At 46.4% G+C, this 72,089-nt stretch overlaps 1 protein-coding gene and 1 non-coding gene across 2 annotated transcripts; both read right to left on the bottom strand.

Annotated features, from left to right (window-relative positions):
• Positions 1-9,278: 9,278 nt before the first annotated feature.
• LOC135905528 (neprilysin-1-like) lies at positions 9,279-57,703 on the bottom strand. Its single transcript, XM_065436485.2, has 23 exons — positions 57,517-57,703; positions 57,312-57,431; positions 57,111-57,214; positions 56,416-56,457; positions 56,299-56,343; positions 39,308-39,463; positions 37,410-37,490; positions 35,042-35,217; positions 34,468-34,656; positions 34,330-34,389; positions 34,101-34,228; positions 32,497-32,716; positions 31,014-31,112; positions 21,834-21,911; positions 21,501-21,613; positions 21,193-21,251; positions 16,417-16,468; positions 14,518-14,585; positions 13,994-14,121; positions 13,825-13,890; positions 9,686-9,793; positions 9,525-9,604; positions 9,279-9,451 (listed from the first exon to the last, which is right to left on the bottom strand). Exons 2-23 carry the CDS (start codon positions 57,416-57,418, stop codon positions 9,334-9,336), a joined length of 2,277 nt encoding a protein of 758 aa, XP_065292557.1. The 5' UTR covers positions 57,419-57,431; positions 57,517-57,703; the 3' UTR covers positions 9,279-9,333.
• TRNAS-GGA (transfer RNA serine (anticodon GGA)) lies at positions 55,136-55,210 on the bottom strand. Its single transcript has one exon. It is a non-coding gene; the product is annotated as a tRNA-Ser (tRNA).
• Positions 57,704-72,089: the final 14,386 nt, after the last annotated feature.

Consider the following 72,089-nt stretch of genomic DNA (forward strand, 5'->3'; position numbering starts at 1 on the left):
TCGTCTGATGAAATGCGCGACTGCGACCGACCTTATTGCGCCGAGTTTCAGGGCACGCTCTGTTGCGAAACGTGGGAGCGACAAAAGGTGAAGCTGCAGATCGTCGAGTGTCGCCACCTTGATTTGCGATTTGTTTACAGGCTCTTCATCACGGTCGCCTTCATCGACGTTAATTCTCATCTTTTCCACCCTAGCTGCACGGCTTTGAAGACGTCGTCGGTGTTCAGTTACCATTATAACCGTCGTGTCGTCATCAAGTGCGACGTGTTCGTCGGCTATCGCACCCGCTGCTGCGCTACTGCAAGCAGCGTACAAAGCGAGCGATTCCTGGAGCAGTGCGGCAGGGCTTTGCCAGTGACTGACGTCGGCACGCCCTCGAAGTGCGTCACTGGCGCTGCCGTTAGTGCTTGCACAGAGTGCACTTCAGTGGTCTCTGCGCAGGGCAGTGACAGCAGTGCTATAGACGTGGCGTTCGTTATAATGCAACAACTCAGCCGTCGGGGTATGCCTATATTACTTCCTTGTACAGGCAAATTTGCTGTAGTGATCTTCAGTGTGGAGGCATTCACAATACACAGGAAATATAGGAATTCGGTCGGGGCATAATTAATTCTTCGTTATAGAGGTCATTTCGTTCAAGAAGTGTTCTTTGTAGAGACGTTTGACTGTATTCGTCTCAATCCAGAAGTTCCAAAATATGTTTCCGTATTACGTGTTCTAGTAATCTGCATAAGTGAGGTGTGCAAGTGATGGCTCTTAGTTTGAAATTGGTTGTTTTCGGATTTGTATAGAGGGAGAACTGTAGCGGATTTTCAAACTGAAAGGACGACAGACATCGATAGGGATATACGAAAAATATTAACGAAGAACGGCCATTCCATGCCGCGTATCTAGCAAGAAATGCGTTGCTTATATTGCTGGGCCATAGTTCTTAAATCTAGATTTAAAATGAAATGTAACACAACCTCGTTAGGCTATACTATATCACCGAGAGAACTTTGTGGCTTTTTAGTAAAAGGGGGAATTACGAAGTTATCGCGCTTTAAAACAGACTTAAAGTAGGCATAACATGCGTTCGTGATAACTAGAGCATTATTTGTACTGTGTGATATTATAAATGAATCGATAGCGCATTATTTAAGCAGAATAGCACTCCAGAATTTATGAGTATTTTTTAGCAAACCCGGTAATATTACTTGGAAATGAAATTAACGCGCTGCATTAGCTTTATTTTATTTCGAAGTTTCTCCTTAAACACAAGAAGTTTAGCGGTACGGATAGCATCACAAACAAAACTCATTTCACCATGTGAGGTCGCGACTCATTCCTAGTGGTGCGTCCACTGCACTGGCAGAATGCTTTCAGCTTCGGTGGCAAGCTTGTCTGTTTTGTTATTAGCGTGAACATAACGGCGACAGGATCCTTGCACCAACATAATGCAGTTACTATTCCTAGTATAAAATATCGAATGTGTTACGGTAGGTGGTTTCTAATATATTTCTCTATTGATGATCCCAATGTTCAATGTCATTTCATTAGAAACGTGCCGTCTATAGTATGTATCTTCTTTTTCCTAATTGTGGCTATGTGACTTTATTAATTTCTAACTTACCCGGTTTTGATTCTGTTAGCCAAAGTTTTGTAGTTCTGCGAAGACCGACAAATGTCACAGGACAGACCTAGTGAGGGATTATCTATATCAAGTCATTTCAGTGCGTATATATAGTATCTCGAGTGCAAGAAACTTTGCTCTGCAAAAAAAAAAGAAGAAAAAGGGGAAAGAAAAACAGCCCTTGTTGAGTGAAGTACATGACCGCTTCGCAGCGGCCACCGGCATACAGCGTGATGCTCGCACACGTAAGGCGAAGACGTGGGATCGTCCCCCACCAGTGGCAAGTTGGTTTTCCATCCACTTTCATTGCCATTAATTTATCATTTCTTTAATTCGATTCGCGAGTACAAGTAATTTCCCCTATGTTTTCCTTGGTGTACTTGTTTGTTGGCTTATCATGATTCAATTGCTCTAGAAAAGATTGAATAAGAGTCTTTGTTTTGATAAGAACCATTCATTGCGAGGTGTTATTTTTCTGATTTTGTCGACAGAATTTTAAAGTACAAATTCCAACCTCCTGTATTTCGTCAACCTGGAGCAGGCATAGCTCTGCTGGCACCAGTGGATGAAGAACAGACATCATACAACACTCGTGCGCAAAAGCAGATATTTAATCATTCGAAATTTCAAGAAGTCCCATGTGGCCGCTCCAACCGCCGGCAGTATGAGTGACCGTAAGGCGCAGGTCCACTCGGAAACAAAAGCGCAACCAAGGAAACATTTGAGACGGCCCGAGTTCGTGCGGATTTGACCGAGCACAATATCATGTTGGTAATGTCTTCAACATCACTTACCATTGTGTGGCAACGTGGGTGACATAACGCGTATGGATGTGTACCTAAAACCAAGATACCTCGGAGGGTACACGTACCAGGAATTGTTGTACGGGAATTGCGAGCGAAATTCCTAAGCGAATGGAGGCAAGCGTTTCCAGCAACGACGATGCCTGTCGAAGCAGCTCACGCACAAGTTAATCGCGCGTCGATTCTTGGCTTCAGTAGGCAATGATCAGTGTGTTTCTAAATAAAACACAAAACAATTAAATCCTAGGGTCTTACGTGCCAAAACCACGATCTGATTACGCGGCACGCCATAGTGATGGACTCATGATAAGTTTTAACCTGCTGCTGTTCCTTAACGTTGCGAACTTAACTGCAGCGCTTACATAGACAAGAGGACCGAAAGAACGACGACGACAAGCGCTTGTTGTCGTCGTTGTTCTTTCGGTCCTTTCGTCTATGTAAGTGGTGTAGTCAAATTTGCAATGGAAGACTAACTAGCCCGTATGGAAATTCTCGTTCCCCAAAGTGGACCTAAATGAAGGTACACGAGCATTTTTGAATTTCGCGCATTCGCCCCCCCCCCCCCCCCCGATGACTTAAAAACATCTAAATTCTCCTTCTGAAGGCCCGTTTCTGTATATGCAGTAGCGGAGTGGACAAATGTGCCCAAATATAGACAACGTCTTCCTTTCGCAGCGCGGCTGTGTAGAAAACTGGCGTTGGACTCAAACCTTCAACAGTTGAAGCAAGAAAATAATGCTTAGCTAATAACTTTTCATTTAATATCTATGTCAGATAACATAGATATTTAGCAGAATATTTAGCGCCTTAATATGTTGCTGCCCATACGCTGAGCTGTACTTACAGCGTGCAACTGCGTATAGAGAGCAGAGGTAGGCGTTTCATCTTCACAGCATTAGCTGCATTGCCAAGAAAAGTTGTCGAGTTGTAGCGGTGGATGTACCAAATTCTTAGGGTGCATCGATAGCGTGCAGTGTGTACTATCGAGTCACGCTACAATATTTTTGGACATGCGCAACCGCTATCTCAAAACGTACGCTGTTTCTGTGGGAGAACGCGGTTTTTATTAACTAAACATACAAGAAACGAGTAAAAAATGTTCCGAGCAAACAGATCTTCTTTTCTTGCCTCGGAAAAAAAAAAATGTGCCAAATTACTTGCCAAGATTGAAGTGTACGGGGTTTAATGAGAATCGGGTTGAAATATGGAGGAATTTTTGCAGAGCTAGGTAAAAACAATTCGCGGAGAAACTAACGTTGTCGATTGAAATGCTCCCAAAAGTTTTACAACATTCAAACTCCGTTTCCAGCTCCGTTTTCAGCTCGGCGACTTGAAACGACCAACAAGTTGTTTCAAAAGGATCAAGAAGTCTAAATGCTCTACGAAGACGTCGAATTAACAACGAGTAAGGTCAAACCAATGTGTAACGCAAGGTTATGGAGATAAATAAGTCGTTAGCCGAAGAGCTTATGCGGTCCAGGGCCATGAAATTTCGGTTACGAGAGATGAAACAGTTTGACAAGATGAACATGAATTCGATGGTTCGGTTGATGATAACTTGGGATTTTTATGACGCAAGGGCCAATGATGGCCAAAGAGTGCCAATGCGATGCCTCTATTCCCGCCTACTGTGCATTACTTTTCGGCAGGAGTTGCTCAATTCATCGACAGCTTGCATATGCTTGTATACGTCACTCCTTCCATCATCACGCCGCACTGCTGCATATCAATTGTATAGAAATTAAATTCGGGGTTTCTACATTAGAAAACGACGATCTGATTGAGGCACACCGTTGGGGAGGGACTTCGGATTAATTTTGACCACCTCGGCTTCTATAACGTGTACCCAACGCAGGGTGCACGAGCATTTTTGCATTCAAATTTCGTCGGAATGCGGCCGTCGCGGCTGGAATTGAACCCACGACCTGGAGCTCGCCCGTACAACACCATGGTCATTGAGCTATACCGCGGCAGGTGAACTTTGAATATTAAACTCATCCCTCCTAATTAGTTGATATGAGAAGTTGCAGATGGCTTGCGATATTTGTATACGTGAGCTGGTTGAGAAATGTTTCTTTCAAATATTTACATGTATTTAAAAAAATATGCAGATACAACGCACTTATAATCTATGCAAAGCGAATCCTTAGAGAGGCGATACATTGAATACTATGAAACTAAATGCTTTGCGTACCTTTGTGTAAACCCGCCGCGGTTGCTCAGTGGCTATGGTGTTAGGCTGCTGAGCACGAGGTCGCGGGATCGAATCCCGGCCACGGCGGCCGCATTTCGATGGGGGCGAAATGAGAAAACACCCGTGTACTTAGATTTAGGTGCACGTTAAAGAACCCCAGGTGGTCGAAATTTCCGGAGTCCTCCACTACGGCGTGCCTCATAATCAGAAAAGTGGTTTTGGCACGTAAAACCCCATAATTAATTAATTACCTTTGTGTTGATGGGAAAGCATCAAAACCCACCGTGGTTGCTCAGTGGCTATGTTGTTGGGCTGCTGAGCAAGAGGTCGCGGGATCGAATCACGGCCACGGCGGCCGCATTTCGATGAGGGCGAAATGCAAAAACACCCGTGGCACTTAGATTTAGGTGCACGTTAAAGAACCCCAGGTGGTCAAAATTTCCGGAGTCCTCCGCTACGGCGTGCCTCATAATCAGAAAGTGGTTTTGGCATGTAAGACACCATAATTTAATTTTGGGAAAGCACGAAATGGTTCAGGGAAAAATCCCAGCGTCTGTAGCAGCGGAAATTTCACCTACATTCCCATTGGCTGTGACTTCACGTCAGGTGGGCGCCTGGACGAAGCAGAGCGGGCGTAAAGGGAACCCCTGCTGCTGCCCTGGAGCGTCAGGTGTTGCGTGAGGGAAGAGGGCATCGTCGCGACGCCACGTCACCCGCTCTTTCGGAAGCCTGTGTTATACCCCTGTCACACGGGCATGGTGGCTAGAGGGGGAGGTGTCGGCATCGGAGCGCCGGAGAGGCAGCATTTTTTCAGGACGATGCGGCGGCGCTGCTGTCGGCTCCGAGATGCCTCCCGTACGCTGGCTAAGGTCCGCTGCGGTTATTTGGTTCCGCTGTGAAGTGCTTTCTAGCTACGCGGCTTCTTGGGGCGCAATACGCGCATCGGAAAATCATTTTAAAGGCTAGGCGACTTTATCACTGCAGCTGGCCTAACGTACTATGTACTAAATTTTGGTCATTTTATCGCCGCGCTTTAGCTAATTCGCGCTCAGTGCAACACTTGTGAAACTCATAATTGCACCAAACAGAAAGCTTCCGCAGTAGGCGGTTGTTTGCAGTTTGCCAATGCCGCTTTAACATTTTAAGGGACTATTATGGGGTGCCGTATGCAGTTATGTCTGGCGTGACTTTATTAGTGCCTTGAGCTACAGGCGCTTCCCCTAATCGTCTACTGGTTGGTGCGCGCCTCAGTTGAAACTGATTAAAAACCATGAAATTGAAAACCATGAACCAAGAAACCATGAAAACCATGATTATTTCAAGTTTATTTAATTTTGCAATGAAAGGTAGAACTGTAGGCACCAATGGTCAAAACTCAGCATAATATGAGAGCGTTAAGGGAAATTTGGTTTCCAATATTAGAAACCTGCAAAGAACTAAGTTCGCGTATTTAGTACCGCACAAATAATGCCAAAGATGCCTTAAAAAGAATATTTATTGTTAATAAAATAATGTACACGACTCTATATACACGGTTGTTAGCTCTCAAACAAACAATATGATACGAAATGGAGCGCAGATCCAATATATAATGGAGGTATATACCCAGAAGCGGTGAACTAGTGCAGTGCAAATAATAATTTGTCGGGTGGGAAATTCTGTTCAGATATGCAGATATTTCTGGGCATACAATGTGATGTGAACAATTCCTGTTTTACATATACAAATGCCTTATGTTGTTGTTAAGTTATGTTGTGCGCCTCAACTTGAGGTACTTCATTTTTTCTCGCTTCCCTTGCTTCGATGCGTTCTCTCCTGCGACAAGGACGAGCAACCTCGTGATGACAAAACGCCGTATCACTTGGTTGGTGATTTCTACGCTATGCTGCGCACAGCCAACCATATCCAGCTTATTTATTGACAGGCAGCTGGAAATAAGGCCCATGATGCTGTCAGCTTTCAACTTGTCAAAGCTGAAACAATGCGTGAAGGCATCTTCCATCGCAGCAACCAAGTCCTTTAGTGCCCGAGATGGGTAAAGTAGGCCGCCTCTATCCATGTGGTTGGTAAGGCACGACTCTTCCGGAAGCAAGCGCGAGTCTTTTGCTTGAAGCAACAGCTAGAGAACACTATTCGAAATTTGTTCTCATTAGCATTTTCCTGGTAACATACCCGCTAACGTAGAAGGGTATGCGAGAGTCGCTATTTGATCCCACCATTTCACGATGATCTGGCATCGCATCACAATGCTTTACCATCTCGTGAACTTCATTTAGGTGGCCCACATCCAGGAGATCATCCAGCTTACTCTGAACACCGACCAAATTTTTCCAGTGGCGTGGGTCAAGAAGGTTACTCAGAACTTCTTATGACAAGGTAACAAAAGCGGGGAAGGCGAAGCTAACGTAACGTCACCACAGACATCACGACGCGCGCTTGGAGCCGGAGAGATTGCTCAAACACATCACGCTAGGCATCTCGGAGACGACGAGCGCGCCACCTGTCGCTGTCATGAAAAAATGCCGCACCGCCATACGCGGCGCAGCCCAGCCGATGCTGACACCTCCCCCTCTAGCCACCATAACACGGGCAACTAAAGTGCACTTCGAGCAAGTGCACTTCAGCGCACCGAGTGTCATTTTGGCGGCACGCTGCTACACGAGAATGAAAAGTGGTCTTTCAGATTGGTGGCCATGGCGATCGGCAGCGTGGCCGTAAACAGTCCGAGAGCAGTTTATTGCTGTTTTTGATTTTCTTTTAGTGTGGCTCATTTTATTACCTTGTAACGTTACCAAAATTACTCCTGATTCTGCTTTAATATTATTTTACTTATTTTTTTGCTAACTGCTAACGAGGCTACACACTTCGCCGCCGCGAAGTCTGTGCGCCGAAGGCACTCGCCGACGAGTGCGCTCTGCAGGGAGTGTCACTAAGCGTTGCCGTTTGGCAGCCTGCGAATGAAACTATAGCGGCGAAGTGCACTCACTCAATGTGCACTTTGTCACAGGGATATTATCCGTACGTTCCATTGACCGCCTAAGCTGTCACCTGCGTTCTGTAAAGAAATTAACGTACAAGAAAACAGAAGAAATTCGAAAGGAAAAACGTCGGTGGGGGTGAGTTTCGAACCAACGACCCCACGCTCAGAAGCAGAGTGTCTCACCCACTGGGCTAAACCAGCGCCTCCCAGATAGTAAGCCTGTGCACTCTTACTTATGACATCATGCTACTTGGACAAATTTCACGGGCAAGGTAGCGAGACGTCACTGGTCGAAGTGCACCAGCCCTGTGCTATCTAGGAGGTGTTTGCCAAGCGTTTCAACGCGCTAGCTTGCCCGCGGAGAGGAGGAATAAACATTTTATTTAAATAGCGGACTGATGTTATTGCGGGTGAAGCCCCTACTCCAAGGCCCCACTGGGTATAGCGGCTCGTTCGGCCTGGTCCAAGACTGCTTGCTGGCTTCTCAAGTCCTGCCGGGAGAGTCGCGCCTCCCGCGACCATTGAGGAGTTCATAACTCGAAGGACCACTGAGCGGCGTTGAATTTCACATTAACGCTTTCTCGCATTCACAATTCATAAGAAGTACATTCTAAGTAAGGTAAAGTTACTCTAAGCAAAGTGTAATCACAAGCAATGTTTACGCTTGTGTACTGCACGGTTCACTGCCTATGCCGAAATGCAAGACCCAAGTCAGGCGGATGCGTAGCGTGAGACGCCAGCGCACCGATGTTAGGAGGGCAAAACCGATGAATGAAGCTTGTCTAGGGAAGAATGGCGATGAGGGGTACATACATGCCGAGAAGTGCGAGGCACACTTAAATGCATTTAAGGATTCTATTGCCCATGCATCCCAGTGGCACATACATATCTTGGAGGATTGGTCAAGCATTCGCACATGCCCAGTGGCACATAAGCAATGGCCCGAGAATCAGTAGCCCAAGTATAAGAAGTTTAAGAAAATCAAAGAAGCCATTGGATATGATGCGCGATATAATTTAGCTGTGCGCTTTAAAGATGCCTATTAGCCGGCAAGATATCTACAGGTTTCATGTCGTGATTTATAATTTGATTATGCGGAACATGAGATGGCGCTCACTGGCACTACTTTGTCAGCCAACATTGACCCTTTGGGGCGCCGAATAATTCTGTTCATTGAAAACTTACTTTCACCGCATTTCTTGGATCCCGAGATTCAGAAAACGCGTATAGGTGCAGAATCGATTCATATTTTTTCTTTTTTTTTGCTGAGTTTACTGAATGTGGACTCTATGCGAAATCTCACTCCAGGAACAAGATATGAAAACATCAACTATCTCGTGTCTAGCAGGCTTGAAATGCACCTATCTAGGCACTTCAACATTATGCCGGCCCAACACATTGGAAAACAATGAAATAAAGGGACCTACTACCTACAACGGCAAACTCGCACTGAGCAATAACACACAACCGTTTATCTTCTCGCTAATTTTACTAAAACAACGCGCACCCGTTATTCGAACTTACTACACACACACACACACACACACACACACACACACACACACACACACACACACACACACACACACACATATATATATATATATATATATATATATATATATATATATACACGACCTTGCAGTCACACCAGACCACGAGAAGGGGGTGAGCGTAGGAAACTGATAGTTTGCTTTAAATATATATCTTATTCATCAGAATATGTCCTCATCTCATTCTCAATTCAATATGGGTTCCATATTCGACAGTGTCGAATCTTCGACAACTCATTGGCTTGAGCTGGCTCACAGTCCGAAACTTGGTCTTCGTATTCCGGAAAGTTGTAGAAGGGCACGTTGTGCCTGGAAACAATTCGCGCTGGAGTGAGTTCCTTCACTTGTGACCTCATCAACAGTGAAATCACACGACGCTCACCTGTAGAAGTCGGATAGCTCTTCGTTGAACATACGATAAATGAACGAGTTTTGTGCTGTGTCAGTCTCGTCGCAGAGAGCCTATAAGACAAATGAGGCGACATCGCTGTGCTTAACAGCTGCTGCCAGGAGTGATATATCGTAATAATAACTGGGTCTTACCATCATATGCGCTGCATAGAACACATGCTTGCTATCGGCTGGAAAATTCTGGTGCAGGCTGAAGTTGGACATGCTATAACGCGATCCTTCGAGACTGTACTTGAAGGCCTGTGGAAACGAAAGTGTGGTTAGCTCCATACGCTTTACGGAACTAGCTGAAGTGTCCGAGCTCATTCGATGCATTGGTGTAAAGCGTGCAACATACACTGCTTCATAAGAGCAGCTCGCGGTGTTGCTTTTCGGGTGCTGTCATGCTGGTTTGGGTTGAGGTAGGAGCGTGTAGGGTTACTGATATACGATTTGTCTGAACGTTCGTTCAGCTGGGATTAGGAAGGGGAGCCCAAACCACCAGGAGCTGACCGAGCCTGCTGAAGTTCACGACTACTAAATAATTGTAAACTTACCAGGTACTGCAAACACCAGCAGAATAGCCTAGCCATGGTATCGACTAATGACCTGATCACTTAACTTTCATATAAAATTAGCTGGTTAAGGTTTCGCAAAGATAACCTGAAATGCATACTGCGTTAGAAGGTATATTGGGCGTGCACGACACGGCTGTCGCCACTGCACGGTAACGTGCGTCGTCTCCCTTACAGCAGCGTTTTTTTCTTGGGCGAGGAGCTTTGGCACAGGCTTCGAAATTTAGTCGCCTAAGAGCTTGCTTTGGAACAATGTAGTTGTGCGCTGCAAACGGGTAGACGACACAATAATTGACGTTTACACCACTGTGGAGGCGCTTAGCACGCAGTACTGATAGTGCTAGACAACTCAGGAATGCTCCTCTTTCGGTCAGATATGATGGCCCTCGAACTCTAGCTTGCAAAACTTCGTACGTCCCACAGTCCTTCGTTCGCATAAGCAGCCGTACTCGCGTTGAGCAGAACGCAGCTCTTTGTATCTGCATATTAGGTTACATGGTGGTCGCTAACTAGACAACGCGTGTTTCGTGAAGAAAATAGTAATTGTTCGAGGACGGATTGAAAAAATTCTCGATGCATCTACCCTGTAGAGATGTAAGGTAGATTCATCATCAATTTTTTCAGTCCGTGGAGACTTTAATGCTAGTAGCAATCTATCTTATGGTTCGTGGGTAATTGCTGATGATATTGATAACTAGAATTTATTGACGGGAAACGGAAGGCGAAAAACGAGCAGAACAAAAGTACAACAGTAGTCTCGGCGCCAACAGCTTTGCGATTTGTGCTCAGGCCTCACGTCGATGACAGTGCCCCAGTGCTGCTTGCTTCTGCCTCTCTCTCTCTCTCTCTTTCTTCACTACAACATTACGGCGGCGAAGGGGTGCCATGCGGACCAATCCACGCGATCACAGAATGAGAGGATCACGGTACAGCTTTAGGCAGCAATGACATGTCGGAGCCAGACGAGGGAAGCCAACGGCGAAAGTCTGCACAGGCGATCGCATTGTAGCGGCGATCGTTTATTGTGATAGCAATTATATGGACACCCCAGGCGCATTCCTGCAGTCTTGCAGTCTTTGTCGGCGTCGTCGTGATGTTCCAGGTAAATTTCAAGGGCGATAATATCGTCGCCACGCGCTGTATGCTGTATGTACGAGTGAAAGCGTATGAGGGTGAGCCGACGATGGCCGCTTAATCTCGTGCGCGTAAGGAAGGAAACCGGGGAGGAAGCTCACCGTCTTCCATCGCGCGAGAGGCACCGGAGGGACGGCGGTGGGAAACTGCGACTTTTTTTGGAAGCCTTGATTGTCAGGCTTGAATTAGCGGGCCAGCTGACGGCACTCTTCAGCATGCTGTGCAACGCCGGCGCTGGATGCGTATGGCGTGGCCGCCCGGGCTCTATCTTTAAAGCGATCTGCGATGAATACAGAGTATAGGTGCACCGAGGGCTAAGAGCTTCGTGTGCGCTTTGTTCTTGCCGTTTAGTTCGTGTTGAAGCCAGAGGCAGAACCAAGGTCAATTCGCTCGCCGCTGCTGCCGCGCTTTCTCACTCCAGCGTTTTGACAGCTAGTGTGCGCGGTCACCGAGTGAAATATATTCATGTTTGCTTGTGCGCGCGTGGTATCTTGCTTATTAATTTAGTTAGCAAGCAAATCTTTCCAAATTTATATGGCCGATACAACTATTATTCTTATGTCGTATATCAGTCTACTAATTTGCTATCGCAATCGTGAGGCCAGGGGAGTGGAACAAGCATGATTCGCCTTTCGAGCGCAACTGCGACTTTTTTTGGAGGCCTTGATTGTCAGACTTGAATCAGCGGGCCAGCTGACGGCACTCTTCAGCATGCTGTGCGACCTCAGACAATGGGCTGAGTTCGGAGGCGTCCGGGAGGTACCGCAATATGCTGTCAAGTGTGGAGGATGATTCGCGGCCACATAAAAGAACAGACTCGTGCAAAGCCTATTTGGGACTGCGTCGTGGTCCAAAGGGGATAACGAGGTCCGAATTGGTATGGTCAGAATCAATACACATCGCGACTATGTCTCCTCGCGGTCGGTTGAAGCACTCCGTTAGGCCGTTGGTCTAAGCAGTAGATGTGCGCTGAAGAGTACGGCGCTAGCGGAGAAGCCCTTGAATGACCTCGGACAGAAACGCACGGCTTATGTCGCTCAGCAGTCATCGTGGTGCACCATGACGGGGAAGGAAATGGCATAAGAGGAAGGAGGTGACGTCACGAGCACCAGCCATAGGGAATGCAGCTCTTTCTGCGTATCGCATTAGGTGGTCCACCGGGAAAATCATCCAGTGATTGCCACCAAGAGAGCGTGGAAGTGGTTCATATAGATCGATTACAATGCGGTCAAAAGGGCCGGAAGGAGGTGGTAAAGACTGCACATACCGGTCGTATGGTGAAACGTCTTCCGTCGTTGACATGACGGAGAGGACCAAATGTATTTACGGACAAATATATATATCCCACACCATGCAGTAGTATAGCATTGGCGGAGCCATAGATGCGTTTTCAGTGCGCCAGCGTGAGAATGTTGCGGGTCAGCGTGGAAATATGTCAACACACTGGATCGTAAATGGCTGGGTATGACTAGCAGCCATTTTTGTTCGTCAGCGTGATAGCCGCATCGGTATAAGAGTGCATCTCGTATTGCGAAATGTATGGCATGGTGGTGAAGGGCACCGTGGTATGCAGCGGTTGCAGGGGCGTAGAGGACTTGAGAGGAGGGTTGCGACCCGGGGGTCCTTGTGCTGTTCTTAAGACATGTTTGTGACGGTGGGAGTAGCCAGGGGTAAGTATGCCGTGGAAAGTAATTTGTTGTCGTACTTCACTGGCGATCGAGGGAATGCATCCGCGTCAGAATGCTGCGCCCGGATCGGTAAAATACGCGAATGTCCAATTCTTATTGACGAAGAGTCCAACGGTCCAGGCGATCAGAGGGATCCTGAAGAGAAACCAACCAAGAGATTACGTGGATGTCTGTCATCACATCGAAAGCCTAGTCGTACAAAGAGGGGTGAAATTTGCTTAACGCCCACATATTTGCGAGACATTCTTTTTTTGTTACTGATTAATTCGCTTCCACCTTGGTTAAGGGCGAGGCTCTCATAGGCAAGAACATACTTAGGGAAGCCAGGCTTGTGTTGCGCGAGAATTGCACCAAGACGGATCCCACTGGCGTCCGTATGTATTTCGGTTGGTTCAGTCGGGTCACAATGACGTAGCACAGGTGATCCGATCGACTGCATTATAACCTCCGCGGTGTTTGCACGACACAGATGTCTCTTTTGCCACAGCAGCGCCCCTACTCCAAGAGAGCTTGCGTGTCGTTGTAAATATTTGGCCTCGGAGCTCACGTCTAAGCTCTTACAGTTCATTACTGCTCGCGATGTTGTTTCCTTTGATTCTATGTCGTTAGGAACTAATGCGATTCTTGCGTGCTTTGCAGGACTTCCTCCGAGTGATCAAACGAATTACGCAGGCAGCAAAAACAAACACGAGGTACCACAACGTGCCAGGAATAATTGTTCCGAGCGAGAGCGCTAGCTAGTGGCCGAGAGAACAGTGGCATGAGTAAGGCCAATTCGCACGCAAGCAAGCGAGACTTTCCCGCTTGCTTATGCGGCTTACTGCAACCTAAAAGTTGTAGTGTAGTGTCAACTGTAAGCATTAAGATTGAGGTACGGCAACGTACAGAACATTACCTCGAATGACGGTGCCAGTATGAAATTTTGGTTCATCACTTGGGCAGCCATTGCTTTAGCTTCTTCCTGGGGATGGAAAAAAAAACACTGTAAATACCAGGAATGCTAGCGTTTTTTTTTCATTCGTGATTTAATTGCAAAACACGTCAGAAAGAAAATCGACACAAACTTGCGAAGCGTCCGATTTGGTTGATTCGAGGTACTGTTGAACGAGGCACTGCTCGGCCCGCGAAAAGCTCTCTTCGTTTTCCACATTCCACCATTCATCGTAGGCGCCCCTTTCGTCGAAAACGGAGCCTGGAATGAAGGTAAATATTGGGCTACGTCAACCGAGTCTAGAAAGATAACTCCTTGGAGAGGAGCCCAATTACTGCATTGAAGTGGGCAGGCTGCTGTCTCTGCTCGCTTTCTGTGAAGCAAAAGTGTTAACGTGTTTGTTAGTTCTGCTAGTCGTTTATGCATATGAACAGAGGCTGTTACGTGCATTGCGTGTCGTGCCGCGGCATGGACGATTCAAGATATAATTATAATTTTAAGATGCCCGCGAAAACTTAATGAAATACATTCATTCTGTCAACTGATATCTGTGTATGAATTCCTTACAGCAATGACACGTGCTTGCTTGTTTCGAGTTGTCGTTTCGTTCGCAAACATCAACGGGATAAAATTAAAACGAATGTTAGCAACATTTACCTGCATGGAAGAACATTGGTAGTAGTGCGTGTAGAACGTAGTATGCGAGTACTGGCACCTGGAGAAACCTGAAAGAGAGTGTGCAATGAAATAGTAATGGCTGTTACTTCAGTTAAACCGAGAGTACTTAACTGGTAATTAATATGAACTGAAAGCTTGTCTGTTATTGCTGCTCAGAACGATATATTGTCAAGATAATTAAGTACAGAGCGCTCCATTACGATAAGAAATGTACACTCGTTGCTAAAGTAGGGATTATTGCAGGATCGTGGTCTAAGGATTACTGCGATATAATCCTCCAGTCAAAGCATCTATACCTTTGCGCTTTCTAAATTAGTGCGGAAGCATGGACAGTTGACGGTTTTCAGAAGAAATCAGTGCTCGCATTTCATATCAATCCCCACTGTACTATTCTGCAATACACGTGAAGTAACTAGCAACTGTTCCGAAGCTACACTCCACGAGTGACAAACTGTTGTAAGGCACCTACAGACCGACTAAAGTTTCAAATTTCAGGATAGTGAGGTCCACTGACCCTCTCCAATTTGTGACCCAGGTCATGAGTCTTTCCTCTTTACCGTTGAATCCCTCATAAGTGTCAGTCTGTCCCTCCATATCTCTGGTGATTTGGAGAAGTGAAAGATGTGAGCTCAAGTATGCAGACCGGTAAGAGGCTCGCGGTCGCAAGCGCATGCAGTGGCTTTGTTACCTTTTGCAGAGACTGTGCCAGAATGCATAGTGCAACGTACTATGCATGAACTGTAATTCGTACCGGATAAAAAAAAAGAGAAACTATCTTATGCGCGATACTTGAGCGCTTCAAGCGGCATCACTGCGCTGCGAGTTGATAAACATATCCTGGTCCAAAACATAACGTTCTGGCCTGAATGGAGCCGTCATGCAGAGAGGTGAACGTAGAAACGCAAAGATGTCGCTTTAGTTAGTCTGATCTTGAATGTGCGCCCATTCCAAGCTATGATAAACTCGGATATCGAGATTTTAGCGTCGCCACTGCAGGTTGCACAGGATGAACATACTCGACGCAGAACGGTTGATTAGGCTCAGTTTCGCAACGTAAGTTGTTCACGCGAACAAACAATAAGTGGTACTACGAAAGTTATTTGTTCCAATTTCGTTTCCTTCACGCCATGCAGAACGTGCAGAACAGACGTCCTCTTGGCTTTAGAAAATGCACCACTGCACAGATGGTCGCAATACGGCAAAGCGACTTCCACGCGGCTGTGTCAACGCTTCCTAGATTGCAGGCCTGTGCACTCTCCTTTATGACGTCATGGAACGAAGTGCACCAGCCTTGCGCTATCTAGGAGATGTTGGCTGGGCGCCCTTGCGGTTGACTAGTGGTGCTTCAGGGTCAACAACAACTCTAGCGGAATAGCCCCGGTTCTCCCTCGCTCCCGTTCTCTGATCCCCCCGTCAGTAGCAGGACTGACTGGACAGCCTGGCTCAGGTCCGGGGACGTCGACCGACAGCTTGAACTGGTGCACTGGGTGGAGAAGGCCAAGCAGGCCCAGGGCCTTACTTGAGCCCGATCCCTCAGCCACCTCCCCCTTTCTCCTAGCCGCTTTCAATAAAGTTTACCACCACCACCGCAGTCACTATATCGTAATAAATTGTCGTTATTTGCCCAAAATGGCCTTTCTGATTCGAGAGGTAAGCACCGCTTGTGTGCAAATGCATGCCCGAGTGAGTTTTCGTTTGTTTACACAAACAACGGTTGCGGGAACGACAACTCCCCCAGCTGCAGGGACGCCGCAGCTTTGCCAACAAAGCTCAAGTGAGCGCTGCGTCGAGAACCTAGTTGCCGCAATTCATTTTCTGCCCACACACAAATCAGTGCTTCTGCGTTTGCGAAACATGTTTACTTTCGAGTGCACTTGCCTCACGCTCCTTGTTGACGGATGCACCAGGATGGAGTGGATGGCAGGAATATCTGCGCACGAGGCGAAGCGAGAGATGCTCATTGGCTGCGTAGCGGCTCTGCACTTCGCCTTAACGTATCCGTCAGGCTTAACAAAAAAAAAAAGAAAAGCTATTTGATCCTTGCTTCTGCGTCTATTATTGGCAGCGTCAGCCAGCTCAAAAATGACAAAAACTTTCAATCACTCAAATCTCTCTTGACATGTCTGTAAACGAAACCCAGAGTTGAGAAAAAGAAACTGGCTGTCTCGACATTTCTATTTAGAAACGAAAGTACGTTCTTCAGTATCTTTAAAAGACCCCTCACCAGGTCTGGTCATTTTGAGCTGGCAAGCGCAGAGCATTCAATTCGCGATAACGATCGCGTCTGCCAAGTATTACATCACTACGCACCGCGGAAGGACCTGAAATTTCAAACCGAACGCCGTTTCCCGTTCTCCTGGCGGCCGCCGCGCTCCAATCTGGGGTATGACGTACACGTACTACTGCGCCTACGTACACGTGCTTGCGCTGTGACGTCGCTCGTGGTGACACGTGACTTCAAGAATTATTCAAGGCAACATCTGTTATTTGTGTAGTATGTTGCTTGAATAGACCAATTAAAGCTTAGAGAAATAATAAATCACACAAACCGGATGTCTGAGTGTTTTTGTTTTACTTCGCACCGCAGCAAAAGAGATGTACTTCCGTTTCTTCTGCATGTTCCCAGTCCGTGCAGTCGCGCGCGCAGACAGCGAAACTATGTCATTTAATTTCTACCGTCTTCCAGCGCGGGATCGCGCTCTGTGATCCGCTTGTGTCTGCCTCAGTATTCGTGTAGCACTGATTTATACCGCTAGTCAGATGTCCTCGTGCACAGCGCCCAAAATCGTGTGCTGCGCGAAACGAGACAATCACAACAGCTCGCGCGCGAAGCCGTCAGCGGAAGTGAGCCGCACTGCAAAAAAGCGACGAGAAAAAAAAAAAAAAAAAGGCGGGGCCCGTGACGTATACGTCAAGCGATCCTCGAGTTCCGGTATGCGAGACCGTGGGGAAGGAATTTTGCTTGCGGAGGCTAGATGGGGCCAGTGGAGAGAGTGTATCGCTGGGCAGTGGAGCTCGCCTCCTGAAATCATGGGTTCGCGGCACTGAAATATTTCCATCTCGGCTATTAATGAGCCGATATGATTTCTGTTTTGCGGTAGAACGCTCCCTATAGGAGACGTAATAACTTCCAGCGTATAACCGAAGTTTGCTGTGTGGCCTGTTGAAGGGCCCTTTAAAGCAACGTCCACCCGTATTCTTAACCTTAATGCACGCTCCAAGTGTCAGCGAAGCTGACATTTTCCAAATGACAACGAATCAGGCGCGCACTATTCATAGCCTACGCGTCAAATTAGTTCAAGTGTCTTCCCTCCCGTATTCGCCCGTATTCTTATACGAACCGGCATGGTAGCAGAACGGCTATGTATTCTTCTAGTGAGGACGAGGTTGCGCGTTTGATCAGCGTCCGCTGTGGCAGCACTTACAAGGGCGCGAAATGCAAAATAATAATAATAATAATTAACACGCTCGTGTACTCAGATTTAGGCGGATGTTACAAGAACCCTGGGTAGTGAAAATTCTATTTTGGAGCCCTACACCACGGCGTCTCCTGTGACACGTACACTGTGCTTAGTCTGGAAAATTACACCCTCGAGGGTGGATTGGATGTCGAAACAACCTTTTTTGCATCCTTAATTTCTCTGTGAATTTCGTTCCTTCTGTGTATAAGAAAATTCACACAAGAATAAGAATTGGTTGGAGTGCATACGGCAGACATTGTCAGCTCCTGACTAGAAGCTTACCATTATCATTCAATAGGAAGGTGTACAATCAGTTTATTTTACCGGTGCTAACATATGGGGCAGAGGCTTGGAGACTGACAAAGAAGCTGGAGAACAAGTTAAGGACCGCGCAAAGAGCGATGGAACGAAGAATGCAGAAAGAGAGCGGTTTTGATCAGAGAGTAAATGGGTATAGCCGATATTCTAAATGACATTAAGAGAAAAAAGTGGAGCAGGCCATGTAATGCGTAGAGCAGATAACCGGTGGTATATTAGGGTTACAGAATGGGTGCCAAGAGGAGGGAAGCGCAGTCGAGGACGGCAGAAGTCTAGGTGCGGAGATGAAATTAGGAAATTCGCGGGCGCTAGTAGAAATTGGTTGGCGCAGGACAGGGATAATTGGAGATCGCAGGGAGAGGCCTCCGTCCTGCAGTGGACATCAAATAAGCTGATGATGACGATGAATTTCTCTGAAATTTGCGTAAATGGGTCCATCGGTTAGCAGAATACCTTTACTACACGCTTTTATTAATTCAGGGGCTCAAAAAGGGTGTTTTGTGAGAAACATATACGCCTGGGGGAATTTAAGGGTGGTCGGAGAACATTAAACGCAAGTAAAAAGCCATAAGTGTAGAGTCCCATGCGATTTTGTGCGAAGTCATTGTGCCAGCCCCCCTCATACGGTCACAGTAGGCTACGTATGTTAAGCTTGTTACTTCATGTATAAGGTGTCTCCGCTGGTGAAGTGGGAAGACATCGCTTTTTAAAGGCAACCCAAACTTTTCCGTATCGGTTTGCTTCTAGCCTCTTATAGTAGGCCGATATGTGCTACTGGCACAACTAGTTGCCGTGACGTTCCGAAATTATATATATATATATATATATATATATATATATATATATATATATATATATATATATATATATATATATATATATATATATATACGCGAGTTAATGTTATCTTAGTTGAAATCAAGAAAATGAAATGGGCATGGGCAGGACATGTAATGAGGAGGGAAGATAACCGATGGGCATTAAGTTTTACGCACTGGATTCCATGGGAAGGGAAGCGTAGCAGAGGGCGGCAGAAAGTTAGGTAGGCGGATGAGATTAAGAAGTTCGCAGGGACAACATGGCCACAATTAGTACATGACCGGGGTAGTTGGAGAAGTATGGGAGAGGCCTTTGCCCTGCAGTGGGCGTAACCAGGCTGATGACGATGATGATGATGATGATATATATATATAATGATAGCATAAGTAGGCAACAAAGAAAGACACTAAGGACAACACAGGGCAAATTACTTGTACTTACTAATTGAATTGGGGAAACGATAAATAAATGGAAATGGAAGTGGATCAAAAAGCAGCTTGCCGCAGGTGGGGAACGATCTCACGTCTTTGCATTACGCGTGCGATGCTCTACCAATTGAGCTACCACGGCGCCGTTTTTCGATCCGCTATATATACAGGGTGTTTCAGCGAACACTTTCAAAAATTTTTAAGAGTTGCCTGTGGCAGATATCACAATTCTAGTTCATGAGCTGGTCTACTCGAAGCGGCGGACAATACTTACGTAAAAAGTTGAGGTGCAAAATCGACTAATTAATAAAATTTAGCTTATTCAGCTTTTAACGAATTACATTATGGCCACTATTGTAATTTACAAATTCTAGCCGTGGAGTTCGCAAGGCGGATCCACTTGGAATTAATTTTCAAGATGACATTAGTTTCGAGATACAAATTCCCGAACTTTGCGGAGAAATGCATTGGCGTTCCAGTTAATTTGTTAACAAAACATAGTTTCATGCACTGAAGCGTACAAGTAACTAAAACGCCAATGCATTTATCCGCAAAGCTCGGGAATTTATACCTCGAAACTGGTGTCCTCCTGAGAATTCGTTCCAAGTGGATCCGCCTTGCGAACTCCACAGCTATAATTTGTAAATTGCAATATTGGCCATAATGTAATTAGCTAAAATGTTAACTAGTGAATACTTGTTAATTAGTCGATTTCGCATTTCAATGTTGTGTGCAAGTAGTGTCCGCGGCTGCGAGTAGACCGCCTCATAAACTAGAATTGAGCTATTTGCCACAGACACGCTTTGAAAAAATGTTGAAAGTGTTTGCTGAAACACCCTGTATGTATAGTACACAGGTGCTTTTTTTTTTCTTTTTAGTTTCGCCTCCATTGAAATACGGCCGCCGTGGCCGGGATTTGGACTCGCACCCTTTGAATGGAGGTAAACGAACTGTTGCAGTGTCAAGTTTCACGGTGAACACCCCTTCACTTAATCCTCTCAGTATGCGCCTGATAATAAGTTAGGTGTATTTGGCATTGCAGGAACCTTTCTATACATTAGTTTTTTCAGAGCAAATAACGCCCGAAAGGTTGGCGGTGAGCAATGGCTAATTTTACGCTAAAATATACATTTACAACATGCACAATGAGAGGAAATACAAGGCAACACAATCCCTTAGGTCCATTTTTTTGCCCGTAATACATGAATGCTGCCCAAGGAAAATGTCTTTTGCTGTTAACCTATTATACGTGCTTTGTAAACGTGCGCCTGCATGTGCTGCGCTATTGTTGCAACTTTAGTCCTCAGGATGTCCTGGGCTCATTAGTGCTCTTAAGTCTGCCAGCACACCGAGAGACTATCTTTAAGATCCGTGACTACGTTAATTACGTTTAGTACGCCTCCCTTAGTTTATCGCCCGGATGAACGGTCTCTCTTGCTTGACTTGAGAGCTTTCTTCATGCTTTATTTTACCCGTGAAAAAGAAGCAAAACAATATGTTCACCTGGTGAATCTTAGGATTGCGATGCTGTGGGCGCACAATGTCCTTAGAGCGTGGAATATGTACAAAAAACGTATCGGAGGCAAAAACAACTTTTTTTTTCCTGGAACGGATTTAAGGGTACTCACATAGCTTGTTTGCTTGTACGTCAAGCCAACACCTTTTCCTTAGCGACGATATTGGCCACCTGAAACGAGTCCCGCAATCAGCGGCAGGCATGTGTTCTTACTGCAGGTCGTAACTTACGATGACCTTTTCTCGTCCGCATTGTATGCGCGCGGACTTTCGTAGAAATATTGCACACCGAGACGTGTATGTGATATGTCAACCATAGCAATAAACACGGCTCGCTGTTTGAAGTTGTGGCCGTTCGAAATTGCGGTCCAACAACTTAAATAGGAAGTTATCAATAAAGTAGGTAACCAATAAGACCCACATGTAAGCCTCCCCGTTGGGTCCAATGACGAGGTCCAGATGCCTTTCTGTGACAAACTTCTGCATCTGGAAAAGGTTGCGCAGAAATCCGTCTTCCGTGTTCAAGTTTGGAACCTGACAGAAATACGAGGCAGCTTCAGACTTTTGGGACATTTCCAGCGCAAGTAGGAACAAGAAACGCTCCAGGAGAAATAAAGAGAGAGAGGGAGAGAGAACAATTGGACAGGAAGGACACCAGGAAGCTGCGAATGTCTAGCTTTCAGCTAAGCTGCGGCTTTCAGGTTTAAATACGTTCGATATTCGTTCCCTCGTCTGTCACTCCGCAATATCTTACTTTGTTGTAGTACTCCTGGACGAATCGGCGTATCTTGGCAACATCTGGGACGAAAGCACTGACCTCCAGCAAGTCCAGCTGCAGAAAAAAAACAAGGGGGGAGGGAGGGGGATTTCTCTTGGCTTCAGAAAACAGCGCACAAAAGCTACGCAAGTCATACTCCACGAAGGTTTCACACACACACACACACACACACACACACACACACACACACACACACACACACACACACACACACACACACACACACCCACACACACACACACACACACACACACACGCGCACACGCACACACGCACACACGCACACACGCACACACGCACACACACAAACACACACACACACACACACACGCGCGCACGCACGCATGCACGCACGCACACACACACACACACGCACGCACAAAAGGCGTTTCCTTTGTCTATATGGGAATATATCATGTCACAATGAAAGTGTCGTGCTTCTATGTCGGCGCAGATATGGATCAATCCGCGCAACTAAATATTCGGATGGCCACCTGCGCAGGTTAAGTACTCCTTTGACTAAATATTTGGTGATTTTTATTCTGGCGATGCCAGTTTTGTTAAAAAGTGCGCTGTGTAAATAGACTATGTTAAGCCCGTAAAAAACAACTGCTGAAGCCGCCGTGTAGGTGACCACGGCCACACTTATCGCCGAGGTCATAGCGGCATCATTGGCAGTGGCGACTGCGGGCCAAAGTAGACGATGAAGTGGCTTCAGAGAAACGCGTAGTCTCGGCCGCGCTGTCGTCATCAAATAGTGGTCTCGTTCGGCCATGCGGGCGCGTGGACTATCAAATTGAGGGCGCGAGCGACGCAATGCAAATGCATCTTCTTCGTTGCCCTTTTCCTGTTCAGTCTGTTTTTGTTGGATAAGCTGCATCATATGTCATTTCTCGACAGTTAGCTGACGGATGCAGTAGACTTCAATAATAATAATAATAATAATAATAATAATAATAATAATAATAATGTTCATTGCCACAAAAAAATGTAGGACACCCACAGGCCGGTCCAAGCCACAGCTGGCTTGTATGACCGTGCCTTGAACATGACACACATGGTGAATGAAATACAGACATCGATGAGACACGGAGAACAAAGAAAAAATAAAAGAAAAGAAATGAGAAAGAAGAATACGATAGCGTTTGGATATTCTACTTAAAGAAAAGAAATTGCAGCAGTAAATATTACGATGCCATAGTGTTCTGCAAATTAACTAATTCCACCATAGCTCCTTCAATAATTCTTTCAGCGTGCTTTTCGAAGTCGAGTTAAAGATGTCATCCGGTAACTTGCTAAAAATGTCCGGCGCATATGCGCAGTGTTGCTGCTCAGGCTAGCGTTTAGGCCAGAAATCCTTCAGCCACAGGGATGAGTACGTCCGGGGACAAGAGCGAAGAAAAAAGGTTTATTTAACATTATTTACACTGGTTCCAGATACGGGAGCGCAGTCCATGTGGCGTAGTGAGATGGCAATAGGACTTGGCACCCCGAAGCGCCGCGTCCCAGAGCTTACATGTACTCATCAACCCAGCATCATTCGGTACATTGACCACGGCACTCCCCCTCAACCCGTGTTGACTGGGCGGGGGGCTTTCGTTCGGGCCAACGGTCCTTCCCGGACAAGGGGGCTGCTGTGGTGCAGCACAACGAAGCTGCTGCACTCAACTCACGAACAGCTATGTCGGTCTTACAGGACACGAGCCTGAGAGACCCTCTGATTTCCTTAACGCAAAAGAGGTCAAGGCATACAACGATGTAGCGCGACCGCACGAGGTTCCACCACGACGGGTGCCGGCTCTGGGTTCCACTGAGCCAAACAATACCCCGTGGATCGACTGGCACACACGACCAAGTCGAGCGACCTTAGGAGCACGCATCATAACTTAATGGAGAGCTTTCCACCTGACCCATCAAAATTCACGGCAGGGCGAGCCCACACTTCCAGAAACCTTGTCGGCCAAGTGGGGCCGCCCCCGAGTGAGATGCTCAGACGCTCCCGTGCTTTCGCAAGCACTTCGTGAAAGCCCGGCACCTGCCCCCCGAAAACCGCATCACAGCGTGCCAACCAAACTTGGTATCAGCACTCGACAGGAAGTACGAACTGGTTGATCGCCTGCTTAGGCAAAGGGTGCAAAAAGCAAACAGTCTGATATGAGACGCCTGGGAGACTAAAAAGACTGGGAATCCGTTGGAGAAGAGCTGCGGGAAGCAAACACTGCGTAAAGATATGAACTGAATCCTCACGACCGCCACAAAAAGGGCACACTTCACGAGCCAGGATGGTTGTGAAGTGCCTGTGACTCACCGGCAAACACCCTCGCACGAGGTGGTACATGAAGGAAGGAAGGAAGGAAAGAAGGAAGGAAGCAAGGAAGAAAGGAAAAAAACTTTATTTAAGGCCAACACTAAGGCCCAGTGAAGTAGAGCGCCTGCCCCGCTAAGGCTCGTTGTTTATCCTCCGAGTCCGAGTGAAGCCAAGCACTCCAGGAAGGAGGGGAAGGGTAAGGAAAATGAGGAGAGGTAATGGCAGTGTTACATGAGTACAGAATGTGTTCTGCACCTGCCCTTATCTCCGGACCGTTGGGGGAGTGAGCTGTGCTACGCCAACCGAAGTTGTAGAGCATTAGTGGCGTGAGAAGAGTGTTCGTTTGAACATTACGAAGAACATGTGCTTGTTCCGTGCTGAGTGAGGAGTGAGGTTGGGGCAAAATAGTACGGTTTTCCTTGATGTTCTGGTAGTGTACAGCTATTTGCGCTTTGTACGTGGCAACGTCTTCCACTGTCGTTGGATTTGGCCAGAGAATCGAGGGCGCCCGGAGGTAATTTCGCGGGCACGTTGATGAACCAACTCATTTCCCTCGATCCCAGCATGACCAGGCACCCAACGCAGGGTGATTGTAATGTTCAGTTTGCGGTTACAGGATTCTGTTAAGATGTCATGTAGGTGTGTTTCCAACAGTCGTTGTTGTATGTTGCGAATGGCTTTGCTGGAGTCGGTATAAAGGTTGATGTTACTGGAGTGGTGCTTAGTGAGTAGAGAGGCTTCTTGTATGGCATATATTATCGCGTGAGTCTCCAGAGTGGCTATGTTGGAAGGGTTGTAAAATGGCGCAGCTGTTTGGACGATCGGTGCTGTCTGTCCAGGTGTATATATTGCATACGCGTATGATCCCATGTCAGAGCGTGTGGCGTCCGTGTATATCGTGATGCATTTACTGTCAATGTAGTGATGTTTTGCTTGCGCTTGACGTCGACCGTCATGAAGGTGTGGCGTCATATTTTTTGGTATGTTTGTAAATGCAATGTTGCGTGGTAGCGGAGGGCTTTGGTTAACTGGTGTCAACTGGATAGGGGGTACATGAACGTAGCTCGTCTGGCGTCGAGGAAGCTGGCCGTAATGAGCTTCCAGCTTGGTCTGTGGAAGGACAGATCGTACTTTTGGCAATGCAGGGAGAGACCGGGGGTAAGGATATCAACTAGTTCTTGGATTGAAGTTGAAACTACATCGATGCCGGGGTGAACCTTGCGGAGGCGTACCAAAGAATTGGCAGGCGCCCCATAAATGGTGGGAAACCTGAGGGAGGCACACAGTGAGAAAATCACATAAAGAAAAAGAAACAGATGACTGTGTCAGTGACACATCCGAATCTCTTTAGGCTACAGAGTGTCAGTTTTTAAGCATTATATCTGTTAACTGCCTGGCGTAAGTTATCCATTCATTTTGATTACGTTTGCGCATGTGTAGCTGCCACAGAGTGCATGCCCGCGCCCCTCTCGAGTGGGCCGACATTGCCTCCGCAGCCGCAGCGCTGCTTGCACGGCGATGAAGGAGAGCGCTCCCCATTGTCCCCGAACCCGCCCGACGGGTTGATCACGTGGGTCGCCTGAGCGCGACGGAGGGACGAGGCGGCTCGGCGAGCGGCAGAGCAGCTTGGAGGACGAAGGAGCGGGGTCGTGCACCGGGGGACAGCTGAAGATGTGGTCGGCAGGCTGAGATCTCCAGGCCGAAGCCTTCGCCGGTCGAGCGACAGACGGTGCAAGTTTGTCAGGATCTTCGGCAGCGAGGTTGCAGCAGCCTGACGCTCTTCAGATCGGGACCTCGGCAAGCATGCCCCAGATAAGCCTCGTGTTCCAGGCCGCTCTCAGAACTTTCCGCCGGACTCTCTTTTCTAATCGCGTTCAATCTTTCATTTGTTCATCCATCGCGTGTTAATTATTGTATGTTCTGTTAGTGTAGTGTTTGCCGTATTTATTGTCGCGTGTATTTTGTATTTGTGTCGCGTATTTTGTTTGTTATTCCGCGAGTGTTAATGGTTCCCACGTGGTGGGCTTAGTGTCGCGCGAGTGGCGTCAGGGCGTGTGCTGTGTGACCCGCACGCCTTCCGCGAGCTAGGACCCACTACTGGAAGTTGCATGTTGTTTTTTTTCCATTATGTCTCGGGCATGATTTTATCTTATAAATTGAATGTGTGTGTTTTACGTCGCCTCCCGTCTCATGCCTCTGGTTCACGGTCGATCAGGCGTGGACCTTATCGCCAGTCAGCAGTCGAACCCTCAATAAACGCACGCGGGCTGGGTTTGTTGTCGCCCCATCCCCTCCGGTTCGGAGAGTGCGAATTCCCTCACCACCAATCTTTGACAGTAGCCACGGTGTATATATTTGCGTTAAAAGAAATTAAATTATGGGGTTGTACATGCCAAAGCCACTTTTTGATTATGAGGCACGTTGTAGTGGAGGACTCCGGAAATTTTGACCATCTGGGGTTCTTTAACGTGAACCTAAATTTTAGTACACGGCTGCTTTCGCATTTCGCCCCCATTGAAATGCGGATGCCGTGACCAGGATTCGATCCCGCGACCTCGTGCTCAGCAGCCCAACATTATAGCCAATGAGCAACCACGGCCGGTATATGTGCGATGTGGCGGGAGAATAAAAGAAGTTGTTAGTAGGGCTTAATTCTGTCTGTGTCCCTCTCATTTTGTGGTCGTCCTGGTTTCCGCTATTCTCTTTTAGATATCTCGTGGTTTTTCAGAATCTCGTCTCGCGCCTCGGAAGCGCTATTACTGAAAACATTCCAAACAATAAACGCGCCTTTCTCCCTCGTTTACTGCGCTCCCCACAGGGTTTAGTGCCTTCCGCATTATGCGGCCGCGTTGCTTTCTCTGCCGCATTCCTGACTCTGCGACGCCTGTTTCTCTTAGCACGCTTTCTCGTGCTTATTTCGAAGTGCCTTTTTTTTCTTCCAGTTGGCGGCTCCTCAGCCTGACCCGATCCCTGATTTTCTGTTGGGGAAATCGGAAGATTTCCTCCTCCGGCTTAAATATGTTTCCGGAACTATTTGTTTAATCCTCTATTTTCGCACTTTTTTCTTCGTCGTAACTCAGCTGCTGAGGTAGTTTGCGGGCTTTGGACATCTTCAAAGCTGTAACCCGGGCTTCAGCAAATGTGCACCCCCTCTTATTCAGTAGCAACTCCAAGTTGTTCGAGAAAATGTAAGGGTAGGTTTCCGGTAGCCCATTGGACACTGCTGCCACTGTCTCCATATCTCAAAAAGGTCCCCCAATCTGTACCTTTGCCATAGGCAGGCACACTGTATCTTCGTTGACGGCCTGCCTTATCCATGCGGATTCGGACGTATATTCTTCACTTTTCACATACTTCGGATGGACAACGTCCATGGTGACCGCGGAGTACCTGAGTTCCCTAAACTCTGCCATTTGCCATTAGATACGTCATGTAGGGCTTCAGGTCATCGAGATTACACGGCTGATTGCTTACGGAAGCGAATACTTGCCTTTTCTTTGGGCAGTCTCGGGCGATGTGACCCGTTTCCTTACATTTTTAACACGTCACCTGAACTCTCGAGTCGGGCTCTTCCGCATAATTTTCGGGTTACTTTCTACCCCTTTCAGGTGCTTCTGATATGCCTTCAGTGTGTGCCGAACTGCGACTATTGTCGTCTCGTTCTTTTTGTGTGTGTGTGTGTGTGTGGTTTGCTGCCCTCGAAGGTAAGATTGTAGTCATGGGGATCCAAGACTTGATAGTACTGTACGCTACTGCTCTGTGGCCTGAAGCCACGGCTTCCCACATACTCATCGGCCAGCTTTGCTTCGCTTTTTACTGACACATCTTCCTGCTTGTTTTTAACCGAAAGGCGCCCGTTATCCATCATGGTCTCGTAAAACTGCTATAAGCAGATCAAATCTCACAGTTTACTGGCGTTATCCGCCCCTGATCTTTTCATCCACTCTGAAAAATTATCTTTCAGGCTACGCGCAAACTCAACAAGGCTTTCATTAGGCTTCTTTCTTTCCTGTCGAAATCTCCTGCGAAATTGCTCTGTGGGAAACCTCTATTATGCGAGCAAACACGACTTCACTGAACTGTACACGCTTGCCTCGGTGGCGCTCAGTCAGGCTACGACTTGCGAGGTTTCTCGCGGCAGCAACGCACGCAGCCGCTCCGGTTATGTGTGTTGGAAAAATAATTGCTTTTCACAAATCCATTCAAAATTAATCAGGTAGAGGCCGATGTGATCGCCTGTTTTGTATGGCTGAAGGAAGCTCGTCATTTTCCCTTTGTGGCTGCCCCGCCGCATCCGCAATGCGCGCTAATCTGCCTCATTGCTTTAATTTTATTTTCTCGAGCTTAATTTCGGCCTGCCTTTGTTGCCTTTTTCCTGCTTCTCCTTCTCTTCCTTCTCGCGATGATTCAACTCCTCTCTTTCTTTACACACACGACATATCTTGTCCCAGGAATCCGTGAGCTCGTACTCCTCGAAACCCACTTCGTCAATCGCAGTACGAATTTCGGGCTTCCTCAAATTATGGTTAATCCTCATACCAAGCTCTGCTGCCAAGAGCAACAGCTCCTCTTATAATTTTGACACTGTGGTATCCATGCTCTTCCGAGAACCAGCTACAGCTTTCCGTATATTGACCGCACATCCGGTCGCGATCAATCAGAGCTAAATCCCGGTATAACCCTGTCCTTATCGTCCGGCGAAACGTAGTCGTTCCACCACTCACCCAACCTCGAACTTGCGAAGGTCGCGTCTGCCTGAGCCTCGTTCCCAGGTCCGCCAATCCCAGATCTTGAGGACTGCCTTATGCTGTTCTTACGTCAAAATTCGTCTGGTCGTCCAAGCCCTCACGTTGTTACTGCGACGCTTGTGCCTCCGTGAGCCACGAAGAGGAGCTCTGCTGATCCCGGATCCACAGAAGTCGCTCCACGGTCCGCAGTTTACCTCCAGCTTGAGAAGGTCGTGTCTCTCAGAGCCACGTTCCCAGGTCCACTGCTCCCAGATCATGAGAACTGTTTTCTTTATCTCACCGTCTCCCAACCAGTTTGTTGCGGCTCGGGGTAGCGTTTAAGCCAGGAATCCTCCAACCACAGGGGTGAGTACGTCAGGCGATAGCAGCAAAGGCAAAGGTTTATCTTAAAATATTTGAACTGGCTCCAGACGTGGGAGCGCACTCCATGTAGGAGCATGCTAAATGTCTGAGGTCACGTCAGGATTCGTCAGGACACTTTCACTGCACCTAAGTGTCCCCTTTGAAAACAGCCGTCTTCCCTAGGGGACTAGATTAGGGAATCTGATTACTGTATCTCGGACAAACATAATTGCCGAACCGTTCGCAGTATCCCTCCCCCGATGTCGCACCGTTCCGCCGGACTCCTCCTCCTATGTTGTACAACCACCTCCGTATACGAGGCAACCACGTGGCCATCTGGGATACTCAAGTCGACGCAGTTCCCACGGTAGTCCTCGACATTGGCCGCTTCTATCAATTGACGCTCAGTGACGGCCAGCTTGCAGCGACCCTTCACGGTTACCGCCTTTACAGAATTCGGTGGTCATTGTCACCTTGGGTGGAGCTTCTTTGTCGACCTGTCAACAGTCGGCGCCAGGGCTGCGTCGACGTCTGGGCGGGTGCTGATGATGGTGGGGGGGGGGGTGCCTCGTAGGAAGAACCTAAGAAATGCCTTTTGCCGTGTTGGGACGTAACAACACCGTCTGGCTGACCCATACCTTTTGGATGAACGAGGAATCGCATAACAGACGTGTTTTGGAAGTTCTTCCCATGTGGCGGTATTTTTTTTTTTGAGTGCGGAATTTCAATAATGTTTGAGGACAACTGTTTCGGTGAGCAAGGATTGAAAATTCGGTAGAACAAGTTCACGAAAGATATTTGAAGCTGTCACTATTGGGAAATCGTAGGCAACATTTTGAGAAATATTTTGTATAATCCTGTCTACGCTGAATCTTAAACCATCCGAAAGATCCGTATCTCAAACACTCTAACCCAATGCATGTACAATATATATATTTTTTTTACAGACAGGGGCGCAATACCTTTCATATCAAACAAATACAGCCAAGCCACTGGCCTCAGTTTTGAACAAATAAGTGGCAAGGGATGTTGCCAAGATAAGTTACTACCGAAAGATATTCCAAGATATTTAACACAATCTAGGCATGGTATAGGAGCACATTTGCAAGAAACACAGTTGGATTTTCGTAAGTGAGGAAGCATATTCTAATTACAATTGCTTTGAGTGGAGAGCAAAAACAAACAAGTTGTGTTATTTTGGCATTGACAGTAATTCCATTGTCGGTGACCCAAAGCGTTGCATTGTACTAGTCATTTTGCAACATTTCAATGGACATTTTGTAAGAAAGATGTTTTGCCAGTAACACAGTGTCGTCAGCATATTGGAACATCGAACACTTGGAAATTACCAAAATCATTAACGAAGATGTTAAGCAACAAGGGGGATAAAATTGACCCCTGAGGAACACCAGCATTGAGCGACAACTTAGAATTGAACACGCCTTCATCATCGGTAGATACAACTTGAAATCAGTTGCTCAAGTAATTTGCGAGAATTTTGGAAAAATATTCCCGAAATCCAAGAAGTACAGTTTACTTAACAAGTGGTGGTTCAGGGTGTCAAACGCTTTCGCTACATCTGAGATCGTACTATGGCTATACCTGGGCACAATAAATAAGGCATGATTGATTGATTGACTGACTGACTGATTGATTGATTGCATTGAATTTTGTTACATTACGCATACCAACAATATATTCCTGCGGGTCCTTTGGGGGGACTACCTTAACTTCTGATGACATATAAAATATGCGCACCTTTCTGTAGATCAATTCCGCGTCTTCTTTCTTGAACCATGGCGTGATAATAGTGAATTCTTGCAACGCCTTGATAATAAGCTTTGTGGCGTTAATGATCTGGACAGAAGAAATCAAGGGGAGAAAGCGTTAACTGGACATGGTGAACTGTCACAGCTGCGGTGCTTCAGGAAGGTGAGTTTGATGCAGATGAGATCGATTTATTACGTCAGACAACTGCGAATAGACTAGGCGTCACTACGTGCGTAACGAACTGCTTAACGGATCTCGGTTAAAGGTGGCCCTCAAATTTCCCGCTTTCTTTTACCTTACACCGTCTCTTCTCCCCAATGATGACAGAGTGGCCATTGCTTCATAATACGCGTTAACAGTCCGTCTGCTGTCTTGAAAGTAGAAAGTGTTAACGTTTATGCGATCCGTTTATGCGATGTTATGCGATGACACCTAGCGCAAATATATAAAGAATTACTTCTTGCATGAGTGAGTACCACGAGGCCGGCAAAACTCTTGATCGGATTTACCTTTAAAGGGCAACCTGTCTTAGCTCGGCGTTTGCGCACTCCGTTACCTGTGTCAGCTGCATCCAGAACATAGTCGCGGGCAGAGGTTAGACAGCGAAATGTACAGCTGCGCAGGTAGGAGGCTGTACGATGCGATGCCTCTCCTCCGCTCTTATTTAAGATTTCGATACTTTTAGTCTAGCGCATATGGAGCACGCTTTCGTAATAGGCTATACATTTTCACCGGATCGCAGATAACGCAACTCGAGGTCTAAATTATCGAAGCACCGGGCGCGCAGTTGTACATCTGTACGCCAGGTACTGTGATTCCCGCAGTGAGCGGTAAAGCGTGAGGGAGGGTGGGCACGTGCGCCCAGTGCTGACCTGACCACGCCGGCGATTCCGTGAGAGAGGTCACGATGTTTACTGGAATCCACAGTGCAAGGGCGATGCTGGCATACCGCTAATGTTTCCCTGACATTAACGAGCACACTGAAAACCTTATTTACGAGTGTACCTATTTGTCGAGAATACAAAGATGTTTTTACAGCGTGGCTTAAGGTGAAATAGTAAATGTATTGAATTACGCCTCTCGATAGTGACACTGAATCTGTGTCGTTAGGAAGCGTTCGAGATCAAGATCTCATCAGGCTATGTTATCCAGTTGTCAAGTGGCGTCGCTGCCGACTGTCTGCCAAATGCTGTGGCCGTCTGTAGAGAGACGGGCCCCGCCAGGCACATTCCCTTTTGTCATCCTACGGAAGTGTGGAGTGAGTGTGAGTCTGCGTCGCTGGGAGCCGAAAAACGAAATGTACTCTGAGCGCCCACTTGTTCCCCTCACGTGCTTTGTAAGAGCGAGAAGCTTCAACGCACCTAAGCCTTAACGCAGCCAGTATAGCGCAACGACAGGGTTATATAGTGGCATCGCTGTTTACAGCCTCGCTGCACCGTAGACCCGACCTAACCATATACTGTGCGCTCACCGCCTTCTGCGCCACGTCGAAGCCAGGCAGCGAGGCGAAGACGTGCAGGTAGGCGAAGCCGAACACGCCCTCCGAGAGCAGCAGGCACTGGAATTTGGACCAGAGGCGGTTGTGCTCGGAGTTTTGCGACGTCAACACGTTCGTGGACGCGTCCAAGTTCACGATGAGCGGCGCGAACCAGGAGAAAATGGTGTAGCCTACGTACAAGGTCACGACGGACCTTGGAACGCAAAGATGGCGCATCCAGGGATCTGTCTATTTCTCTCTCTCTCTCTCTCTCACACACACACGATGCTATTAGTTAATTGTGTGAAGAAGCAAGACGAGAGAAAAATGTGCACCTATAGAGCTCGTACTGATAGGATATCCCGTTACAAAGGTCGGGTCCTTGTTACAAGTGCCCTGAAACAAATGGAGCAGCCCTTTGAAATCTGTCTTCTTAAATATACATTTTTAGATCAGCGTTGCTTTGGGCTTCGGAGCAACGGCCATGCGTCGTCCTGATTTATTATTTCTGTTTAGCTTCGAAGATGTAGTCAAACTAGGCGCTTGAATGCTGGCGTATTCATTCAGGTTCTCTTCGGCCGTGTCATGCTTTTTCGCCTGTTGGTAAAATAGAATGCTTGCAGCTTTCACTGAACGTCCTGCTGGGCTCCTCGCGTGCGAAACCATTTAGATGCGGAACCGGTCTGATATGCTTCCTTTAATCATTTTTAGCCCTTGCGGTAAGCCATGGTTCACAAGTCAGAGCTGGTTTTTTGTTTGTTTGTTTTATTAGGAAAGCAGCTCTCCTTTTCTTTTGTTCAGAGCAAAATGTTAACTGGCTCAAAATCTTTCAGAAGGAAGTTAAGTGTTCAAAGTATAAGAGTGCTTATAACTTCTGCCTTGACACAGTGAATGTTTTGTGTATTTTGCTGTAGGTTACCCCGAAAAGTGCAGGTGGGTCCTTTTAGATTTCTTACCCCGTTTCCTGCTTCATGATAACTAGTTGCCCGATTTTAGCAAGCGCCGCCGAATACATTGTTTTCCACAAGTTTATATTTGATGGGCGCTTACAGACGCTCTGACAAGCAGACGCTGTTTGCATACAGTGCAGTCGTTGGTCTCGTATCATTGCTTTTTCCGCCTCCCTCGGCCTTTCATAGAAACAGAAAATCTATAGGATTTTATGGTCAACGAACCCTTTTCATTTTTTTTTTCATTTTCTATTCTTTACGCCCTTCGTGATTGGCTCGTACGAAGCGGAGCTCCGCTGTTACCGACGTTCGCTGCTCGGCGGGGCCTATGATAAAAAAGGAATAAAATCGGAGGAAAATAATTCTTGCAAAATGTAGTCCCATATAGATGTAAAGGCAGGTACCGGTGGCCTCGGGGTTCATGCTGACAAATCCCATTTCTTTTCATGCAGTAACTTACATTGCATTTGAAGAGGTGTCTTGATCAGAGGCATCGCTGGGTGGTTCAAAAAAAGAACCTATATGAATGGGATCAGTAACGAAGCAACGCATCATCCCGAACGGGGAATTTGTATAGGTCATCCTCCGGCGACAAGACCGGTATCCCGCTGCATGCAAACTAAAATACGCAATTGTTTGAGCACTTACTCGCTGCTCCTCTCAAGGACTTCGTCCAGCCCTTTCAGGTAATGAGGAGACTTAATGACGACGTCGGTTTCTGGCGTTATGTTATGGTGCTGTCCCAATACGGCAGTGAGGAGTGTAGGCCAGTGTATCTGCACAGTATTGTGTAGTACCAACCAATAGCACGCGCCTGTTCTGGTGGCCTATTTGGCCAAGTCCACTGATCCACTAAAGAATAAAGGCAGACACTCACCTTATTCGTATGCATGTCCTTAACTTTCGTTCTCGTCTGCTTTCCCGGGGCACGCATGTACTACGATTTAACGAAAAAAAAGTAGTAAACAATTTAGATGGGGCTGAGAAAAGCCGCGCAAGGGCCTAGCCGACTTACAAAGCTCAAGAGCTGCTCGAACTTGATTATGGTGGTAACAATGTGTTCGGCCTCTCCTCTCTGGAGGCAGACGGCATATCGGTCACAAAATTCCTTGAGGTACTTCGTCAACGTGAACAGCAGCGTAGCCGCCATGGTCATGTCCGTCTGGGAACCAACCTTCCGAAGCAGGAGCGTCGGTTTGTCGAGCTGGCGATACAATAGAGAAAACGAAGTGCGCTCATGAAACAAGGTCATGAGGCGTGGCACTTTGGAATTACGTAGCTTGGAACGCTACCACGATGCGCTGTAAATCACCGTAACACCAGCACGCGACCTGATTTCGGCGCATACAGCATGTCCCTTAAGTAATCGTTCTTAGCTGCTTCAATATCGCGCTTCCTATAGCATACTAGGAGAAATGTCAACCTACACTCACCTATTAACGACCGACAGTGTTTGAAGAGTATCCGCCCTCAGGAAAGTGCTTCGTTTTAAAAGGACAGCCTCAAATATTTGAGGATCTTTTTTTCCTGCTTGTTTCATTTGAAACTGTTCACTTAGTGAGCAGCGAAGCGCATGCGATAACACTCACACTGACTACTGGCCGGTGGGACTCGTATCCTTTGGCCAGCGAGATGGTGACGAGCGGGTAGTAGCCCAGCTGCGTGGTGATCGCGGCCAACAACTTGGTCAGGTTGGCTGTCTTGGACGTCACGGGCCAGTGTTCCATATCGAAGCGCTTCATAATACCAACAAAGTCTCTGATGCCTGCGTCCGACAGCGAACAAGTTACACTAGTGCGATTGATGAGAGGAAACTAGGGGCATACGTGGATGGCTCTTGATACAGTCAGAACGAAGTATAGCAAAAGCCCTCCAAGAGAGCTTGCTCTTAGATTAGTTAGTACCACAGGGTTTCAAACAATTACTAGAGTGAACAGTGGATAGTGTTTACGGGCGCTGCAAGCAGGTTGGTTTACCCAGAATGGTAATGGTAAGTACGCGGATTTGCCTAAACTTCGTCTTTCGGACTTTAAATGGCTTCGTGACTTTGCAAACTGGTCATTTTCAAGAAAGTACGGTGTTGTAAAAAAATGGGATAAGCACCATTAGGATTTTCCGACGACAGAATTCGAACTCGGGGCCTCTAGCCCAGAATCTCGATATTGAAACTATTACGCCATGGACACATGGACAAGCAGAAGCACTGCAATTAGCAGTCTTTATGCGTGTTCGCAGAGTCCTACTGCCTTTGTGTTTAAAGATGGACGAATAGATTGCTTTGAAATTTAGGCGAATGAAGGCAGGTAATGCGTAATAAACGAAGCCACGAGAACATCTGAAGCCGCAGGTACGAAGATAAGACAAATCCATCTACTAACCGTCATTCCGATGGTGGTTGAACGAGCGCAGCACCGGAGTTCCCTCTAGTAATTATTGTAGGAAAATCTATGGTTTGAACATGATACTTCGAAGGGAATAAGAGCGCAAAAAACTGGACAAGAAGAGACAGATGCAGCGCGGCCTGTCCCATTTTTGTCTCATTGTCTGCGCTGTTTCCGTTCTAAATTGCAAAAGCCTGTTAGGGCCACCGACCGAATATGTGGTCAACGTTCTAAACGTGAAACCACTGCCTGGTGACGCGTTATCTGTGAAGCTTGCTGCTGCGAATGCAACGAACCTGTGGGTAGACCGACTGTGCGTCGCCTCTCTTCAAATCAATGCATCTGCCGTATCGTTTTTTCCGGACGTATGCGAGAAAAAAGTTGTAGCGCTTGGATTCACAGCTACTCTTGACACTATAGTACACAGATTTGCTACGCTTTTGGCAAGATTTTTGTTTGCGTTGCGCACACATCTTGACCTCAGTACGGCAATTATACAAGTTTACCTCAGGCACAAGGCGCGCAGGAACGCAAGACGCTCAGCAGATGATACTCAGGGTGCGCATGCAGATTTTAAAGAGTGATAGCGTCGCCATGACGCCGGCCAGGCTATCAGTATAGACGGCTTCGCTCGCGCGATAACATCAACGAGAGTGCGGCCCCGAAAAACTTCCGGTCACGGGCTTTTTCAGTCTACTGCGCCAGAACACAAAGCGTGTTATAGGTTGTGTCACTGTGCAGAAATTATTTTTAAGATTTGCGATAAAAGACATCCGCATTACGCCTCTAGACTAATACATAAAATTGTTCATATAACCTACGGCAACCTTGACATGTAAAATTTTTACGTACAGAGAAAAAGTGTCCAATAACTGCGGGCTCAGATTTTAACGCGCTGCTGCTACTCGACATCGCTGCTGATGCCTTTCTTGTTCGCTACATTTAGCGGGCTACGTCAGTGAGCAAAACCGGACGCCGTCCAGGGTCTATGTTTGTAAACAGTGAGTGCACCAAGAGTCTACCACGCTCCCATGCTCTTTCTCATCATCATCATCATCATCATCATCATCATCAGCCTGGTTAGCTCTTTCTCATAACTTCCGAGAATTCGCGCGGTTCTCTTGCACTGGCGAGTGTCATGGGTCTCGCGACGCGCGCAGGGTTCGTGCAGAGCTGCGTGTCACCTCGCAATGACCCTGAAATATATCTTGCAGCCGCCGCGGTGGCTCAGTGGCTGTGACGTTCTGCTGATGAGCACGAGGTCACTTGTTCGATTCCCGGTCGCGGCGGCCGCATTTCGATGGGGGGCGAAGTGCAAGGACTTTCGTGTACTCTTATAGATTTAGATGCACGTTTTAGATCGTCCAGGTAGTCAAAATCAATTCGAAGGCTCCGCACTGCGGCCTTTCTCGTAGTCACATTGTCGCCTTTGGACGGACGATAGACCCCGTGAATCAAGTTAAAAGACGAGTTTTAAGATAGTTTTGCGGGCCTCGGTTGACGTCTAGGGCGACCTCTGTATACGCGGCGGGTACGCTAGCCCAGCACTATGATACGAGACGGGGTATATACTTGCCACTTTTTCGCGTGGACTTGATGCACATGTGAAGGAACTGCTTGAGCTGTGCGATGGGGAAGTACTGTTCCTTGAGCATAGCTGCAACGCAGAAGTGCGTGTGACAAGATACGGTCAGATGAAGCGCCGTGTCAGCCGGGGGCTCGCGGCAGCTGCGGCCCCATTATAATCAAGTGTTGCGGTAAAAGAAAGAAATATGCGCAGGTGGGTTCGCATTGTCCATTTTGCCCCGACAAAACTAACGCTACGCAGTTCGGTGTATAGGCCCTCGGAAACTTATAAAAAAGAGGTATTTTTTAATATTTAATTAAAACAAGGCAGTCGTTAGCGTTCGCCCAAGTAAAGGTTTAATGAGTGGAAAGACTCGAATTATTTCTGTTCCTGAAATTCGGTAACGTAAATACAGACTTGCGTGGGCATTGTAGTTTCTGTAAGGGCGTCGCGGTCGGAAAGGCATATTTTATTCAGAGTTTAAACGTTGGTGGAGTGCGAAGTGACCACTTCGTGGAACGTACTACATCTCAGACGAGACACTTCAGCATGCTTACGCCTTGGTAGCGTGGACGTTGTCCGTTATACGAAAAGCAAATAACTTTTCTGGCCCACACGGACTCGGCGCCAGGTGACCGCATTTCCGGATTTTGCGAGGGCCCGGAGATAAATGACGATGAGTGCAGCGGGAGTTCGGGACCAAAGAATGCTTCGCTTACACCGATTCCTGCAGCGCGTGGGATCTGAAGGATTTTGTTTTTCCCCACACGTTGCGAATGCTTTCGTTCAGGTATACCTCGGTTGTCGTGGTCCACTGCGTTAATTAGCGTATTCAAACAAAGTGAGCGCGGAGCACTGATGAGACTCTTAATCTCTTGTGTATCGGCGCAGAGTTTCCAGATTAGGTCACGAAGAAAGCAAATATTCGGGAGAAGGGAAGAAGTGGCTTTGTACATCAAGAAGTACTGCTTGTATTGCTACAGCACTGCTATTCGTCCTGTTTGTCGATTCAGCGGAGCACCCGGGTCTGTCGAAGCGCCCTTGTTTTTGGGTTTTTCCATGAATGCTGTCTGAGGCCGGATCTAGAGCGGCTGTGCAGTCACGTGACCGATCAGCTCGCGGGTCGGTGCGTCGTGAGATTCACCAGCTTTACCGGCGCGAGAAACCACGCTGCCATTTCAGCGCTGATCCCATGCGTGTTTCCCCGCCGAGGAAGCGCATGCAATGACAAGGCAATCTGCTTTCATTGCCACCCGCGTGGAACGCAAAATTGGCCTGGATAGCAGTGGGAGAATCGCGCGGCGATAAATGTACTGCACGCCGACTGCGAGCGGCGCTCACGCTGAAAATGCGCCAGCAGTCCGTTTCAGGTGGTTTTCGCTTCAACTGCGACCACTCGCATGTCCTTCACGCGACTGCAGCTGCGCGTATACAGGGTGTCCCACGTAACTTGAGCCAAACATTAAAAGTATGCGAAAGCCACGTAGCTGGACAGAACCAAGGTAATGTTTATTGCCGTCGCTTAGAGATGCTCAGATTATTTTTTTTCTACCGCCTAATGACATAATTAGTCCTAATTATTTGATAAACTTTTCAAAATATTACAATTAGATGATAAGTGTCAATGAGAAAATTATAGAGCGACATGAAAAACTCCCGATACAGCTTTCTGTTGCTCAATACGTGCTACGTAAAAGTGTTTTTCCGAGCGTGAAAGAATCCCGCGAACACACACAAAGTACCTAGATGATTGGGCCTAGTATATAGGCCTTGAACGGCAATGGGGGATCCAACGTGGCAGTCTAGAGCTAACAGGTATGCCATTTGTGGCTGGGGCTACGCGTAAACCCTTTAATAGACGTGTATAATACCGCGTTTCCGCTCGTTGAGACAGTGTCTAAGCTCACCATCGATATCGATGCTGTGTAGGTGCAGGTGGCCCTTGACCATGCTCACCGGACTGGCCGAGGAAGCGTTCTGGCCGGCTGTCAAGTGGCAGAGAGACGTGGCCATCTGGTCGCACATGTCGATTGGGGCCCGCAGCCGACCCATGTAGTAGAGAGCTGTGAGCCGCATCAGTAGGAACGGATGGCGGTAGTGATGATGATGATTATGATGATGATGGTGACGGTGGTGATGATGATGATTAAAATGACGCGGCGCGTTTTATCTAGCAAGGGTGAAGCATGGCCAAGGGGGCGCCAAGATCACAGCATACAAGTATCAGGGACGATGGTATGGAGTATAAAGAATGGAGGTAAAAGGGCTGTCAATATGCTTGAACTCAATGGCTTTGCAAGAGCTTAAACGGTGATACGCTAAAAAGCAATGATATGCATATGGTGAGGCTTGTCGTGTGCTCAAATCCGTGAAAATGCAGCGCGAAAATAAAAGAACTTCCGCATTGTTTGCCTCATATGCAGCTTCATAAGCATGGGGACGAAAGTTCAGTCGCGTGTATTTGATTTCATTTTATTACCTTAAAGAACCATCATATAAGACGTATTACATAAGATGTGGGTACCTACGTTATACATATAATGCTAATAAAGTACGCACAAGCGATACTGGCACAGAGAAGTCGTAATATGAACATAAGTAGCAAACAGCAAAGTGCAATAGAACAGATGTTCAAGAACACAGGTGATTACATAAAGCGTCCAAAGAAGGTTCTTTGGGAATGCATCGAATGGCTTATATTCATTCGCGCCTTGTGTGCGGCTAAATGGCGAGTATACCAGAAGTTTTAGATGTATTAATGGCACTTTTCTTCATTTCTATCTCTCTCTTTCTTGTTTAACCCTCCATGGGTTTGTGGCATCGTTAAAAAGTTGTAGCAGCGGGAAAAGCGGTGGCTCTGTAACTCGCTGAGAGAGGGAAGGGCTAGTAGTGCCGAAATATAAGTGCGGCAAATTCCACGGCTGTGGGAATTTGAACAGTCCTGAGGGAAACCGCAACTTTGGTTACGTTAATGATCCGAGTCTCAATATGCAGGTGTTAAGCCTATCGCGTTCTTCTCAGCCGAAGTGCAAGCTGGCATGTAGAACTTACGAGGCAGTGGACCTCTCGAAATGTTTACGAATGTGCTGGCAATTGTTCGATAGTCGGCGATTATTCAAATAGCCCGAGATGGTGCAGACTAACTTACATGGCGGATAATTGCTTCGGCATGTTTGGCCTGTAGCGACTAGAAATATGCCGACTTGGCACCGAGCAACGCCCATCCCGCGTTCTTTTCGGTCTCCCTTCATCTTATCTTTGGGGTTTTATGGGCCTAAACCACTTTCTGATTACGAGGCACGTCGTAGTGGAGGACTCCGGAAATTTCGACCACCTGGGGTTCTTTAACGTGCACCTAAATCTAAGTACACGGGTGTTTTCGCATTTCGCCCCCATCGAAATGCGGCCGCCGTGGCCGGGATTCGATCCCGCGACCTCGTGCTCAGCAGCCCAACACCATAGCCACTGAGCAACCACGGTGGGTAGGTCTACCTTCGCATCCACGTTACCGTTAGTAAGAGAAAAACTGGGAAGTCACGCGGTACAAATGCGGTGAAGCATTAAATTTATATTCTGAAGTTTTCCATGCAAGAACCATCATTTGATTATGATGCACTCCGGATTGATCTTGACCACCAGGGGTCCTTTAACATGCATCAAAAGCACCCTACACGGGCGTTCGTGCATTTCGCCCCCATCGAAATGTCGCCGCCGTGGCCGGCATTCGATCTCGCGCCCTCGGGCTTAGCAGACGAACGTCGAAGCCACTGCGCCACCACGGTGGCTAGAGTGGTGTACGGAAATGCGTGACCGATGGTGGAATCGAGCCTCCGTCCTCCAAATGACAGAAGCAAAAAAAAAAAGGGGGGGGGTCCTGGCAGAATGAGAACACGCGCACAAGCGAAGAGCACCTGTGCAATCAATCACAACGTCCTTGAAACGATATAGTTAATTGCGCAGCTTCTTCAGATGCGATGTGAGTATTCCAGCAGAGCCGCCCAATGCTGTAATAATTAGGCCCCGACCACAGCCGTGCTTCTCTCGAGCGGGAGTCGCTCTTTAAAGCGTATGGCGCGTGCGTCGTGTATCGGTTTCTCTCATTCTTCCCTCGCGACAGCTGGCGCTTTCAGGCGCTGTGTTAGACCGCACTGCCTCCGAGAACGGCCGACGTTTTTAGGCCCGACGCTGACACCTCCAAAGTGGGGGAAGTCCGCCCATAACGCTATTGCATTATTGTTTATTTTGCTCCGTGTACGTACTAGATATGGCGATCGTGTCCAATCTTATATAATGTATGCTAAACGATTGCCCGCCAAAAAAAAAAAGAAACTTACGCAAACGCAAAGGTGTAAAAGCGGCAATGTTCCATTTGTTCATATAGTTGTATCGCTGCGTCGGTTTGTCTTTGTTAGCTATGGGCTCTGTGGCAATTCGGCTACTTTAATCTGTAAATTTGTAATTCTTGCTACCTTGACTATCGAGCAAGTTGTAATGCTACGCACTGCCCGGGCGCTGACTTCTTAACCCGCGCATATATACGTACTAGATCTGTTCTGCGTCAGTGAACTTTATTATTATTATTGTTATTATTATTATTGCCTGTAAAAAAGATTATAGCACATGCACTGTGTTACAGTGTGTTGAGATACGGCATTGCAGTCTACGGCTTCTGTTCGGATCGTTGGGTTTGCAGAGTAGACAGTATTATAAAAAGTACTCTTAAACATGTTGCCTGCAATTCCCCAATCGTAACAGCTGCAAATATTTTCTGTGAACTTGGTCTATTGAATTTTCACTCTTTGCTGATAGAAACAGTTGTCGTTGAACATTTTTTGGAATTCCGCTTTCAAACAAAAAAGTGCCGCCACAAGAGAACTTAGAAAGCACGTCCGGTATGTAGTTCCTCGTTCAGCCACAAGGTACGGTGCGGCCAGACGCTGTGCATATGTGCCGAGCATGTCTTAACAAATTGCCTGACGAAATTTTCAACGCGACATTGAAAAGCATGCTGAAAGAATTATTAAAGCAAATATGTCGAAATTAACCTCCAGAATACTTTTTGCATAACAATATTTACTTCTTCAAACTTTTGTTTTAAGTAGATAAACCAAATATTTTCTTGTTCTATTCAATTTGTGGCCATTTGTTTTACTTATTTATTCTACATGTGTCATCGATTAATGCATTTTGTTTTCTTGCCATGTCTATCATATTCCTAGGCACGGTACTACAAGCCAACTGAGGCTTAGACCGGCCTGTTTGGGTTGTTTTGTATTTCTTTGTGGCAATAAAGATTATTATTATTATTATCATCATCATCTACGTTGTCCGCTTATGGTCTGGAATGTGCAATTGAAGCTCCTACTAGAGGAAAATTAGTTATTAATAGCCTACTGGCAATGCTGTTTAGTTCACATAGTGATCAGAGCTTCTAACGGTTCATTTAGGTCATGTACTATTCTACAAAAGTTGGCTGACCACTACGTTGTAGCATGCCGACTTGTATTACCAGACGCGTATGGAACGCCGTCGTTCGAAACTGCATCTGGGCAGCGCAAATGCCTTGTCTTTAGAGGTAATCAATCCCAGCTTGATAAGCTTATCATTACGTTTGACTGGGCATCCTTAACAAAAGAAGATTCGTCGGTCAAAGTGTATGAGTGGTTATGTACGCAACTGAAAAAAAAGAAGTGAATTACATTGCACACGGCTGATAGCTAAGCCGATAAAAAAGAGTCACTGCTGGATGAACACATAATTTCTTGCTTCTATTTCGTATCGAGATACCTTGCGGAAACGCTGCAAAAGAAATCCGAGAAGCCAAGCACTGCGATTAGAATACAAGTCGGCAATAAATAACGTTGTTGCTCTTCTGCGAGGGGCCAAACAACGTTACATTCTTTTTATAAATTCCAACAATCTTCAAATACAGTGAGCAAAACTTTCTCTTTGGTAAATCCTCTCTGAGGGGTGAGTTCTAGTAAACAGTCTGTTTTTGGGTTGTTTTCAGCAACCTCCCACAGCAGTGCCTGATGCTTTAAACAAGCACTTTGTAAGAGCGTCCCAAAGAGCTGTCTCTCTGCCCACAAACACTCGGCCGTTACGGCGATCCGTATCTGCGTCAGCTTTTCTTCCGAGAATTTCGAGAGGCGATCTGGAAGGAATTATTTTCACTTTCCGTCCAAACAAGCCCACTGGATATGATGCAATATCCTTACACACCATCAGAAGGAATTTCAATGCGCTGTCAGATATTATCCTGCATACTGGAACTGGTGCAATAGAATTGGTGTTACGTGTTTGTGGAAAATTCCTTTTCCCCCACCACTGTAACAGCCCGCAAGGACTAACAGTATTGGAAATAAATAAATAAATAAATATACTGAATGGTTTCTTGGAAGGTGACGAAATTCCGGAATGCCTAAAAACGGCACTTGTTTTACCACTACACAAGTCAGCGAAGAAAGATAATATTAAAACTATCGGCCAATATCTACATTGACGGTTATTGCTCAGGTCTTTGAAAAATTTTTTTTCCACACTATGCATTCTTTGCTTAACAAATTTCCTATCTGACTGATCGACAGTTTGGCTTTGTTTCTGGTCGTGGTACTGTGGCACTGCTTGAGGAATTTTCAGACGAAGTGTTCTCGGCATTCGATCAGACGCTTTTCACGTGTGCCCTGTTCTTAGATGTAGCGAAAGCGTTTGACACCCTTGATCATCAAAACTTGTTAAATAAACTGTATTTTGGGGGGATTTCGTGGGCGTTTTTACAAAATTCTCAAATATTACTTGAGCAACATATTTCAAGTGGTCGCTACTGATGATAAGGGTGTTTTTAGTTCTAAGCTGTCGCTGAAAGATGGAGTTCCTCAGGGGTCCATTTCATCGCCAGTGTTGTTTAAAATCTTCGTTAATGACTTTCCTTTAGCAATTTCCGAATGTTCCATGTTCCAGTATGGTGACGACACTGTATTACTGGCAAGACATCTTTCTTACAAAATGTCCACTGAAATGTTGCAAAATGACTTGTACAATGCAATGTTTTGGTTCACTAACAATGGAATTGTTGTCAATGCCCAAACAACACAACTTATCTTTTTTTTCGCTCTCCACGCAAGACTACTGTAATTAACATGCCTCTCTACTTACATGAGTCGAACTGTTTCTTGTAAATGTGCGCTTATTCCAAATGTGGATTGTGTGAAATATTTTGGAACATCTTTCGATAGTAACTTGTCTTGGCAACATCACTTATCACTTATTTGTTCTAAACTGAAGTCAGTCGCTTGGCTGTTTAATATAAAAAAGATTTGCACCCTTGTCTGTAAAAAAAATTATTGTACATGCACTGGGTTACGGTGTGGTGAGATACGACATTACAGTCTACGGCTTCTGTTCGGGTCGTTGGAGATGCAGGGTAGACAGGATTATTAAAAAAAATTTTCTTAAATACGTTGCCTACAATTACCCAATAGTAACAACTAAAAATATGTTTCGTGAACTTGATCTAACGAATTTCCAATCATCGCTTACCGAAACAGTCGTCGTCAAACTTTTTTTTAAAATTCCGCATTCAAACAAAAAAATGCCGCACAGGCAACTTAGAAAATACGTCCGTCATGTAGTTCCTCGTTTAGCCACAAGGTATGGTGCGGCCAGACGCTGTGCATATGTGCCGGACATTTGTATTAAGTTACCGGATGAAATATTTAACGCGACGTCGAAAAGCACGCTGAAAGAATTATTAAAGGAGCTGTGATGAAATTAACTTCCAGAACATTTTTGCATCGTAAGATTTACTTCATTTTTCTTTGTTTTAAAAAGAACAACAAAATGTTATCTTGTTCTTTTGGATTTTTTGTCATTCATTTTTTTCTTTGTTCTACATGTCTCATCAATTTATGTTTTCTTTTTTTTTTTCACCGTTTGTATCATGTTCACAGGCACGGTTCTACAAGCCACCTGAGGCTTAGACCATGCTTTCGTGTTGTTTTCCATTTCTGGTGGCATAAAAAATTATTATTATTATTATTGTTGTTGTTGTTGTTGTTGTTGTTGTTGGTTCAATGTAACCATAATCACTGTTGAAGTCAGCATAACACGTAATTCAATATATTTCTGGAGCTACGCGAGCTCTCACATTTATAAAGCGAGCGCCGACGGTGTATGTCCTGTTGATGAAAATGGTGATCTCTCGAACACTGCTGATGCCTTTGCAGAAGATTTCTGTTCTGTATTTCGTGTGGACAACTACTGTACCTCAAGTAACCTTCTTTCTCAGTCTTGTACAGTATGTACGCTATCACTCGGTGGAAACCTTGTTTTCAACTGTATCAAATGCCTCAAACCATCCCTTTCTTGTGGTGCTGATATGGTATGGTATGAAGAACTTTATTTGGTCCTGAAGTTCAACCATAGGTTGACGCGGGCCGCTCCCACGTTGGGACTGTCACGCCGAGCCCTTCAGCCACATCGCGGGCCTTCTGGACTGCCCGTAATTGGTCAGAGAGTGATTCGCTGTGTAGCATTTGCCGCCACCATTCTTCTTCCTTGTCACAGTCTGTGAAGACCGCGGGGCACTGCCAAAGCATGTAGTCAAGAGTAATGATGCCATTGCACTTATTACAGTTGATTTGAGTTTCCCTCTCAGGATAGATCCTGTTAATAAAATATGAACTTGGGTATGTCCCTGTCTGTAGCAAACATAATGTGACCGCTTGGGCTCTGCAAAGCTTACCGTGTGGCAATGGGTATTCCCTTCTGCTTAAATAATAATGCTTCGTGATTTCGTTATATGTTAATAATCGATCCCTGTGTTCCCCGGGTGAAGTGTAAGTTGCTCGGTCTTGAAGAGCACGGCTAGAAAGTCCTCGTGCTGCTTCATTTGCCACCTCATTGAGGTTTCTCCGAGCTCCGTCCACTACCCCCAGATGTGCAGGAAACCAGCGGATTTCAATCCTCTCACTGTTGACCTTCTCTAGTAATTTTGTTACTATCCGTGTCACATATCCTTTGATAAAGTTGCGTATGGCTGTTCTAGAGTCGCTGTAAATATGTGTCCACCGATTAGCCCGAATGGCTAAGGCGATTCCTACTTGCTCTGCTACTGTTGGGTCCTTGGTATAGACGGTGATGGCATCCCGTATGTTACCTTGAGTGTCTACAACAACGGAGGTATACGCATCCTTATTTTTAACCCAGGCAGCGTCAACGAACACCGCCTGCTGCTTATGTTGATCTATGTCTTGAAGGAGTGCCTTCGCCCTTGCCTTTCGTCTCTCGAGGTTATGTGTCGGGTGCATGTTCCTAGGGAACGGGGTCGTCTTTATTGTTTCTCGTAGTCCCGCTTGCAATTGTGTTAATAATTCTCCTTCGTTGGTGTGGTTGTTAATTTCTACGCCAATTTCTTCAAGTAGCGCCCTCCCAGGTCGTGTCCCCATTAGTCTCTCGTGGTGGGCCACCTGCTGAGCCTCAGCTATCTCTTCTAGCGTGTTATGCAGCCCTAGGCGCAATAAGCTATCGTTAGCCGTGCTGATGGGAAGTCCTAGTGCAGTCTTTATAAGTCGTCTGATTAATGCGTTTAGCTTGTTCTTATCAGCCTGTGTCCACTGTAGCATGCCAGCCACGTACGAGAAGTGGCAAAAGGCGAATGCATGTACCAATCTTATGGCACTGTGTTCTCCTAGCCCCTTATGCTTGTTGGTAACTCTACGCAGAAGCCTAATGACTTCTTCTGACTTGTTAGAGATGTGTTGTATCATCCTGCAATTAGATCCATTCGCTTGCAGGAGAAGTCCTAGCACTCTAATAGTCTCCACCTGCCTGATTGGTTCTCCATTCTTCGCGTATATGTCAATGCGGGGTTCTTCCTCTGGGATATATCCGTTCGGTTTGCGCCCACGCTTACTGCTCCGTAGTACCAATAGTTCAGATTTCTTAGCAGAGCAGTGCAGTCCCATACCCGCAAGTGTTGTTCCCACCACATAAATGCTTTCCTGTAGTTTGGTCTCTGTTGGTCCCATATTACCTTCGGCACTCCAGATTGTTACATCATCTGCATATATAGCAAAGTGGATACCCTCAATCTGCGCGAGACCTCGAGCCACTTTTGACATTGCCAAATTAAATAACATGGGAGATAGGACGGACCCTTGTGGTGTCCCACGATTCCCAAGTTTCAGAGTTGTCGATTGGAGTTCGCCTAACCTGAGACAAGCAGAACGGCCACCGAGAAAGGCTTTAACTATATTGTGCAATCGTTTATCCAATCCCATCTCTGAGAGGATATCCAATATGGCCCTGTGCTTGATGCGATCAAAAGCCTTTTCTACATCTGGGCCTAGAAGAGCTCTCGTATGCAGCGGGCTAGCAAGAATAAGGTGATGTTTGATTAAAAGCATTGCATCTTGAGTCGAAAGTCCAGGACGGAAACCGATCAGGTTATGCGGAAGAAGATTTCTGTTTTCTACATACTTAGTAAGTCTATTGAGTATGACATGCTCCATGGTTTTGCCCAGACATGATGTTAACGATATGGGTCTTAGGTTATCTAGATTTAGTTGCTTGCCTGGTTTGGGAATAAGAATTGTGTTAGCAATTCTTCATTTCTTTGGATAATCACCATTTTTCCAGAGTTCGTTGAAATACTCTGTTAAATATGTTATAGATTCATCGTCCAAAATTTTCAACAGCCTATTGGAAATGCCATCTGGACCGGCAGCAGATCTACTGTTGAGGTCGTACAGGGCTGCGCGAACTTCGCTTTCTGTGAAGTCTTGATCCATAGGCTCACAGTCTTCCCCTGTATATTCAGGCGGGTCTGTACTCTCATTGCTATCCTTAAGCGGTAAATACTTAGCTGCAAGCCGATCCAGAATGGCCTCCTCCGTTGTGTCCTGACTCTCACGATGGACGAGTCGTGCTACTGCTGTTCTCCTATTAGATTTCGTGTCGTTCTCATGAAGCAAATGTCTAAGTAAATTCCAATTTCCACCATGTCTGATTCGACCATCTATGGAATTGCAAAGCTCATCCCATTGTTGTTTCTGTAAATTTCTGGAGTGTTCTTCAATCTCCCTATTCAACAATGATATGCGCTTCCTGAGTCTCCTGTTCAGACGTTGCGTTTTCCATCTTTTTAACATAGATTGTTTGGCTTCAATCAAGTGCGCCAGCGTACTGTCCATGATTTCGATATCCTCCTCTCTGGTAATATCCTTCGTTGCCGCCTTTACATCTTCCCTGAGCTGAGTGGTCCAAGTTTGGAGTGTTTTCTTTTCTCCTGTCTCTGTCTCAGCTCTGCTTTTCCTTGCTTTCCGAAAAAGATCCCAGTCAATGTAGTTAAAATGCTTTATCTCATTACTTGGTGTTTCCAATAGTATTTGCAATATGTAATGATCGCTACCCAGGTCAATATTGGAGTTATTCCAGCCAGCGTTCGCTAAATTTGATACAAAAGTAAGGTCTGGGGTGGAGTCCCTGCATGTAGATGTACCACACCTAGTGGGATAAGCTGGGTTTGTGATGAGGGAGAGATTAAGATCTTTAGCTAGGTGCCAGAGTCCATCCCCTTTCTATGTATTCCAGCGATATCCCCAGGTTTGATGTGGGGCGTTGAAATCTCCTCCAATAATGAGTGGAGCGTGCTTAGTAATAGCCATAGTCTTATTAAGAAGTGCCCTGAAACTCTGTTTCATGTCGCTAGGGCTGCTATAAACATTAAGACAAAAGAGGCTTTGCGGTTTGCTTCTATTCCTTTTCAGAATTATTTCCACAAGTAAGTATTCTAATTTGTTTAGTCCAAGGTGCAAATCATGTTCTATGTAAGGTATTTTCTTATCTACGAGCGTGGCTAGCCCCCTACCCGGCTCTTTGCCCCTGCATGTCGCTTTGTATCCGGAGAGGCTAATGTCATCCGCCAAGGTTTCCTGCAGCATAATAATTTTCGGTTTGTCTGCAGAGTTTTTTATTAACTGCATGAGAGGTGCTTTTTTGTGATAAAATCCTCGGCAATTCCATTGCCACACGGTAAAGCTCCCCCTGCTAGCCATTGCTTATAGAACCCGCCTTACTGCTACCCGCTAGAGTACGCTTCGTAGAACCCCCCGACGCGCCAGGGAGTGATCTGACGCTTTCTGCTTCTGAGGGTAAGTATTCGTCGTCCTCGGCTTGCGCTTCTACTTTGGTAAGCCTCTTTTCAGCCGTCAGTCTCCATTTCCATAACTTACCAACTTTGAAGGTAGTTTTGTCTATGGCATCTCTAAGTTGTTTAATCGCCTCCTTGATCTCTTCCAAAGCCGAGCACACTGTCGTTTCTACTGGGCTTATTGCCCGCTTCTTTGGAGCTGGTGTGTTTTCTTCATCCTGACTGTTGTCATTATTCACCGGTTTGGCTATTGCTACTTTTGTGGAGCTAGTCTGCGAGTTCTTGCGAAGTTCTACCACCTGCTTAGTAAGTCCTTCATTTGCCTTTCTCAGATACGTTACTTCTTTAATTAGCTGTTCTACCCTGGCATCATTATCTCCGACCGGCCGCCCCGCACCGCTCTCCGCGGTCCTCACAGTACCTTTCACTTTGTCGACCCAGGTTGTTCCAGATGTCGTCTTGTCGCCAGGCGTCTGCCCTCCTCCTTCGAAGCGCACCTGCACTTCACGTGATCTGGAGCGGCTTCTGCCCTTCGACGGCGAGCGGCGTCTTGACCGTGTGGGGCTCCTTGAGCGCGTGCGCCCCCTGGTGCCCGTTTGGGCATCCCATTGCAGCTGAGGTGGTGTCGCCCCCGATGCAGATCTGTTGCGTTCTCGTCGTCGAATTCGCACCACGTATGGAATTTGGTACCGCTGTCGGCAAGTCTTGTCCCCAGTTGGGTGGTCCCCTCCACAGAATTTGCAGTTAGGCACACACATGTGATTGTCCTCCGGGTTTTGAGTTCCACATCCTCTGCACTGTACCACGTCCGGTGTTGGACATACATCTGCTCGATGTCCAATCTTTCCGCAAGCATAGCAGACATCAAACTGCTTCCTATACAGGTAACACCTTACAAGGGTCGACCCGTATCTGACATAATTGGGCACCTTGAGCCCATCAAACAGAACGATGACCGAGCCCGTGGATTTAATGCGTTTGGCTGCCAGTGCCAGTGGGTTAAAGTCATGCACAATGTTCTGCGTTATCGTGGCCTGCGTTATCGTGGTGCTGATGGTATTCCTCCGGCATTGCTTCAGACGTGTAGAAGCATACTTGATCCCTGTTAACTCAAGTATTTTCAACAGTTCCGTAAAGTCTAGTGCGTTCCCTAACCCTTGGAAGGTAGCACAGGTAGTGCCCGTACATAAATCGGGTGCTGAAGTCCTGCTACTAACCACCGGGCTGTATCTATCCCCAGTGCTGCGTCAAAAGTGTTTGAATGTATACTGCATTCCCAGCTTTCTGGTCAGTGCTAAGAAGATTTTAATAGATCATCAGCATGGCTTTGTTATCAGGACGCTCCGCAACAACGAAGTTGGTCACATTTATGACCCTTATTCCACTGTGGTACATAGGAGGGGCCAATTAGATGTTATAGTGTACTTTGACCTAAGTAAAGCATTTCATTTAGTTCGCCATGAACTCCTGATGGCAAACCTCACGCAAGTGGATCCGTTCTTGGCCCTCTTCTCTACCTCCTGTTCACAAATGACGCTTCGTCAGCAATTCGACACCCTTCATTCTTTCTATATACGCTGACGACTTAAAGCTGTTTTAAGACTGTGACCAGTGTCACACACACACACACACACACACACACACACACACACACACACACACACACACACACACACACACACACACACACACACACACACACACACACACACACACACACACACACACACACACACACACACACACACACACACACACACACACACACACACACACACACACACACACACACACACACACACACACACACACACACACACACACACACACACACGCACACACACACACACACACGCACACACACACACACACACACACACACACGCACGGACGCATCTGTCAGTGTGAAAAAGTGTGTGTCAGTGTGTGAAACGCGCGTTTCCTTACGCGCGTTTCACGTGCACAGCGTTTTCCTTTCACACATACGCCTGCGTGCGTATGTGTGAAATAAATATGGAAAGTGAATCGGGATTGTCGTCGGAAATGTCTAAAGCACAGATTCATCGCACCAAGCACAGCGAGCAGCAGCAAGCTCGGCGACAGAGGCAGCGGGAGTCGACCGACGAAGGTGTGGCCAAGCGATCGCGACTGCAGCAACAAAGACAACAATTCATGGCGTGGAAACGTGCCAACGAAGCCGCTCAACAACGACAGAAGCGATTTGAGAATGGCAGATTGCACAAGCGTGCCAAACGCGCTGCCGAAACGAATGAACAGCGGCAATTACGCCCGACTAGCTGCGGACGTTGCACCATACAGCATCGCAAGGCCGAGGCACGTCTGTCATTGGCAATGGCTGCGACGGCCACCTTCAAGCGGGACTTCATCGACAACTCATTCGGCTGTGCGCGTTCTGTGTGCGGCAGACTGAGGCACAAGAAAGACTGGGAATGCGTTACGGCCCCCATGTACGCTACTATGGCTTTCGCCTTTCCCGACGTTGAAGAATTCTCTTCGTTTAAGGTGTATAGAACGTGTAAGACTTGGCTCGCCCAAACTAAAGTGCCTTTGTACTCTGTGAGCAATGGGTATAAATATCCGACAAAGCCTGCCTACTTGCCTCCGCTCAACTGTATAGCGGAGCGCATGATTTCCCCTCGCATACACTTCATGCAAGTGCGAAGGCTGTTCTACAACGCTGTCAAGTACGGCGTGAATGCACAAAACGGTCTTTGTGCAAGTCTGCAATCCTCCTCCTATGCCCACCGAGTAACCCTGTATGCATTATGCAACCCATTGTGCATGACTATGCGTATCATGTGTGCAATAAAACAACAGTTTAACAATGACATGGCGACTGCAAAGGACTTAATTACCAACCGGTCAAACAACGGCCCAGCAATGCATAACTTGGCGCAAGAGAATGGCGTATTTGATCTAAGAAAAAGTACTTTCCCACGATACTCCGTATTTGGCGCAGCCAAACCATATGTAATTTTTTCATCCTGATATAAATTTTCAGGTTTCAGCTGGTGTCAGTCAGCAGCACACAACGGGTCCGGCATCTAGTGTTGTGTTATTTGATCAAAGCACATCAGCGAATGCATTAGGCGCTTGAAGCTTTCCCCATATTGCAGCCCTAATGACATCCCATCCACAATTCTAAGAGATTACGGCAGTATATTTGCCCCAGTATTGACATCTATATTTACTAACTCTTTGAATACTTCTACTTTGCCGCACATTTGCAAAACTATAGTACTTTTTCTGTACTGAAGTCTGGCTGTCAAGCCGATGTCTCGAATTATTGCCCGATTTCTCTTCTCTGTGCCACATCTAATGTTTTTGAGCTTGCTCTTCACAACATATTGTATTTTACCGTGAATAACTAATTGATTACGAATCAGCATTGATTTATCAGTGGCTGCTCAATTGTCACAAATTTCACAAGCTTCAGGGCACAGGTGTCCGAGCCGGTATTTGAAAGGAGGTAAGTTGACGTCATTTACTGTGACCTCAGCAAAGCTTTTGATGCAGTCAGCCACTCACTGCTTCTGATCAAGCCAACGTACATTGGTGTCGGCACGTCAAATGTCAATCTCTTTCGCAGTTCTTGATATGTCGTGTTTTGTTAACGTCAATGGCCAAACATCTTTTTACATGGCAACTAGGGACGTCCTCCAGTGATCAGTGTTCGGACCTTTCCATTTAATTTTTTTTATTATTAGCATTCTTTCCGCTATTCGGAATTTTTCGGTCCTTCTATATGCCGATGGCATCAGAATTTTAAAGGACGTTCATACTGTTGATGACTGTCCCATCCCGCAGTCTGACCTGTTTTCTTTTTCTGAATGGTGTAAAAGATAATAGCGAGTTTTAGAATAGGGGCCCCAATAGTTTGGGGCCCCAAAGAGCTTTGCGGGTGTTATCGTTGGGGCACGCAGGAGTGAAGAGTTTTAGAATAGGGTTTTGCGTTTGCGGATAACGCCTTCCGTTGGCAGCGCCACCATGGCGTCAGAGAAAAGCTAATATGAATAATTAAATAAACTATACCATCTTATAATAGGAATACTAATTTTGACTTGCTTGTAATCGCGTTTAATTACAATTTAGAGGTTCTTCTGTAAGCACCAAACAATTAGTTGCGCTTAGTTTTGAGCAAACCAACTTTACCTGCCTTCAACAGCCAAGCTTAGCCGTGTTAGGCCTACGAGCCATAAAATCCCCAATCGAATTCGGAATCAGCGGCGTCTAATGAATCAATCTTCATAACACACGTTAGTTGAGAGAAAGCGATAACCGTGGTCACTACTCCTAGCTTGCGAACTTCCCGCGTTACCACGAATCGAACCCAGTTTGGTGCTAGGTTAGAGCCGTCGCTTCGATGGGTGTCGCCATGTTTGCTGACGCAAAGCTTTTGGGGCCGCTATTTGGGCTCCAGATAAATCGGTGAAATAGTGCTCCTAACTCAAAACCCAAACGCAGTTTGCGTCTTGCGCATGCGCAATGGCTTCGACGCTATTTCTTTGGGGCCCCAAAACGTTTGGGGCCCCTATTCTAACACTCTCTATTGACCTCACCTTCGATGCTGCTAAGACCCAAGTCATGACTTTCACTGGGAAAAGAGCAAGCATTTCTTTTTTCTTATTCTGTAGATTCCGTATGATAAAATCTATGAGATCAATTATCCCGGCGTCCATTTTTGATACAACCTTACATCTTTCTGCTCAAACTAAACGCGTTGCAATGCGGGTATGTGCTCTCTTGGCTCTGTTTGCAGACAACCAAGGAAATTCCATTCTCCTACACCGTTCTTCAAGTTGTACACAACAATCTGTCTTCCTCAATTCGAATGCGCGACGGTCGTCTGGAGTGGTGTTTCTAGATCCAACAGCGATGTTATAGTTCGGGTACCGAGAAAGCTTCTAAGCAGATACCATCACCGCTTTGCTAACAAGGACACTGGACTTTGCTCTAGCACTGTTGCACGATTTTCATTGCCCTTACATCGCTGTCGACTTAATCGCACCAACCTTCGTTTTCTTTTCAAACTCGTTCACAATATCCTCGCATGAGTCGAGCTCCTCAGTTGTATCGTGCTTCGAATTTCGCGCAAGATCCCTAGAGAACATAAGACATTTCCATGTTCCTCCCTGCCATCACCAACACTTTCCACAGAATACTGCGTTTTTGCACACTTATTTTCATGATTTCGATATTTTTCGTAACTTTCTGTCATTGTTCTTTTCCGAGCTTAGCGTTCATGGGTCATAATTTCCCACATTGTTCAACTGCTCTTCTCCTCCTTTTTCCTTTGTATTCCCCTTGCGCCTTGTATCTACATTCTTCTTTCCAAAATCTTTCATGCTCTTTACTTAAATTCCCCTGCAGTTTATTTTTAATGTATGTGCCAGTGCCAGCACTTGGACGTTATTATTGTTCTTTGGCACGGTAAATGACTGATTAAATTATTATTATTATTGATAAAGGGAAAGTGAGACATCCACCCGTTTTTGTAGCAATTGCTACAAAGGAAACCCATACGGGTTCCTCGAAAGAAAAGCCTCAGAGTTGAAGAAAAATTCGTCCTGGTCCGGGATTCGAACCCGGGACCACCGCCTTTCCGGGGCAGCCGCTCTACCATCTGAGCTAACCAGGCGGCTAGCAGATGGCAGGGCGAAGTCGACTTTGTCGACAACACGAAGCAAAGGCAACAGTTTGACGTAGTAGTTCTGCGGAAAGCCGGAAGGTGGAGAGAAGCAATTCATAAAGGGAAAATCAGACATCCACCCGTTTTTGTAGCAATTGCTAGAAAGATGATATTATTATTATTATTATTATTATTATTATTATTATTATTATTATTATTATTATTATTATTATTATTATTATTATTATTATTATTATTATTATTATTATTGGCACGCTCACGTTTTGAGCGACAGCAGATCGCTCTGCACGCTTAAGGTCATTAAGAAATCCACTTGAGTATATACCCTTTTATTCAGGCAGAAGCATATATAATTGCGGATGAGCAACGCTAAGCCATCGAACGACAACAGCACAAATAAGGCTACAACTGCCGCTGCAGAAATCCCGAACTGGGTGGTCTACGTGTCGCCCCAGCCGAAGCCGATTCTTTATGTCGAATTTTAGAAAAGTTACATTCCATACTGGAGGAGACGAGGATGCCAGGGGAAGCTGTGAGCGCAGTAGACGACAGTATAACGTGGTTTTGATACGGAGAATGCATTTCCCACTTATAGGCAACTCACACACGCCTCGCCTGCCGCCTCACTTGCTTTTTAAACAAACGATACTCTTCAATGCCACGTCCCTTGAGCTCTCTGAATGACCTCTTCGGGGCATTCGGCAACTGGCAAACGGCGTGGATAAGCCTCTGTCGAGCCTTTTGAAGCTTTTCACCTACACCCCTCGGCACCGCTACACATTTTGTGCTGGATGTTGGAAAATGTTGACTTTAATTCTGAAAGTTTAGGAAAACACTGCTCCGTGTCGACGAACACGGAACCCACGCGTCATTTGCACAATACGTTTTTCTGTTTGTGGGTCACCTGCGGCCGAATTTTTACAACTATTGCAAATGAAAGGTGGTTCCCACGGTAGAAAAATATATGCCAGGATCTTCCGCGCAGATATATCCACTCGGTTATTTCGCGAATGCCCTAAGGGGTGTGCGTCACTCTTGTGCTTCCCCCCAGTGCGGTGTATCATTTTACCACTTACCCGCATTTCTGCAGTAGGTGTCGTTGCAAACCTCGTAGTTGATGGCTGAAGATGTTCAACGGGAGATGCCACGTGAATATCACCGCAGCTGGCTCAAAAAAAAAAAGAAATACTCACGTTTTTTATTTGATCCGTTTCTGCCACTATCGGTCAGGTCACCTGGGTGCAATACATTCCTCAATATGCAACAGGAGCAAAACATTTTTAATAAATCTCGGTACTTTACTGTTTTAAAACTGTATTTGGTCAACAGAGCAAGAGATTGCTCATTAGTGGTGAAACGGGGGTCGGACTTCATTACTTTTGCTTCTTTCTTAAACGAATACGGACACATAATTTAGAAGTCGTAGAGACTGCATGCCACATGCTCCTCGCACGTAAAAGGACAACGCTTACCAAGCACAAAGGTTGAGAAATGCTTACAAAACATTGTTGATTTGATACTAAAATTGGTGTCTAAAAGCCCGACCTGGCGTCGCCGACATTATCGTGACGTCATGTTGCAAATCTGCCCAATATACGGCAGAAACAGTTGCAGACGTCAGCCTATAAGTATACTATTGTACGATTCGTATATCGTGTATCGGGATCGAGTTCTCTATCGTGTTGCACGATTCCGGATTGTGCAAAGTCGTGATGGAAAGTGTCTATGCAACAGCACTCTATCCGGACCGAACTCAATCCGAATGGGGCTCGGTCGCGATCGAAAGTGCCCGTGTGACACCGGCATACTCTGCGGAGCTTTGTTGTCTGCTTTCACATAATCGGTTCTCGGTTGCATAGCGTAAAGCGCGTCATTCCACTTTTCGTACCTGCTCCTTCCCTGTAAATGACGTAGGTGAAGACGAAAGCGAACAGCGTCGTCAACGACAAGAACACGAGGACGCCCATCAAGTAGGTAACAGTCAGGGGTGACCTGCATGCGAAGCAACCCAAGGTGAAAAAAAGAAGGCAGTCAACTCGTTCTATTCCCGAACTTTAACTTGATACGATCACTCTTCACGTTTTCCTACCCCATTGGGTTGTTCGGTTTTAGGCGAGGCGTTGTGTAAAGTATGTCTTGAAAGCCCCTTGGTGTCATGATGAAGTGAGGGCCACCCGCTGGCTCCGGCGCCTCCATGTGCTGCGTCTATCTGCAAGCGCATTAGGGCATGTCACAAAGAGGTATGCCACCCTAAGCCAGCACACACACATAAAAGCTGTCACACACGCACGTACTTGATTTTGCTCGACGCCGACAGTGTGCGTTAATGACAGGAAACGGCCCACTAAGCTTGTAGCCGAGGTAAACCGAAAGCAGACAGGTCGACCCTTTGTCTTCTTCTGTTTATACCCACGATACTTCTACAGAATATAGCAGGACCACTTCCGTGGCTTTGGTGTCGGGTGGATGAAGGCCGTTGTATGAGCCGGACGGGAACGAGTAGTTGGAAATCTAATGCCAGGCGCACAGCTCGCTCGTGCGGTCGCTATGGCCTTGGAACAAGTAATGTTAAGTACTGGGCATCGAAATACGAAAATAAAACTAGTAAACAAACAAATGTGATCGAGAAAATAGAGATGAAAGCAAAAACGTTCGTTATCATTATTTCCGTTTCCCAACGATATTATCTGAAGCCAAGTCCTTCCAAACTATTTGTTCTTGTTCTCACGCTCGTGTCCAAACACTGGCTCATACCCACTACGGGGCATTGGCTAAGGTACAGGCGTCTGCACATGCATTTTTATTAAGAATATACCACAAATAAAATTTTTCATAGAAGAGCTCGAGTTAAAGAAAGATAACTTTAGAAATTAGAACAATCACTGAAGAATTTTGCGATCAAATAATTTAACATTGAAAAATAAAATAATACAATTGACTGACAGTTTTAGAAGTTCAACAGGGTAATATTGTTTGTGCAGCCCTAAATAAAATTATCAATCGCGAGGAAAGCATCCCTGTGGATGAATCCCACAGCCCCAAAAGAGAGAATGATTGGTGGGGTTCGTGATAACCCAAGTTGCCCAAATGATTACTTCTGAGAGTTTTCTTTGTCTTCAAAATCGGCGATGAGAGAGAACAAACTGCGCAATAGGTTCAGGTACATTGCCACAATAGCATGGAGGGGACACAGCAAGGCTAGAACTGCGCAAGCAAAAATTCAAGAACAGAATACGGCACCTCAGTTTTGTAAAGGAAACTTCAAGTAGTCTTGCAGAACACCAACGAATGTTTTACGGGAAACACAGATGATTGAATTCAGGAGACAATGTTGCAGTGGATGTTGCGGAATTTCGCAATGTCGAGAACTTTTCTGTACCTAACTGCGGTTACAGGACCCGATGTCTGCGAAACAGAGATGACTGGGACGCTGAGGGATGCTCGTGAGAGTGAATCAGCCATTTCATTCAAGTGCAACCCACGTTTTCGCGGTAGTAAAAGCAAGTGAACGTGGCGTAAGTGGAACCATTGAACGAAATGCTCGCGGAACTCTCGTATTTGAGGAAGCAGTAAGTGCTATGCATAAGTATGGTAAGCCGGTAACAATAACACCTAATGAGGCATCTTAGGGAACCGTTCGTAATTCTAGTACAATAGCTAACAATTCTGCCTGAAATATTGGTGTGAAGTTGGGAACGCGGAGAGAGTAGCATCATTGAAGAGTTCCAGAAAAGATCCCCATTCCTGCTTTGTCATTGCGCAGAAAAATGTCAATGGCTATTACGTTGTCAGTAGCTAGCTGACTCAGTTGGTCTTCTCCTATACTAATTAAATTTATTATAGGTAGTAGTTTAGCATGATTTGTAAAGATATCCTCGAACTCACCTTTGTGGTCTGTTAAGACATCATGCAAATGGTGAAGTTGACGTATGCACACACTTAAGGGTTGCAACTGTGTTCGTACAAATATTATCTGAGGGCTGTGTTAGCGCGACCACGAAACGTCAGAAAACGTGGACGGTTCAGGGATAAAGACATATTGTGCATATCTTTTTAATAAAAAAAAACATGTTTTAAAAATGTCTGGACCATAGGCATTCGTAATCTACAATATCGGGTGGGTATATGAGCTTCCTGACACAAAAAAGAGTTGGAAAAGAACCTAGGTATACCAAGGCATAAGTGTAGAGCTTCTCTTTCTAAACGCACAAGAGGTTTGATTTCGTAGGTGGCACCACAGAAAAATAATGCATGGCCGAATTCCATATTCTGCAGGGTGTTGTTTTTTCTGAACCATACAGATTGGTATTAATATTTTGGACCATACAGTGCTGTTTAATTTCGCCCAAAATATATGGTGTATCTAGCCGCGTTCATGGCCGCATGTGTACGGGAGACTACGAAACCTCGATGTTAGCATCATTAGGAAATACTATGTTGTGTCACCTCTTGCGATCAGCGAAACCCGTACATCGCAAATAATTCAAGCATCTTTTCAGGCATTTGAGAAGTACGAAATGGGCTTACACTGACACTACCGACAAACCTTGCGCTGACTTTCTAGTGAGTCAGCGCAAGGTCAGTGAGTCAGTGAGTCCCCCCCCCCCCCCAAAATAGTTGTCGCGCAAAAGGAAGAGAGAAAAGTGATGAGAAGATTTGCAGTATCGTCCAAACAATAAGGGGAAAAAAATAACGTAGCGACAGCAGTTGTAAAGTTCTCATACAGATTTTCATCACGTCAGAAACGGTCATGATTTGCGTCCATTTATTTCATCTACATTTGCACTTATATTAGTTTTCGCGTGTTTCCGTAGATCACGAGCGTGTATTCGCAACTCCTCATTTGTAACCATTGCAAGTGCGGCGGTAAAAGGGACTTGAATAGCCTTCCCGCACGAAGTGTACAAACAATGTCTAACTGATCGCAGATGCATTCGTCGTAGCTGAAAGCAGGCATTGAATAAGCGCATTCCAAGCATAGAGCAAGGCCGCTTCCAAGATTGCCTATTTTACGCGTGGCTGAGAACATTATCAGAATCAGAATCAGAATCCACTTTATTTCCAACACACTAGTTGGGGGCCCCCAGGCAAAAAGCTGTCGCAGACAGCTTGACGGGACCTGGGGACCTACAGAGAGCAGCAGGCAGTGGATTTCACAAATTCTAACAATTGTAAATACATACAGACATTATGAAGAAGAAATAAACTTGTTTCATACAGATGCAGCATACAGATTATGACATTGCAGCATACAGATGCAGCATACAGATACAGACATTATGAAGAAGAAGAAATGAACTTATTTGATACATATTTGAATTATTGTTCTGGCGGCCCGTCTCGCCACTCTGAGGATTTGCCCTCTGAGCGAAAGTGTCTGCCAATGCACCCTCCTCACACTCGCCGTCTCAGCCTTCGGCGGCGCATCAGTATCAGTTCCGTCTCGTTCGGAAAGACTTCTCCGATGCCTGAGGCAGGCACATGCGACCGTAATCTGTTTGGTGTGCCTCCCTCCCGACGCGACTCGGGAAAGTTTTTCTTTTTCTCATTTTCTTTTTTTTCCGCACTACTTTTAAGTGCTTTACAAATTCGCCGAAAATATATGGTGTATCTAGCCGCGTTCATAGCCGCGTGCTTACGGGAGACTACAAAACCTCGATGTTAGCACCACTGGGAAATACTATGTTGTGCCACATCTTGCAATCAGCAAAACCCGTATATCGCGGATCATTCAAGCATGTTTTCAGGCACGTAAGATCCTCTGGGCTGGAATGCTCCGACATAAGGTGGTCCGACAGCCCGCAGGGTGATCTGACTGACCTAGCTTGGATGCTCGGTTGCTACAGTCAGAGGTTCGAATCTTCGCGTTTTTTTTTTCTGAAGGTGGGGAACTCGAATTCACCTCCCCCAGTACACTACATCTCCAAACTTGGAGTGACACCTCACACCAGCAAGAACGCCGAAAGCAAGTGAGGCTATACTAATCCAGGTCCAACCAAATTAGGTAGACCTACTAAGTAATCTACCCACGCAGACATATGGAGCAGAAACTTGAAGAGGGACAAAGAAGCTCGAAAACAATTAAAGGACCGCTCAAAGAGCAATGGAACGAAGGATATTAGGCGTAACGCTAAGAGACAGGAAGAGAGCGGTGTGGATCAGAGATCAAACAGGGATAGCCGATATTCTAATTAACATTAAGAGAAAGAAATGAAGCTGGGCAGGTCATGTAATGCGTAGGTTAGATAACCGCTGTACCATTAGGGTTACAGAATGGGTGCTAAGAGAAAGCAAGTGCAGTCGAGGACGGCAGAAGATAGGTGGGGTGATGAAATTAAGAAATTTGCAGGCGCTATCTGGAATCGGCTGGCGCAGAACCGGGGTAATTGGAGATCGCAGAGAGATGCCTACGTCCTGCAATGGACCTAAAATAGGCTGCTGCTGCTGCTGCTAATGATGATGATGATGATGATGATGATGATGATGATGGTGAGCGCAGCGAATGGAGCGTTTTCGCAGACGAATTTATAGGCAAGGCGGACATACTTTGCCACCACTAAAGTGACGTTCAGAAGACTAGTTAACAAATATTCCTTAATCAACTTTTTATTGGGTCCTGGGGGCAGTTATCTAAATGACAAATTTGCAGGCAATTACGTTTTCAAGCACACCCATCTTTTAAATATTTGGAAGTCTCACCTAATTCGAGATATTCATCATCCTTTTTATATAGCTTATGAAGCTCATAGTCTGTTTATGTCAGTATATCTATTGTCTAAAAAGAATACGCTGTCTATATTATCAGTATATTGTCCCTGCGTAGTCCAGAGCGATGGTGACTGAGCCGGCGCAGCGTACCTATACGTCATGTTCGGCCTTAGTTCTAATATTTGCAATCTGACTACGCCGGGGATACTTCTATGATATTTAGGACCAAGGTACATGACGCGTTAACTTGCGCACTGATTTTCTGATTGTTTTGGAGTGGTATATGCAGCTATGCAGTTAATGGAAAGACAAGTACAGCACTTTTTAGTAACATTTAACAACACGTATAACACGTGTAGCCATGTCTCAAGCCTTCCTAAGTAAGTCTGTAACGGCTGCTGTTGTGGATATGAAAAACTCGATATCGTTCACATAAACATAACCATGTACTGTCACCTTCCAAATGCTCATTGCTAAAAATCCCCAAACTGTCACGGACGTCGTTCAGTACCGCCAGAGCTAAGACGAGTTGCGGAAACGGCGCATTTCTATACACGCCTCCCGAGCTCTGACACGGTCAACATGTCAGCATAACCTGTCTGCGCCGCTTCTATTGACACCACAATGTTAATGCAGCAAATACAGTAGTCTGTCCGAGAAGAAGTGACCCGACAATTGTCCCTTGTTTCCTACTGGCCACACTCCGCGCAGGCACTTGCTCCCACTCTACGACAAGCCATTGAGAAGCAAATTTCTGAGGCGCTACCGACTTCCTACCAACATCCGCCTGTTTCCACTCCTCTGACCTATGATGAAGTCGCATGCAGGCAGTCGCCGGCAATGCCGCTCTGCACGGATCCTGGTCGACCTGAAACCCGCCACCTTTTCGCCGCCCCGCACTGCCATCCACTAATCCTTGGCGCACCCCGGACAACATATATCTGCTACTTATGTTGCCCATTTGGCCATGTCGCTCGTGTCTGTCGTCGTCACGACTTCCGTACTAGTGTGGGCGCAGAACATCAAGGCTGCTTACGTCCTGAGCCACCGCACCCGATCTCTTCCCACGCAACGATGGGTACCTGCTCACGTAATCGACGTGGCTACGACACACGTCGGTCCCCTCTCCTAGTCGCCGTTCACTTTCACCTATGGTTCGTCACTCCCCACTCGTTCAAGCGGAAAACTAGCCATTGCAGTTCCGGAGGCAAGAACTACGCTCGTGTCGACCACTTCAAGGCCTCGATTTCTACCTGTGAACGAAATAACTGTGAATATCGAAGGTGTCTCAGTGGAAGCACTCGTTGATACTGGAGCCGCTTTGTCTGTTCTTAGTGGAGAACTGTGCCGGAAGTTAAAAAAGATAACGTTTCGGCTTTCCGACGCCTCCCTACGTACCGCAACTGCGCACCACATTCAACCCTCAGTGGCATGCACAGCTCGCTTTGTCATTCAGGACATCTTGTACGTAGTCGAATTTGTAGTTTTTTCACCATATTCGCGCGACGTTATTTTGGGTCGGAACCTTTTCTCTACTAACCATGCCGTTGTTGACTCTGTGCCGAACTTGTGTTGTTGCCGTTGTGTGACACCTCATAGGACACGCCACCTTCTTCTCGAGTGGTGGTCGTCGCGGACACTGACATACCTCCTTTGTCTTCCGTTTTGGTACCACTTTCTTGCGGCTATGCTCCCTCTTCCACCGCCCTGTTTACGCCCTTCGAAGCCTTCACCTCTCGTAAAAACCTCGTCCTCCCTTTTGCAGTTCTCGCAGTCGAAAACTCGTGCAGCACCATTTATGTCACCAATCGGTTTTCTTCCACAGCCACCTTATTCCGTGGCGAATGTATAGGCCGGCTTGACGATATTGAGTTGAGTCCGTTTACTCCAATGAACTGCCTTACGACATGTTAAGTCTTCTCGTTGAAAGCCTTGCTCCTGTTACTACAGCCGTTTGCTCGTTCTTAGAGGCCTTCCTTCCGTCAATTGACCCCGAACTCCCGCCTGCTCAGTGTACCCAACTCTTGGAGCTGCTTGACTGCTTTCAGATGTCATTCGATCATAAGCAACCTTGCTTGGGCCGCACATCCGCCCTCGTTCACCACATTGACACCGGCACTCATGAACCCCTACGCCAGCGTCCATACCGAGTTTCTCACGCTGAACGCCGTGTCATTTATGAACAAGTCAACGACATGCTTCAGCGTGGTGTTATTCAGCCCTAGCACAGCCATTGGGCCTCCCCAGTTTTTCTGGCGAAAAAAAAGGATGGTAGCATCATATTGTGCGTTGATTATAGGCGCCTTAACAAGATCACGCCAAAAGATGTTTATCCGCTGCCCAGAATTGACGAGCCTCTCGAGTGCTTGCAAGGAGCAGAGTTCATTTCCTCTTTGGACCTTCGAGCTGGGTACTGGCAAGTCCCTATGAATGAAGCTGACCATCCCAAGACTGCGTTTGTCAGCCCAGACGATCTATATGAGTTTAACGTGATGCCGTTCGGCCTTTGTAATGCGCCTGCAACCTTCGAACGTCTCATGGACAGCATTATTATAGGCCTCGAATGGCACACGTGTATTTGCTACCTGGATGACGTCGTAGTCTTTTCGAAGGACTTTGGCTCCCATCTGACCCGCCTTGCAAGCGTCCTGACTTGCCTTTCACACGCTGCACTGCAGCTTAATTTGAAGAAGTGCCACTTTGCCACCCACCGGCTTACCATCTTAGGCCATGTTGTCAGCAAAGACGGTGTCCTACCCGACCCTGCAAAGCTTCGCGCCGTCGCCGAGTTCCCCAGGCCGTCTACGCTAAAAGAACTCCGTAGCTTTATAGGCCTGTGTTCCTACTTTCGCCGATTCATGCGTAATTTCGCGTCCATAATCGCCCCCTTAACGCAGCTGCTTGCCAACAGCCAACGCATCTCGGCATGGTCAACCGCTTGTGAAGACGCCTTCACGACATTACGCCATCTTTTGATATCCCAACCTATTTTACGCCACTTTGACCCGAACGCTCCTACCGAAATCCACACGGACGCTAATGGAGTTGGCCTCGACGCTATTCTTGCACAGTGTAAGTCTGGCTTTGAATAGTACGTCGTCTCTTATGCCAGCCGCACTCTCACCAAAGCGGATAAGAACTAGTCGGTCACTGAAAAAGAATGTCTTGCAATCGTTTGTGCAATCACCCACTTTCTACTTTAAAAAATGTCCTTTCGTTTGACGTCATGACCGATCACCACGCCCTGTGCTGGTTGTCGTCATTAAAGGACCCATCTGGTCGCCTAGCTCGTTGGGCGCAGCGTCTACAGGACTATGACATCCGTGTTGTCAATAGGTCAGGCCGTAAGCATTAGGATGCCGACGCTCTTTCGCACTCACCACTGCCCGATGAGTATACTGCCCCGTCTGTCTCCAGCTACGATTCTTCGTCTCTTACATTCGCCGACATGCCAACAGAGCAACGCAGGGATCCTTGGATAACCTTTTTTCTAGAGTATTTATCTCAACCATCACCAAGCACCACCGACCGCTCGCTTCGTCGCACTGCTCGCCACTTTGCCATACGCGAAGGGCTCATGTACCGCCGCAACTACCTACCTGATGGCCGTAAATGGTTGCTAGTGATTCCTCGCCATTTACGCTCCGACGTCTGTGCCTCTTTTCATGCAGATCCGCAATGCGCCCATGTCGGTGTAATAAAGACTTATGCACGCCTGACAATGTAGCGCTGCAACATGTTGGAAACGGAATTGGCATACATTTTGGGATTGTGGCATGATGGGTGATTACCGATATCTATGGGTGCAATAACAACAGTCGGGCCGCAGCGTATGTGCACACTGCTGGTGTCGGTGTTCGATTCATTAAAGCTCAGTCGCAAGTAGCATATACCCAGCATTCCTCGCCGTCCACCAATACAGCCATCCATCTCCAGTCATAATTTTACTGATTTTGCTGAAGACCGTAAGGTCTACTCGCTTTCCTTTTTCAAATCTTGAAACGATCAGAATCCGCACGAAGGTTCCCAGGCAGTTGTTGTATGGGTATAAATCGCTGTACATGTTCATCTTTGTGTCCTGTTAAAATATGGTTCATTTCCCATTTCAAGAAAATGCTAGCCAAAATGCGCAAGCGTAAAAATGTCATTTACCAATCGCAGCAAGAACGACCATACTTCTGCAAAGTTTCAAAATTATTTTCAGCGCCGCGAATTCCGCTTTTGAAACTCATGACAGCGTATGAAAATCTAGACACGCAAATGTTCACTTGGGGAACTTTGTTCCGGGAAATCATTTCCACCGAATAACGTAAAATAAAATTTTCTGATTGGATTTGATGTTCGACAAAAAACACTATTCGGAGCAAACGCTCACAATTCAGTAATAACGCAATAATATCTATAATCATACCTTCGTGCAGGAAAAAAAAAGAAGACGCTGGCGACAAAGAAAGTACGTTCTCCAAGCTGGCTTCCAAAATATAATGCCCAATTCCGGGCAACATTTCAAACACGATTAAATTATTCGGCATTCCGAGTTCGCCAAACGTTAGCGTTCAGTTGCGATAGCTACAGGCAGCTTAAACCGCATAAATAACGTGGAAAAATTTAATCCATGCCTGTATTACTTGCAATATACACGTCTTTTCAAAAATAACCCTAAAGTATACAGGCGTAAGACATGAAAAGTGATAAAAAGCAGCAAGAAAGCTTGCAACACTCCTGCTGCATAAACACGATGCGTTCGTCGGCTGCCACTTTTGACGCTTGATCTTCACCGTCCACAAGAGAGAGTCTTCTTTTACGATCCCTTGGAAAGAAAACATCTTCCAGCCATTGCTAGAGTGCTTCGTTCACTATGACACACAATATCCAGGCATCTTCCTGTTAGTATATCGCTAGCGCCTTCCCTCGGGAAGCGCTGGTTATGTAGTGCACTAAAGGGTCTAACTGAGCCCTGGAACCCACGTAGTTATTGTTGACCGGTCGGCGAAAAAAGAAGAGGTGTGACAATGCTCGTGTGAGTTCGCGTGTGTGGCGTAGTCTACCTGTGTGGCGATGTAACGCCTTATTCTTCGATTAAACGACTTCCTTTTACTACGACTTGTGCCTGAGTCACCGACGGGAAGACAACATAACTCAGAAGTGGACAGTATTCCAGATGTCACCGAAGAGTGAATGTGAGTTGCACGCAGGAACACTGCTAACCCTAAATGGAACATTCGGCAGAAGGTGTAAACCAGCCTGGCGGAGAACTGGACTCTCCCACGGTGAGGCAACCGCGACTCGCGACCTCCTCTAAGCTCTACAAGAAAAGGAGAGGATTTTGGCAGCATATTTGGAACGAATGACTTTTGGCGGTGCTGCGCAGCCTTTACCAGCACAAGCATTCGAAGTTATGTCGAATCTCAGTCAAAATACCAGCACCTTTAACGGCTCCGAGGATGCTCCTTCGGCACGTGAATGGATCGAGAATATACGGCGAACGTCGTCACTTCACGGGTGACCCGTTGCGTATACGCTGGAAGCCGCAAAATCCCGTTTGGTTGGAGCTGCCAAGGAATGGTATTGTTCCAGTTCTGGAATCACGTCGTGGGAAGACCTTGAGGAACGTTTTCGTCGCACGTTTGTGAGTCTGACCCAAGTAGCGGAACGATGGTTGAAGATGCAAGATTGCGTACAACAGCGAAATGAAAACAGGACCGCTTATTTCCACTCTAAGGTGCGGCTTTGCCACGAAGCGAACCTTCACTTTCACGATACGCGAGAGCAAGTTCTCGCGGGCCTGAGATCTCGCGAGCTCTGTATCATGCTCTTGGGAATGACACATGAAGATGATTTACTTCACGACATCCTTGGGTTTGGGCGCATCGAACGATAACTACAGGAAGTGTTTGGAGCAGGCAACCGAAGACACGTCTCGGCATCGGATGTGGAGCACTGCCTGCCCGCTGCCACCGCCGATGCACACCATGGAACATATCGACGGTTGGGATCGCCTCGCGTCAAGCATCTCGGTGAATGCAAATGTTACAATTGCAAAATTTATGGACATATAGCCCATGACTGTCCGGAACCTAAGCGACCGCTGAAGTACCGGCTTTGCCAAGCTGCAGACCATACGCAACGGAACTACAAGTCGTTGCCACGTAGCGAGTCCAATGTCGTAGGCCAAGCACTTCCTTGCACCGAGAGTGGCGATGTATTGCTTAAGGAAGTATTTATCAACGATTACTTTACTATGGTGGGATTCATCGACACCGGCAGTTCTGGTGGTTTGCTGCGTGCATCGGCTGCGGTATGGTGCGGTATGGAGATAGTGCAGGAGTCTACTCCTCTCTGTACGGTTGCGGCAGTAAGCACGTTCCAGCGACCAAACGTATCGGTCAATGCAAGGCAAAGATCAGCATAGACGGTGTTGAAGGAAGGAACATTCCCGTCATAGTTGTACCAGACGGTGCACAAAGTGTTAATATGTTGGTGGGCAGAACATTCATCCAGTTGCCGTATGTCACTTATACCAAGGTAGGAGGCACGTTCCGTTCCCACCATCAAAATGATTGTCCTTTTGCTCATTTGGAGTTGTTTGAACAGCAGCCTACACTGCAAATAAGAGCCAAGGAAGAGTCTGGCTTCAGGTAGATGTAGTCCTTGACATGTAAGGAGGAGAAATCACAGCACCAATGTGTAGTTTTGGGTAGCAAAGAGGCGTACAAACTTGGACAGATTATCAACAATGACCAGGAGATGCTGATTGCATTTCTTGCTTGGAACAAACGGTCCCCTTTATCCATGGGCACGACCTCAAAGGGTCGGTTGCCAGGTGGAATAGGATTGAGAAGACCTTCTTTCTTCTGACTGAGGAACTTATTAAATATGCACTCAAAACTCTGTGCAACATTTTTGCGTACATAATTATGCATGCAGGGAAACCAAAACTGTCGTCGTGATGTACTCCTTGACATGAAAGGAGGAGAAATCACAGCGCCAATGTGCTCCACGAGGGGCAGTGAGACTGTTATTCCAAAAGGGCAATTGTTAGAAAGAGCCAGTCAAGTTGAAGTTTTGTTTGCCCATGAGACACTAGTCAAGTCGGCATCCCCCTTTCATAGTAAGGACGGCTTGCATGAACTGCAGCAAATGCGGTCTATTGTTGAGTCTGAAGTAAATGTCGGAGGTGCTGTAACAGCAACCCAGCGCTCAAATTGGTGGGGAAACTCAATGAATTCCGGGAATGTTTTGCCTTTACACCTTTGAGCTAGGATGCACGTCAGTGCTCGAAATGGATATTGTTGAAGTTCCGGGAAGCAAGCCCTTTGCAACAAGACCTTATAAGGCAGATGCAGAAGGACGAGAAACTATACGCATTGTGATTGAGACAGCTTCAGTGTATGCTACTCTAGTACTTATTGTGGACAAGAACGGTGACAAACGGCTTGTGGTGGACTACAGGAGGCTAAATGCCCAAACTGTTAAAGAAAAATATCCATTGGGAAATATTGATGACCAGTTTGAAAGTCTGACTGGGGCTACTCTATTTTCTAGCCTTGATCTTGCCCATGGTAACTTACAAGTACTATTAGCTGAGGAAGCTAAGCGTAAGACAGCATCCATTACGCCTGATGAAACAGGGCAGTTTGAACGAATGATGTTTGGATTGACAACCACTCCAACTTTATTTGAACGACTCTCGAACAAAGTGTTGGGGCCACCAATGGAAAAGATAGCAGTGTGCTATCTCGATGATGTTCTAATACCAGCTGCGGACTTGTCAGAAATGATGGACCAATGGCGTCAAGAAGTACATGTTTTAAAAGACGCAAAGCTCGCTCTACGTCTTAGAAAATCTGATTTTGCGATAGAGAGCGTCAGCTTTTTGGGATTTTGTTTGACCAAAGGACAGATACAACCGGGAGAAGGCCACAACACGTCCGTGATGTCGGAAGATTTCGTGGGCTAAACAGCTTCTTTCGGGAGTTTATTCAAAAATATGCCCTTATCGGTGAGCCTCTTACAAGACTAATGAAGAAACATGAACCATTCCAGTGGGGAACTCAACAAGAGGAAAACATCGAAGATCTCATGGCAAAATTGACTTCAAAACCAGTATTACGGCTGTTTGACCCAAAGGCTGACACGGAACTGCATACTGACGCTAGTTCAAAAGGCTTATCAGGCATGCTGATATAACGCAGTGGTGACTGTTGGCACCTAGTTTATTGCGTCAGCAAGAAGACAACCAGTCGTTGAAAGTAATTATTACTTCACAAGGTTGGAATTGATAGCTCTTGTTTGGTCTGTTGAACGACTGAGATCACTTCTCCAAGCCATTCAGTTCACTGTTGTTAGATTGTGAAGCCCTTGTCTGTTTAAACGCTCTGCGCACGAAAAAGCCTCAAATAGCTCGCTGGTATGACGTGATCCAGGAGTTGGACTTCACAGTCATGCAATGGCCTGGCACCCAAATTCTGCAAGTCGATTTTTTGAGTCGGCATCCTCTGGAAAGCCCAAGTGACACCATGGATGAGCTTGTGGAAGACATTTTTGAAGTTTATCTCACCTGCAGCTTGGAGGATAAGGTCCTTGCCATGCAAAGAGGGGATTAGTTGTCTCAATTGATTGCAATATTAAGCAATCCAGAAGAACTGCGCATAAAGGTAGATTTAAACAGAACAAAGGGATATGAACTGAAAGAAAGCAGACTTATGCGCATTGTGGTATTGGAGCCGCAGAAAGGCATGAACTGCGTAGTCCCTAAGACAATGCGTAAAGCCTTAGTAGTGCAAAGCCATTTGTTACTTGGACATTTTGCAGTGGACCGAACAGTGGCAAAACTGAGGGAGAAGTTTTGGTTTCCCTCACTGCATAACTATGTACGCAAACATGTTGAACAGTGTTTTGAGTGCATATTTATTAAGTTCCTCGGTGCGAAGAAAGAGGGTCTTCTCAATCCTATTCAACCTGGCAACCGACCCTTTGAGGTCGTGCATATGGATCAAATGGGACTGTTTGTTCCAAGCAAGAAACGCAATCAGCATCTTCTGGTTATTCTTGATAATCTGACCAAGGTTGTACGCCTCTTTGCTACCCGAGACACGTCATCTAAGCAAGTTCTTTGTGCCATGAATGAATTTATACTCGAAACACGATTACAAGCCACTATCATAACGGATAGAGGTAGCTGCTTCACTTCCATAGCATTTGAAGAGTTTTATTCCGTGCGGACTATTCGACATGTGTTAAATTCGCCTCGCTACCCTCAAGCAAATGGTCAAGTGGAGAGAATAAATCAAATCATACTGGCCGTAATCACAACTGCCATTTAGGGTCCTGAGCAGCGTGATTGGGATGCGAACTTGAAACAAGTTGAGTGCTGCCTGAACAATGCCGTGCACAAAAGAACAGGCAAGTGTCCTTTTGAGATGCTTGATGGCTACAAGCCAAGTTTTTATGGAGTTGCAATTCATCAGCTTGCCGACGCAGAAATCCCTTGTTAACATCCTCGGAAACTAAGAACTCAGGTGTGTCAACGTTTTCTGGACGAACAAAACTGTGCCAAACAGGCCTATGATCACAGCCACTAACATGCAAAACTTTATGAAGTTGGGGAAATCCTATTTATGAGCAAGGCTCCAGAACACAGTGGGAAACCGACTAAAACTCAACCGAAGTATCGTGTACCTCTCGTTATCACGCAAGTTTTGCCAACGGGCACCTACCGTCTCGTTGGTTAACTTCATAAAGTAGGAAGCAGGTTTGCAACAACCCCCCACGTCTCGCAACTACAGTTGTGCTCTACAACTAGAAAATCACACAAAGATGATACATCTGAAAAGTCTCAAGAGGAAGAAGAAACCTCAGTAAGGCAACGTCCGCAACGTAAACGCATTTTACTGGCGAGACTACGAAACTGTGTATTGTGATTTTTTTATTTTCTCTGTGTGTGCAACGAGAATTTCATTGTGCCAAGTTATTTTTGTGGCTTTGCACAATGTCAAACAAGTCAAGCTGGCCGAAAGAAATGACTTTTTCAGAGTTGTACATTACGAACTACCGATTTACTGTGTGCTGTGGTGAATTTCAAGCACCTGTTGCTTGCTTATTTTTTTCTTTAACATTCTACATTAAGCTAGTATTATCTTTCTCTTCTCTTGAAGTT

This window comes from Dermacentor albipictus, chromosome 1 (genome assembly GCF_038994185.2).
Source record: "Dermacentor albipictus isolate Rhodes 1998 colony chromosome 1, USDA_Dalb.pri_finalv2, whole genome shotgun sequence".
NCBI lineage: Eukaryota > Metazoa > Arthropoda > Arachnida > Ixodida > Ixodidae > Dermacentor > Dermacentor albipictus.

Excerpts from the sequence above, each read along its gene's own strand:
- LOC135905528 (XM_065436485.2), bottom strand. The coding sequence starts at position 57,418 with ATGGAGGCGCCGGAGCCAGCGGGTGGCCCTCACTTCATCATGACACCA. Across the intron at positions 56,344-56,415 it reads AAACGGATCAAATAAAAAAC|CCATCAACTACGAGGTTTGC; the intron begins GTGAGTATTTCT and ends GAACATCTTCAG. Across the intron at positions 37,491-39,307 it reads ACACAGCATCGATATCGATG|CTATGCTCAAGGAACAGTAC; the intron begins GTGAGCTTAGAC and ends TCTGCGTTGCAG.